General features: G+C 42.8%; 1 protein-coding gene across 2 annotated transcripts; it reads left to right on the top strand.

Moving 5' to 3' along the window:
* The first annotated feature begins 6,317 nt into the window (after positions 1-6,317).
* On the top strand, positions 6,318-46,622 carry IL1RL2 (interleukin 1 receptor like 2). Of its 2 annotated transcripts, none has more exons than XM_072743021.1 (11): positions 6,318-6,630; positions 7,150-7,218; positions 8,069-8,303; positions 10,680-10,875; positions 19,116-19,275; positions 23,234-23,308; positions 30,463-30,592; positions 31,359-31,495; positions 33,254-33,397; positions 42,441-42,602; positions 44,191-46,622. In XM_072743021.1, exons 2-11 carry the CDS (start codon positions 7,161-7,163, stop codon positions 44,556-44,558), a joined length of 1,665 nt encoding a protein of 554 aa, XP_072599122.1. In that variant the 5' UTR covers positions 6,318-6,630; positions 7,150-7,160; the 3' UTR covers positions 44,559-46,622. The 2 variants fall into 2 exon arrangements, with proteins under 2 accessions (XP_072599122.1, XP_025848172.1); XM_025992387.2 differs by lacking the exon at positions 6,318-6,630 and adding an exon at positions 6,685-6,863.
* The last annotated feature ends 14,326 nt before the right edge of the window (positions 46,623-60,948 follow it).

Below are 60,948 nucleotides of genomic sequence, written 5' to 3'. Positions count from 1 at the left end.
GTACATTGACCCTGGAATAACACAGCTTTGAACTGTGCGGGATTCCAGGATCAACTGTAGCAGGTTTCTCAGATATTAATCGAGGGACTTTTAAATATAAGTACCATAGAGTTATAAAATCAGATTGTCAGAAGAAAATCTTTTCACTTTTGAGGCTAGAATCTGTGAGTGCGGTGAGTAGGGCTTCATGTGAAAGCCACAGAGAGGTGGCGGGTGGTGAGAGAATGTTCCGGAGTTGGAATGGTGCAGTTCGTTCCTTTTTTGCCAAGATAAGTTGCACAAATGGATCACAACAGGAGCCAAAATTCACAAAATAGCAAAAATAGACTACACATAAACAATGTACGTGGGAGACAGATGAGAGGGACCTCTTTTTGATGTACCAACATTTAGTTTACACCCAAAAGATGAGTGTGTGTGTGTGCGCGCACATGCACATATTAGTTTCAGGGAGAGGAAGAATTACAGGAAACAGGACATTATCTAAAGTGAGTATTAACCTTTCAAAACAAAAACATGCTCATCCTAACACATATTGCTCAGGTTTTGGCTGATTAAAGTGCAGAGACCCTGTGCGTTCACCTTATTTCTGCAGCCCAAACATTAACACAGCAGTCAGGAAAATTTGCAGCTATGAGACCAGTTGAGCCTGTACCACTGAGTCTAGCCCCACAGGATGCTGTTGACTTCTCTAGGCCTGTGCTGGGAGTTGGGAGATTACCCAGAGTGAAAGTCGACAAAGCTTGTTTTCCTCAGAACCGTTGACTGGGAGTGATCCCAAGTGTCACTTAGTTCACCCTTCTGGATCTGGGATGGGCTGCACTGACCCCATTCCACAGGGTTCCCTGGTTTTCCTTTCACTAAATATATTCTGAGAGTGAGACTCCTGGGACTTCTTTGGGGCCAGGCCAGGGCGGGGGCGGGGCATTGCATGTGTAACAGCTCCCGTGGGAACCCACTTCCACTTTCACCCTGTGGTCAGTCCCGCCAGGATGTGGCTCCTTTTCCTCTCCTCAGCCATCTTACATCACTGGTCCTGCTTAGCCTGATAGTCTCCTGCTTCTCGTCGCCTTCAGGGCTGTGCCCAGTGGCCATCTGTTTGAACACGATTGTTAGAGAACATCCCATAATCCTGCCTTCCTTGAATTTCTTGTTTCCTGAATCTGGACCCCATGTCCTCCCTCAAATTCCCAAACATGGGGGAAATATGTTTGCTTTCAAGTTTACTTTTGGATTGTTGTAAAAGTGCTAATTATGTGCCTCATGCCATACTAAACAAAAAATCTCAAAGTCAGAAAACACTTAAATCTAGCCACAGAGAACAGAGTGAAGAGAGAGTACTTCAGGGAATGAACTCATGCTGTAGAAGGTCTTAAATCCTGAGTAAAATACCTACTCTTTATCATTCAGAGTTGGTATAGGGGAGCTATCTGAGATTTGGGATGGGAGGACATGAGGCATAAAGTAAGTTGGCTGGGAGACATGACGATGCAGGGCATTTAGGGAGTAAAAGTTTAGGGAGGCTGTCAGCAAGTGGGGACAGTAAATCCCTCTGAGAGTTGATGGTATGAGAACCATTTTTCTTAAATGAATTTAAAAAATCTTTTTGTGTTATGGAAACAATATTGGTTTGAGAGAATGCAGAAATTTCTAAAAAGTACAAGTAAGAAAAAAGTCACTCGTAACTGTACAACTTAAAAATAATTACTAACTTTTTAAAAAAGTGTTTATTTGAGAGAGAGAAAGAATAAGCAGGGGGAGGGGCAGAGGCAGAGGGAGAAGCAGACTCCCTGAGAACCAGGAAGCCTGATGCTTGTCATCACTCAGGCCTCAGCTATGGGGTCCCTTCCCTAGTGAAGCCTTTCCCAACACCCTATCATTTCACCATATTTCATACCCTCATATGGTTCTCATGAGCCTGAAACCATCTTTTACTCAGTGTTTCTCCCAATCTCTGGTCCCTCCACTCCACATACCAGCCACTGGACTGTAAACTCTGAGAGGATCTGTCTTCTCTATGGCTGTTTCGAGCACGCAGGAGGTCACCTGGTGTGCAGCAGGGGCGCAGGGGCGCAGGGGCTGTGTGGATACTCAGCGGGTGAGTGAACAGACTGATCATGGAGCTGTGGGGGGAGACAGCAGGTGCAGGACTTCAGGAAGCCAAAGGCTGCTGCTCCTTCCATCTCTGGGGGTTCATGTCATTCCAGCCACAAAAGCCTCTCACAGAATTGCTGCTGCACATTTCACGTCTCCCAGAGAGGACACATGTGAGAATCTAAGAACCTTAAATGTACAAAGATCTTGGAAGCACCTCCACCCCTCATCCCAGCCTAATCCAGAGCATTTGCCCATTACACGTGAACGTATTTCCACTTCGTTCTCACTGGGAAACCTTCTGTGCATGTTAGGTTGAGTGGGAGGGAAATCATCAGATGTTTAACTAGACCATAGAAAAGCCACTGGACATTATATAAAATATGCATTTATATATGAGACGTTTTAATAAAAACCATTGCTCTGCTACTCTTCTGAATACACATCATATCCTTGCCTGAGGAGCAAATAGACAGAAGGTGAAACTCAACCAATCTGAGCTCAGCAGTGCCTCCATCACCCATAGATTGTTGCTCTACACCTGTTCTCAGGATGAGGCAATGAATCTGTGGAGGAATTTTTTCACTTCACCAAACTGTTGTGCCCAAGATTGTGAATCCGAGAAACCACCAAGGAGTTGACACCGATGCAAGTACACGAGGGTTTATTTACAAGCTCGAGCTTGGGTCCAAGTATACTCCATACAGTAGAGCAGGGGCCTGGACCCCGAAGTGGGTTACAGCTGGGTTTTTTATGGGCTGGTCTAGGGGATTTTCAGAAGGGGTGGAGGAATTTTTTCCATTCCAATATGGGGGAAAGGGTGGGGGGCTTTCTTAAGATCTGATATGGGATTCTCTGCCGAGGGCATTCTGAGCTTTTCCTGTAAAGTTCAGCTCTTATTCCCAGGGTCCTAAGATGGCTGTACTTGTGCTAATGCTAAACTTGAGGTGGAATGGCCTTAATTTTTCTCGGCCTCCACAAAACAAAAGAACAAACCAAACCAAACCAAACCAAACAACAAAACAATTGAAAAGAGTCCATTACTCATGGCTTGTGCTTAATGGCATAAACTTCCAAGAATGTTCCCATCGCAATTGGAAAAGCCTGGAAAGAGGAGGAGTCACTGGGAGGATGAGGATAAACTCCGTGCTCATCAAGTATCTGTTGCTGTCAGGCACTCTGCAAGGAGGTTTTTATAAATGTTACCCCTGCAAAGGGGCATCATCCCTATCTTCCAGATAAGGGGCGCTGCTGGGGTTTGAATTTTGGTTCAAGGAGAGGGCAGCGAGATACATCTGTGCCTCCTTTTGAAGGCAACTGCAGGGGTGGGAGACACCACCTGAGACACCAGGGGTGGGATTTACTGAGTTCTCTGAAATCCACAAGAGGAAGACCAACAACTAGGGGCGTAAAAGGGCAACACACACAAAAAGAAGTTTCCTAGAAATACACACAAATGGCCAATGGACATAGGCAAAGATGTCCCATCTTACTAATGATTAGAGAAATGTAAAATAAAATCACAGGAGAGCTTCTACATCATTGGACTGGCAAAACTGGCAACATGGAAAAGTCAGCCTGACATTATCAACTACTGACAAGAACATTGAAAGAACGAGAACTTTATCTTCTAAAGAATGCTAATGTGGATAAAATGAAGGATTTTTCTAATATAGCCAAAGATGCATCTACCCAATGATGCTGCAATTTTGCTCGCTAGATAACTTCTCAAAAGTCGACACACAAGAACATTACAAAAATCTTTACCACAGCACTATCTTTTTTAGAGGGGGGGAGGCAAAGGGAGAGGGAGAGAGACAAAAACTCTTAAGCAGACTGCCTGCCCTGTGTAGAGCCTGTCTCTGGGCTTCATCTCATAGCCCTGAGATCATGACCTGAGCAAAAATCCCAAAATCCCTAGTCTGATGCCTAACTGACTGAGCCACCAGGGGCCTGACCACAACACTATTTTTAAGACCAAATATAAATTTGAAACCGTACCCAAAGGTATGGTTTGAAACATAAGTTGCAGCACATTCATACAATGGAGTATCATACAGTAGTGGCTTTGCATGAACTAGAGCTACACTTCTCAAACCATTTGCATGTCATACTTTATATTGCTTAAGGGGTACACACACACACACACACACACACACACACACATCAGAATGGTAAGCGCTAAATAGGATAATGAGTTTGGGTGGTGGGAGAGACACATATACAGGAGACTTGGTCACTGTGATTTCTGAGGCTGGGTCTTGCTTATGACTTGTTTTGAATTACTTAGCTGTTAACTGTTGCATGATGCACACTTAAAAGGAACATTTTAAATGTGAAAATGAGAGAAGAATAATCAAGTGATTGAATTCAGGAAGTTCCTGCATAAAACAGCAATTTTCTCATGGCTGTAACAAAGCAAGCCTAAAAGCTCCATAAATAAATAGTTTGCATTTCTTCCTCCCCCTTTCTCATTAGTGAACAATGTTCTGGAGTTTCTCCAAGCTTTTAAGGTAATTGAGATCCTAGATATGTGTTTTGGTTTTCTATTGTTTTTAATTGTAAAGTTTGTAATCCTGCCCGCATCAGTTCTGCCTGCAAAGCCATGAGGTTCATTCTCCCTATATCAGGAAACACAGTTGGCATAGAAACCGTCCCCGAAAGTGTAAGTTTCCATCCAGAACCTCAGCAGCAAAAGGAAATACCAGAAATGTCCCATGAAAGATGCTTCGAGGGGGGCGCCCGGGTGGCTCAGTTGGTTTAACTTCTGCCTTCAGCTCAGGTCATGATCTGGGATCCAGGAGCCCTGCATGGGAGCCCCTGAGATCCAGGAGCCCTGCATGGGGGCCCCTGCTCAGTGGGGAGCTGGCTTCTTCCTCTCCCTCTGCCGCTCCCCTTGCTTCTGCTCTCTCTCTCTCAAATAAATAAAATCTTAAAAAAAAAAAAAAAAAGAGAGGCACTGCAGGGGCCTGGGCAGCCCATTGAAACTTCATAAGCTTTGGGGCAACTATACTGATTGGACTTGGCACTCATGCTTATACTCAAACTATTAAAAAAATAAGATATGACACAAATTTGTTCATAAGGTAGAAACTGAAACAATGAAAATTAAGAAAAATTTGAAAATAAACTTCTAACACTGCTTATAACAATAGCTCCATATGTGTCACTTGTCAGTTTTTATAGTCACACCTTTGTTTTGTTTTGGGTGGGGGCATGAACCTTGCAAAATGTGTCTGTACAGAGGAACCTCATTGAATGCAGATATTAGGGGAAAATAATAAAGATCTCCATTTATAGCTTAACAAAGGGGTCCTCAAAGTGTGAGAGCCCCAAGGATCCTCAAGATCTGTGAAATCAAAACAATTTTCACAGTAATATTCAGACCTTACTTGTCTTTTTAATTCTCATTCTCTCACCTGAGTAGAGTGGACTTTTCCTGACATGTTATTTCGGTAAGAGCTTTGATACAAAAGGAGGTATGAGAATCTGTCTTCTATTACGTTACACATCAAAGAGATTTGCAAACACTAAGTAGGGGTATGTGGTAGCATGTAGAAAAATATCACTTTTCTCAATAGTCCTGTTTGTTTTGGAAAGGTCAGTTGTTTTTCATAAAACGTACACTACTTACAGCAACATTTATGTTAAGTTTATTGTTGTTATTTAAAATAAGTAAGAAAATAAACGTTCCAAATGCTCTCCATTTTAATTTCTAATATAGTAAATATTGACAGATACAAGCCACATAAACAAGCACTTTGGAATCCCCAGTAATGTTTAAGAGCGGAGAAATGTGCAAACAAACCACTGGCCTCGAGCCTTTCACAGAGGGCTCTGCTAGTAATGCAGTCGCTGAACTCCCGTCCTATTTCTGCGGTTGCTTCTGTCTCACCGTCTCTAAAACCACCACCACCACCACCACCACCACCACCACCACCACCACCACCAGATACAGCTTGACTGGGAATGTGCGGAATGGAGATCACATGTTATACATTTTTTCTAAGTCCCAGTATCGCCCTGGGGTCTCTCTGGGGGTGTTTCCTGATGGCCAGGGCAACAGTCCTGGTTGATATCATCGTATTTGGAACTTTCAGACAGGACCAGACTTTGGGCTCCAGGTGTTTCAGGATCACACTGGGACGTCTGCTTTGCAGGAGTGAACAGCACAACTCAGGCAGATGCACGCTGCTGCTTGGAAGTCATTTGGGGCGGCTTCCACTTCGGGGCATTCTGTACAGGGCGCGCAGGGCACGCAGTAACTGCTCAAATGGGGTTTGGAAAGGAAAGAATTCATCTACGGGGACTCTTCGGAACAGATGCATGCGGACATGACTGCCCACGGAAGACCCGAGAGCCGCCAGAAACCCAGGTAACACGCCTCTGAAGCCACTTCTTCGTGTGATGCCACCGTTCCTTCCCACGCTCGCCCTGCCCACGGCGGCAAGGACGCAGCCTGCACGCCTGGGTTCAGGCCTGTGCGCCGGCTTCTGCCTCTGCTCGGGATCCTGCGCGCTCCGGCCCGCCGGGCAGGTAGGCACCTGCTGGGAGCGTGGGCTGAGCCGAGCGGGCGGGGCGCCCACCCTCAGGGGGGCGTGGAGGGGAAGAGGCGGCGGGCAAACAGGTGCGCGACCCCGAGGCCAGGGAGACCTTGGGGAGGGGCCGAGGGGGGGGGGATTCCCTCTCCGGGCGAAGGTGCGCAGCTCGGCCCACCTGCCCGGCCCGCGGCGCTCCGGCTCCCCTCTTCTCCCGCCGGCCTCCGCCAGGTAAGCTGAAGCTGGCTGCTTGCAGGTGAGCGGCGGCGGCGGCGGACCCCGGGCCCGGCCGCCCTCCCGCCCTCCCGGGCCGCTCTGCGCACCCCCCCCGCCCGCGCTGATCCCTCTCCAGGCGGGATTCTGGGGCTCCCGCTTGGTGACGCGTCGGGGGAGTGTGCGGCCCAGGTCGGAGGGCTCCCCACCCAGAGGGGAGGCTCCGGTGGGTTCGCCCCCGGGAGGGGCCTGGTCGCCCGCCCCGCGGTGCCGCCTCCTGTCGCTCCTTCTCTCTCCCTTGTAGCCCGACGGGGGATGCTGGCCCTGCTGCTCTGCGGCGTGTCCCTCGCGCTTCCATCCTTTGTCGGTGCAGGTAGGTTCGGCTGCCCCCGGCCCCGAGGCCGCCCGCGGTCGCCCGCCCCGATGCGGGTTCGGTGCCCGGCGTCGGATGCGGGCCTCAGGCGTCACCGGGGGGTTCCGAGGTGACTTGGCGGGGTGCGGGCGGGGTGCGAGGAGGCAGGCCTGGGCGCTCGGACGGCTAGAACACTGCTCATCTGTGGCCGGAGGTCATTTTACGCCCCAGGGTAAAAACCAAGAAACCATCGCGCAACAGGTTTCTTCGGAGAAGATGCGCAGGGCAGCGCGGTGCTAGGCAATCCCGGAGAAACGAACTTCAAAATGAGCCGATTGTCTGACGCTCCTTTTCGGGACGGGGGACTTAACACCTAATAGTCAAGACAGGGTGAAATAGGGCAGCTCCCCGGGATCGAGTCCCACGTCGGGCTCCCTGCGTGGAGGCTGCTCTCCCTCTGCCTGGCTCTCTGCCTCTCTCTCCCTCTGTGTGTGTCTCTCACGAATACATAAATAAAACCTTAAAAAATAAAAAAAGACAGTGAGAGCAGAGCATAAAGAAACAGGACGAGGGTTGGGAACAGGAGCGTTTACTCTGCCAGGGAAGGATGAAGGGGTTTGGGCTCCTAGGGAGGACGGGCAGGAGAGAAATCATGCCAAGTGGGGAGGATGAGTCAGCGTGTTTTATGAACACATCTGAAGGACTTCCAATTATGCTTTCACATCGGCAGACTATTTCAGGCAATTCCCACACTGAGAAAGCTCCCCAATAAAATTTCAAATTGGCTAGAAAATTAAGGATGCATTTGTTAAGACTAATCATCAATAACACTAGAGTTCTCGTTCCTGATTTTCCCTCTTTCTTCCTCTAGACTCTTGCAAGAATGTTAGTATGCAAAACGAGGCACCTTCCGCAGGCCAGCCTTTTGCTTTTAATTGTACATACCCTCCGCTGACGTCTGGGAAGGTACATGTGACGTGGTACAAGTATCCTAGCAGAATCCCAATATCCAAAAACACACAGTCTAGAATTCACCAGGAGCAAAACTGGATTTTGTTTCTCCCCCTGACACAGGAGGACTCTGGGATCTACCAGTGTGTTATAAAGTAAGTTTCTCATTTAAAATAAAACTCTTCTCTGTTTCATATATGTATATGAATATGTATGTATAATGTATACATATTCATATAATGTATAATGTTTTGATTATATGCATATACAATTCTTTTAGGAGAATTCTTAATAAACATAGACAATTCAAAGAGAAGAATAAAATAGAGTTTTATAATTGTTACCAGACGATTTCTAGTGAACATGTTTTAGAACAGATTTGTAAATCAGTTGTTGGAACAGGAGAAGCATCTTTTCCCATTAAAATGAGGCCACAAGCCAGACTGGCTTGCAAACCTGTTTCTCCCAGTGTTATTGCTGCCTTCCTTCTTGGAATGCCAGAAGTGTGTGTGAGTCGTGCAACTAGATAGGAATAAACCTCCTTTGAGCACCTTTTTTTGTAAGGGTTCTGTGATAGGAATTTAACAGCCAGAAAGCACATGCTCCACCAGTAGTCTGTTCAGCTCAAGCCCGTTTTCTAATTTTTCAAGGGAACCTGGAAATTGTGTGTATGTGTGTGTGTGTGTGTGTGTGTGTGTGTGTAACTTTTCAGTAAGCTTTGTGTGTGTGACTTAAATAAAACACATCTGTGGACAAATTCTGGCTGAGGGCCTCAGTTTTGTTACCCTCCCTCACTGATGTGCTCATCCTTGGCAAATTATTTGATAACTCTGAACCTTGGTTTTCCTATCTGTAAAATGGAAGTATTGCCAGCCTGATAGGGTTGAAGGGACAGTTGGCTGAGATGATGTATGAAATTGGTACTCCAGAAAGGGGATCTTGCTCTCTCCCCGCTGCTTTGTCTCCATGGGGTTTGCCTCTGACTCTCCGTGGTTCACGAGGGGGCATGGTTGCGAACCCCTGTTTCCTGGCTCCTCTGCACAATTCCACTCACCATGTGGATCAGGATGCTGATGTCTTGTGGAGGTCTGCTGTCCTGTTTGACTCTAGATTATGAGAGCTTGAGATGGTATGGCACGCAAATTCATCTGGATGTCTAGGCTGCATTTAAAATACTTAAATCTGGGAGCTGTGAAACCAGGAAAGAAAGCCTTTCATAGAAAGTAGACATAGATGCTGTCTGTCATGGAAGAAACACGGATTCTCACAAATCTTTGACATACAGATCGATGCATACTTAGTAAACTGCATATTTTTACTTTGAATTAATTTCCAATTCACACAAAATTTGCAAGAATAAAGAAGTCCCATCTACCCTTTATCGAGATTCCCTCACTGTTTAACATTTTGCCACATTTACCTTAAAATTCTCTCTCTCTCTCCATCTGTGACTGACCCCTGAGCAACGTGGTTTTGAACCGCACAGGTCCACTTACATACAGTACATTACTATAAATGTATTTTCTCTTCTTTATGGTTTTCTTAACATTTTTCCCCTCCAGCTTACTTTATCATAAGAATACAGTATATAATGCGCATAACGTTGAGAATATGTGTTCATCCATTGTTTATGTAATCAGTAAGGCTTCTGGCCAACAGAGAGCTATTAGTAGTTTGGTTTGGGGGGAATCAAAAGTTCTATGCAGATTTTCACTGGTGTAAGGGATCCAGAGCCCCTAATACTTACATTGTTCAAGGCTCAACTGTATATGTAGATTTACATGCAATATTTTTTTAAACAATTTTTTCCAAAACATGTAAGTTGCATGCATCATGTTCCTTTAGCCTGGAGTAGTTTGGTGGGTACTTGCTATCAACAAGAATGTTCTCTTACATATTTGCAGTAGAGTTATCATATTTGGGAAATTTAACTGTCATACAATATTTTTTGTCAATTCTCCACTCTTATGCTAATTTTGTCAATTGTCTTGATTTTCCTTTATCAATGTTTTTTTCTTTCCTTTCTGGTGGGGGGGGGGGCAATCTGGCCTCATAGATTACATTTGGGTATCAGGTACTTCCATTCTCTTTCCATCTGGAACGGTTCCTTAGTCCATTCTTCATGACATTGACATTTTTAAGGGATATGGGCAATTGTTTTATATTCTATCCCTTGATTTGGGTTTGCCGGATACCTCTTCATGAGTAGGTTGAGATTGAAACTTCTCAGCTGGAAAACCACGTTTGTGTCCTCTTCAGACAACACACTCCAAGGCTCACGGTGTCCATTTGCTCCTCACTGGTGGTGTTTAGCCTGACCACTTGGCTAAGGTGTGGTCCAGCATTTCCGTGACAGAAATATTGTTTTTATTCCTTTTGTAATTAATGATGTGTGAGATGGCATCCCGCCTTGCTTGAGGTAGAACATTCTCACCGTATCTTGATGATGATGTGGCCGTGTTTGAGAATGAATGGCTTCATTTGATTTTGTGGTTGAGTTCATGAGGTTTCCATTTGCCATTTTCTTACAGCAGTACAAACACCTGTCACAGAATACATGTAAACCTAACCGTGTTACGAAAATACTGGTGTGATATTTCTGGAAATGGTCAACTGATTTTATCAGACGAATACAAACAAATATTACATGCCGGAAGGGACGATAGTCTTACGTGTCATCTGAACTTCCCACAGAGTTGTGTTTTGGATTCAATAACGTGGTATAAGGTAAAGAAACAAAATAACTTTCCTCTTGGTATTTTTCTTCTTCCTTAAAACTCACTTGCTTTTTAGTTTTAAGTGGTATCTCTTAAGGCAGAACTGGTAAAGAGATTTGTGTATCTGAGACATATTTGTTAGGTGATCGTGATAATTTTACCCTGCTAATTATTGATTTTAGAATTTGTGGTTATTACAGTTTTATAATATTTTGTTACTTGTATTCAGTACCTCTCCACAATTACAGTTTTCAGACCATCCTCAGTTATTTTTTTTCTGAATAGATTGATTAGTTTGTTTGAATGGGTGCTACATGCCCATGATTTAATAATCAGAAAGTATAAAAAGTCACCCCTGGCAAGTGTCCTTCCTGCTTCTGAGCTTTATTTGCCCTGAACCCATCACACTTCTCCTAACACATGGCCACTGTTAATAGGTGCTTGCATTCTCTGCATTATTTTTGTATAATGCTGTACAAGCAGTGAAACTGTATCCTTGTCCTTCCAGTTTTACACAGAGAACCCTACACCTACCTTTCTGCACCTTGGATTTTCACCTTCAAACACTCTCTTTTCTTGGCTCTACTGGCAGATGATAGTGTCTAAGACATAATCCTAGGCACGGAGGCTCACAGGCTGGTTATTACAGATTGGATTCATTTTCCTGTCACTCTGCTTGTTAGCACTTGCCCATACAACCATCCGGGTGGTGAGGTTCCTCTGTGGAAAGCTTTTTATCTACCGATTCAATTTCATTAATGGAGATAGGCTTATGCCAATTTATTTCTTCCAGAAGGAGTTTTGGTAAGATTCCTTTTTTTGGTAGGAAATCGCTCATTTCATTAAAGATTTCAGATACTCCGGCACACAACTTTTATTATTATTGCTCTTTTCATTTCTGTTTCTGCAGGTAAGATTCTTCTTTTAATCCCTATTACAATATATTTCTCTCTCTTCACTTGATTAGTCTCATAAGAGAGCTGTCAGTTCTATTATTTATTTTCAGAGAATCAAATTTTGGCCTTATGCATCCTATTGTATGCTTCATGTTCATTTACTTTGTTTCCACTTTCCTGTCTCACAGAACCATGGCAATGAGTATCCTTATCCCTGTCTTTTTAAATTTTTTAAGATTTATTTACTTATTTATTTGAGAGAGAGAGAGAGAGAGAACAAGCGCAGGGAGGGGTGGCAGAGGGGGAGAGAAGGAATCCTCAAACAGACTCCATACTGAGCAGGGAGCCCGATGGTGGGCTCAATCCCAGGATCCTGAGATCATGACCTGAGCTGAAATCAAGAGTTGGTCCCTTAGTCAACTGAGCCACCCAGGCACCCTTTATTCCTGTCTTTTAATGCACATCTGCCCATGTAAGAGTTTTTTAGGGTACATATTGCTTAGCCTTCTGACTGTTAGACTGTAGGGTATGTATATGAACGAAGTATTCAATTTTATTGATGCTACCAAGTTACTCGACAATATTTTATATCAGCTTATACTCTTCCTGCAATATTCTGGGCTCCCTAATACCTTATGTAGAACTTTGCGTTATAAGATTTATATTTTTAAAAATCAGTTTGATGGGTACAATTGTTACCTTATTGTTGTTTTAAATTGCTTTTCCTTAAAACATTTCTTAATTTTTCTTAATTAATTTCTTAATTAATTTCTTAATTAATTCCATTAATTATTAGTGAGATTGATCAACTTTTTCATGTTTACTGACCATTTTTGAATCATCCTCTGAACTTCTGACTCTTATCTTCCGCCCTACTTATTTTTTTTCACTTTTCTTACCATTTCATCCCCGACTCACAGGAGATTTTATATATTTGTGTATCCTGGGCACCAATATTTGGAATGCATGAACATTTTCATTGCAGTATAGCATATACATAGAAAATGCATAAAACAAAAATGGCCCAGCTTGACGGTTAATCAGAAGGTGAACATACCTTATGGCTACGCCTTCCAAAGATCAAGGTCAAGAACTAAAATACCACCAGAAGGCTCGCTTCTGCCATCTTCCAAAAACAATGCCTCCCAATCTCCCTGACTTACAATAGCACAGATTAATTTTGCTAGCTTATGAACTTTATTGAAATTGAATCCTGTTGTTTGTAGCATTTTGTGTCTGGCTTGCTTGGCTCAGAAGTAAATTTGTGAAAATCATCATTTGAAGTTAGAATTGGTTTGATCATTTTTTTAGGGCCATGCTTTTAGTGGTTCGACCAAACCACGTGGCCCTTTCACATCCCAGTTGACCACTTGAGAGTTTGGTGAGGATGCTCCTCATTGTGGAGCCCTGGCTCTAGCTTTTGTCCCTGACACACATAGATCTGTCAAAAGCCTTGTCTTATCAGTCTGTCTGCCATCACCTTCAGAATCACTGGGGAGAGTTAGTTCTAAATACCTACTGTTCCATTAATGAAAAGTTCATCTTCATAGACTTTGTAGTTACCACCTGTGCCTTCTCCACTTGCAAGGCTAATAATACCTGGCCCTTAGGTATTAGCTTTAGTTCAGTAAGTTTCTAGTGAATAGGTGGATGGCTTCTGAGTTCTTTCTACCTCCAATATTTTTCACTTTTTACTTGAGCAAAAATTCACTTTACAATTATATTTGTAGGAGTCAATATAACCTTTTTTCCCCAACACTTCCTTGTGTATCAACTATTGGGCCAGTGGAAAAATTACACAGGTATTCCTTTAATGTGTGTCAAGATATATCGTAAACACTCTGCATACTCTCTCTCATTACCCTCCTATTAGCCTTGGCTCTGACCACAATTTAATTATTAACAATAATCCTGTTCAATGTGGCGTCTGGTTGGCTCAGTTGGTGGAATATGACTCTTGGTCTCAGGGTTGTGAGCTCAAGCCACATGTTGGGCATGGAGTCTACTTGAAAAAAGAATTTTTCCTCAAAGTATTCTTGTTCTTTTCAGAGGGTATTGACTGCCAGGCCACAGTTCCCTCAGCCTCAGTTGGCTCTGACTGTGACATTACCCTTTTTCCAAGTCCTGCTTTGGCTTTCTCTGATTATGGTGAGTCTTAGTTCTCTGTGGCTTCTGTAGACTCTTCCTCAAGCATCCTGTCTTCCACCTTGCAGCCTTGCCATCCTTGCCTCCTGGCAATGGACCCTCTTGACAGTAGGACTCTTCTGGAATTTTTTCCTCCTGGCCTGGACCTGTTGTGGTCATAGATCTGAAAGCATTTGACATTTGTAGAGAAGTAAATTTTTAAAAAAGGATTTTATTTATTTATTCATGAGAGACACAGAGAGAGAGGCAGAATCATAGGCAGCAGAAGAAGCAAACTTCATCAGGTTTCTGCAGGGAGCTTGATGAGAAACTCAATCCTGGGATCACGGGATCATGACCTGAACCAAAGGCAGATGCTCAACCAGTGAGCCACCCAGGTGCCCTGAGAGGTAGATTTTTAGAACCAACTTTGTTACTACCTCAGTGTTAAGAGGAATGGATTTTTTTTTTTTTTTTTTTTTGCCTTTTTTAAAAGCACTTGCTTGGACTAATCTACTCACTGAATCAGATTATCCATGGATGAAGTTCAGGCATTTTTATTTTTAAATCTTTTTTTAAAAAAAGATTTTATTTATTTATTCATAGACACACACAGAGAGAGAGAGAGGCAGAGACACAGGCAGAGGGAGAAGCAGGCATCATACAGAGAGCCCGAGGTGGGACTCGATCCAGGGTCTCCAGGATCATGCCCTGGGCTGCAGGCGGCGCCAAACTGCTGCCACCAGTGCTGCCCGGCATTTTTATTTTTAAAATAACTGCTCAGGGGCCCTGGGTAGCTCAGTTGATTGAGCATCAGGTCACGATCTCAGGGTCATAAGATCAGGCCATCTTAGGCTCTCTACTCAGGGAGGACTCTGCTTGAGATTTTCTCCCTCTTCCTTCCTCCCTCCTTCTCACCCTACCTCAAATAAATAAATGAATCTTAAAAAAAAATAAAATAACTGCTCAGCTTGAGAAGACAAGAGGCTAGGAGCCAAGCAATATAAAGAGGAGAGATTCTGAAATTGTCCAACCTATCCAGATTCAGTGACATCAGTTAGGGCTCTGTTTTTGTTACGATCTAGTTGTCAGATGTTGAGTTGCTATTTGGGCTGCAGTGTTTTATTCTGTCAAATGAAAGTATTTAGAGCCTATTATCTGCCTGGATCTGTGCCAGGAAATGCTTCCTGGAGGAGGTGACTGTTGTGCACTTAAAGACTGGATAGTAATGAAGCCAGTGGGGAGCAGAGGGAAGGATGGCAATTAGAAAAAAAAAAAAAAAGCAACAGTTGCAAAGGTATCAGGTGAGAGAGAATGGTGTTTGGGGGCATTGGTTAGAGTTTGGGTTCCATGTCAGAGTGGAGTATGGTGATGTTAGGAAGTAGATCTTATAGGCTAAGGTCCTCAGGTCGTCACTGCTATGAATACATGGGAAGGGTTTACAAATGGTGGCATGTGGATCATTAAGGCTATTTCAGAAATTTAGTGACTACATGGCCTCCATGTAGGAGAGTGTATGATGTAGAAGTGATGGAGTGAGGGGAAAGGAGGGGAGAGTATGTGGAGGGAACTCATTCCTGGTGGACCCTCTTTTCTCCACCAGTTGGAAGGAGATGTTAGGGGGAAATTTAGAAAAAGCAGCGTAGGTAAATATGTGAATGAGAGAGTCAAAAGCAAAGAATTTCTAGGGTGAAGATCATGAACTTGTTGAGATGCCAAGGTGAATGTTGGTGGGATTGTCTCCTGTAGTGCTCATCGGGCTGTAGGCATGGAGGCAGGGGTGATGGAACTGACACAGGTGGGGTTTTGTAGGCTTAATATACTGGAAGAATCAAGGGTGGCCGTATTGAGGAACTGAAAGGGGGGAGCAAAGTAATGGCCACATGATGGGAAAGAAAGGAAGGCTTGAGGGAAAGTGGTAATTCAAACAAAAGACAGGGATTAAGGGGACTGGTTTCAAGGTGACAGAAAAATGAGTCTGATAGAAAGTTCAGGTAGAAAAGTCCATAATGAATATGGTGGCTAGCTGCTCACTATCCATAGTGAGCCTCTTTAAATCAGGGCAGCTATAAATAATAAAACAAAGGAAGAACAAAGCAACTCAAACACTACCTGTGCTTTCCCAGAGTTCCCTACAGCTCAGGCTGTGGATGTGAGTCAGTTTCTCCAGCTGGCTTCCCTGAAGGGCTTGCGTGAGTATGGTAGATCTTCCTTTTTCTGCCCCAGAGCACGCACGTGGGGATTTTCTGTGGCCGTGTCCCAGGGCCCAGAGTCTGGCTCTGTGGGGGTGGAGAGGCAGTGAATATGGCTTCCGATGGGTTTATTGGTGTGGCTCCTCTAGAAGTGGCATGACTTTGCACACTATAGTTGCATAGTGGCGACCCCTGGTCCCTGACTTGCAGTGTGGTGTGTTTCAAGTCTTGATTTCCACCTCACAGTTGTGGTGGAGGCAACAGGTGTCCTGTGAGCTTAGGTCTGCAGTGAAATTCTGGCTTAGATCTCACTCCCTGAATACCTCTGAAAATTTTGTAAGCCCCTAACATGCTGCTTTATCCCTTTCCCACCTGAAACAGCTAGAATGTTTTTTGTTTTCTGCAACTAAATTCAGTCTGAGGGAAATGGCCTTCTAGGTTTGTTTTGGAGAGTTAGTGAAATAACTTATCCATTAGGTGCTTAGTTCAGTGTGGGCACATAGTGATTACTTGATAAATAAATATCAGATATTATTCTTTGGTTAAAATGAGGGCATGGAAGAGATGGAATAATAAGAAATTATCATCAGAATGGTATATTTGTTTTTAGGAATTCAGAGACATAGTGGTTCTGGATAATGACAAAGTCCAGCTTGTAGCTGGGAGAGTTGAAGACCGAGAGGAGTAAAGGTGGTCCTTGAAATTGAGATGTTATAGAGGGAAAGGTTCAGGTATTAAAATATCCATTCTTAGAGGTAGTGAAGTGTTCACATTTGGAATAGTATTTTTTTTTATTCCAAATTACCTCTCAATACAATGATTTCTGCTCCACCACTGTGCTAATTCTGTGTTTGCTGAGATCATTCTCAAAGACAAATATAATCATGTTATTCCCTTGCTGGGAAACCTTCAATGTTCATCCCCTTCTTCATGGTTTTCTGTTATTGAGCTGCTGGTTGCCTAACCAGTTCTGTAGGCACTGCATGTCAGCCAGAATGCTCTGGGGCCACTTTATGTTTCCAATCATTGTACAGATTGGGTTAAAGGTGGTCCTTCTTGGTGCTTGAAAGACAAAATGCATTTAAATGTTTGCTGCTATTATTATTAATATTTTAACTTTAAATCTTATTAATAGGATGTTGCCCACAAATTTTTAAAGAAACATCGAGGCCTTCTGAGAATTTAAATTCTGAAGTGATGCATGGTGGATTACAGTAGAAGCAGTGCTGTGTTACCATGAAGGAAGAGAATGGCTCTTAAGCTATCAAGGCTGCGTTTTAATATGATGAAGTATTTGTACATTTTGAGAGAAAGAAGGAGTTGATTAGAAAGGGACTGATCAATGATAGAAACATAGAAAGGGGGGCTCAGAGATTGCTATTATATGAGCTCTCACTCTAGAGAAGAAGTTTAAGAAGTTTTCATAGTCAAAGGACTCAATGCTTTTTGTTTGTCTCTAAAGAAGGTGGCATCACAGTATTGGAATCAGATGCCTTTACCCATCTGATTCTTACTAGTAATTCCCATTCTATTTGGTAAGCAATTGTCTAATTATAATTGGGTTTCCCAAATAGGGAATAATGTAAAACTCCTAGAATTTCACATTGTAAATAAATGCTCATTCTGGCATGAATGAGTTTCCTCTTCCAAGATGGATCCATTCACACCATTCCAAGGTGAAGAATGGGCTCTGATGCTGAGCTAGCTATAGCTGACTCAGTGACGAGAGAGCTGGACACTTGGACAATTAAATTTTTATTAGTGGTTATAAGTTTGTCTCTATCTTATGATTGTGAGCTTCTAAGGACATAGACCACATCTTATTCCTGCATGACAGGGCCCCTCACAGCCTAGCAAAGAGCAGGAACCTGAATGCTTGAACGAATAAATGGACTTATAACCCAAGAACTCACTGAGTAGAGTGGCACTTTCTGAGGACAGGAGAAAAGTTTTGGGAGAGTTCAGAGTGGGTCTGTGAGATGCAAGAAGTGGCGATTAGCAGAGAATGTGAGTTCTGACAGGACAGATGGATGTTGAGGCCTGCCCTGTGGGTGGTTGCTGAGAATGACAAATGAGAAAGGCATTCCTGAGACTAATCAGGCCTCAAGTTGATTTGGGGTTCTTGTTATTGGGGTGGAAGCACAGGTGATGTAACAAGGTAGATGACATCTGCTCATAAGCCTAGCTGACATACTTTGACTATTATTGTTCAAGCCTTCAAGAAGAATATTCTTGAAGAGTTATTTTGGACCTCTGTAAAGTCCAACCCAATAGGTGAAGAAGGTGTATTTGGGCCTGGAAAGCAGTGAATAGTCAAGTGGGCTTGCAATCTTGGCATAGGGGCTTGGCGCCATGAGATGGTGGTCCACTGAGAGTTATGGGCCTCTGTGGGTGGCGGGCATTCCTGCCTGTTCACACCCTCCTACCGCACCCCTCTGTGGGCCCCATGTAGTCCTCCTCCATGCGGTCTCCCTTCTAGCTCACCTATGCCTCTATCCTCCCAACTTCCATTAGACTTAATATTTACAGCACTCACTGTAGCCTGTAGCATATCCTTTGTCGAATCTGCAGATATCTTTTTATCTATCATCTATCTATCTATCTATCTATCATCTATCATCTATCTATCTATCTATCTATCTATCTATCTATCTATCTAGATACAGATATTGTCTTCAGTTAGATTATAAATTACCCGAGACCTAGGGATCACATATGTTTTTTGCATCTCCCTGCAGTTCATAGGATGGTGCTAACTAGAAATGTAACTGATACACAAAATACTCTTTGAGTTAAAATATACATGTATGGGATCCCTGGGTGGCGCAGCGGTTTGGCGCCTGCCTTTGGCCCGGGGCGCGATCCTGGAGACCCGGGATCGAGTCCCACGTCGGGCTCCCGGTGCATGGAGCCTGCTTCTCCCTCTGCCTGTGTCTCTGCCTCTCTCTCTCTCTCTGTGACTATCATAAATAAATAAAAAAATTAAAAAAAAAATTAAAAAAAAATATATATACATGTATATATACATTTATATTTAGGACTGTAAAGAGATTAAAGAAGGACGGTTTATTCGCTGGGGAATAAAGCTTTCGGTGAGCAATGTTTCAGCAGAGGATGGAGGGAACTATGCATGCCAAGCCCGACTGACACACACAGGGAAACACTACACTGTTTTAAACAGCATCACTGTGCGTATCAGTAAGTATGCTCATATCCATTGCCTTGGCTTCTTCTTGGCTTTGTGTGAGATGGCTGGCTTCTCGGGCAATGGTAATTCTTAATCTTGATTTTCTTGAAGGTTAGTGGGCTCTCAAACTTACCATGTTAGAATCAGAGGGTAGAAAGAAGAGGGCAGAGGGCATGAGCAGTTTAGTCTCCTTATCTGGAAAAACAGAACACTCAACCCTCTTGGTATGAAAATTAAATGACAGCATGTCTGTAAAGTGGGTACTGGGGTGCCTGGCAAAGTGTAGGTGTTCAGGAGGTGGTAGATATTACTGTTCCTCTTATTTTCCTCAGCTGTCACTGGTATGACCACTTTGCTGGGCCATTCCAGCTTTGGCCTCCCCTGCCTGGGGTATGCAGAGCTCCAGGATACCTGATGCTCATGAAGTGTCCGTTCTCAACCCAGAGCAGCCAGTTTGCTCAAACATATGACCTGGATATTTGAAAACAGAATCTTTAGGGTAAAAGAAACCCTAAAGATAATTTAACTTAAGCCGTTATTTTTTTTTTTAATATTTTATTTATTTTTTCGTGAGAGAAACAGAGAAAGGCAGAGACATAGACAGAGGGAGAGGCAGGTTCCCTGCAGGGAGCCTGATACAGGACTTGATCCCAGGACCCTGGGATCACACCCTGAGCTGAACGTAGATGTTCAACCACTGAGCCACCCAGGTGCCCCATTAAGCCATGAATTTTATAGTCTCAGGAGGGGGTGACTTATGAAGATTACAAAGCTGGTCAGTGAAGAAACAGGACAAGGATGGAGGCTTTTGGTGCCCAGATGAGCACTGTTTCTTCTCAACACATTCGGTGAGGAGTTCTTGCTGTGTTGCCTTTTGCTCTTTGTTAGTAGACAGCTGTCTTTTCTGTTTACTCATCTAAATGGAAAGAACTGAAGACTGAGTATTTCTTTAACTGGGATCATCCTGTCTGTCACTAATTTCTGTCAGACTTCATAATACTGGGTGGTACCTAGCAATTTCTTGGTGTGGCTCTCTTGGGGCATGTGTTTAGCATGAGTGGCTTCCTACTTCCCACCTGGAACCCTTTAATTAAGAAAATTAATTTTATTACATTTTATGACTTCTATGCTCTTGAGTTTTGTGTTACCTGTTATCTCTCCAAATATATGCACAAAAAATTTTCTTCTTGACTATCATGCTTAGTTTTACATTGGTAGCTGAAGGAATTCTTTGAAAGACAGAATGAAGACTACATCAAGAGGTCATTGAATTTCAAATAGCCTATATTTCATGTTATTGCTGTAAACACTTATTTATGACCTAGTTCATGCCCCAATTGTTAGAACATGTTAATTAAACCAAACTAAACCAAACCAAACCCAAAACCATTGTTTCTTCTTTTGAGAAGCTCTCAGCTTGGTGGTAGTGGAGCTAAAGATACAAATGAATCATCATTTCACATTATGTAGTAAGGATAGAGTTATAGATAGAGTTGTAGATAGTGTCGGGGGAACAGGAAAAGAATCAGGAATAGCCACAAGAGTGGCAAGGAAATGGTCTTAGAAGGCTTCCAGGAGGAGATGTCTTTTCAGCTGAATTTTGAAGGAGTCAAGTTTATAAAAGTAAAGTGTGAGAGGCAGGGCAGAGAGTATAGTATAAGACAAAGCATAGAAGTGTCTACCAGCATAGTTTGCATTGGATTTAAAGCTAATTTTATTAGAGCATACGTAAGCATGGGGAAAAGAGTGCTGGGACCTGAGGTGTTAAACAGGGTCAGGATTTAGAGGCCCAGTTACACTGAGGCTTTGCTATGAGGCCGCTGAAGAGCCCTTGGATGAAGAGTGACGAGGCTTTGTTTGTGATGGATGAGACCAGTCTTGAGATGGTTGAGCAAGAGTTGAGGAAGGTCCTGAAACCTGTAGTCCACTTTGGCAGCTGCTGCAACAGCCAGTATTGAGAAGAGTGCTGATAATCTGAACTTGAGTGAAAGTAGCAGGGGATTCTTCAGGCAGGAATTTGGTGGCTCTTTACTGGCCACCATCTTGTGTCTAGTAGAGACAGCCTGAGAAGAAGGAAAGCAGCCATGACTGCTGCTCTGATGGAGCTTTGAAGTCTGAGCAGGGAAGGGAGGCAGAGATAAATCAGATAGTCTGCTCATGAGATGTGTAATTACCAAGGAGATTAATGCAATGAAGGAGTGGAAAGTGTGAGATCGAACAGACAAGGACCTATTGAGAAGGCAGAGGGTCAGGGAAATCTTCTTGATAACAGCAACACTGACGGTCAGGACACATTACCTGAGTGATGGAGTGGGTGAGATTTTTCCAGACTGAGGGAACAACCAAAGTAAAGGCCCTGTGACAAAAACAGATTATGGTATATGTGAATAATGAGAAGGAGGCAGGCTGGTTGGAGCAATGCTAGATAATGAGGTTAGAGAAGTATCCAGGGCCAAGAATTGGTAGGAACATGGAATCCAAAGCAGAGAGTATGCAGTTTATTCTAAGAACAATGGTAAGTAGCCAGAGGGGTTGCGAGCAGGAGAGTAGCATGTGACTTGCTGGCCTGAAAGCTCAGCATGGCTGCCTGTACCCAGAATGATCCCTACAGAACAGGAGTGGCAGGTAGGAGACAGGTACAGAAATGCAGGTAAGATATCAGGTAGGCACAGGCTACATGGTGGCACTGAAGATGGAGACATGTGGATGGGTTCAAGGTATCTGAGGAGGTCAACCTCACAGGGGTTAGTGTTGGATTGAATATGGCAGAAGGGATGTGGCAAGGTCAAGGGAGCTAGGCCTTTTGGCATATGCAACAGACTGGATGGTGATATAATTCAATGAAATAATATAACTCTAGAGGGAAACTGAATTTAAGAGTGAGATCATGAGTTTGGTCATGGGTTTATGTTGAGTACTTGGAGGTGCCCACATGGAGATGTCAAGTTGACCATGGCCATGGTCTAGAGAAAGGTCTGGAGATGCAACTTGGCCTAGATGGTAATGGAAGAGGTGGATATGAACAAGACTACCAAGGAAGGACTAGAAAGTGGAAAATAGAAGGTTTAGCCATGAAGAAGGAGGCACTCATGGAGACATGTTAGGAGATGAACTTTGTCTGACTTACTGATTGATGATTTGAAGAGGTGAGAGAAGAACTGTTGCCTAGAGTGACTTCCAGATTTTAGTTGTGTGTGATCTGGTGCAAAGTGATACATTAACTGGCTGGTGATGACCTCTGTTTGGGACACACTGAATTTGAATAGTTTGTAGGACATGCAAGTAGTATTGTCATTATAAAGGACACAGGGTTTTTCATTTTTCTAGCCTTCCCTTTGATAATGTCTCTGTGTCCCATCCCAAGTAGAGAGGAAGAATGTGGGGTGAGGTGGTTGATTGTTAGATGTTGGTGGGCAAATGGGGAAAGGAAGTAGTAGAAAAACAAAGGGCTGGAAAGTCAACAAGAGGGGAGATAGCTCTACAGTGGAGTGGAGGAATGAAGGATCTGAAGAAGAACAGAAGAGGACAGGATATAAAGAATATGGAGAAGCAAGGGATGGAGGATGGAGCAGTGAGGAGCAAAGATAAAACATTAGGGTCATTCTCTCTCTCTGTCTAGGACCTAGACCAGAGCTTGGCCTAGGACCACTGCTTACAAACTATAGTTAGATTATTAGGTAGTGAGATTTTATTACACAATCTTAGCAGTTTATGTATAGAACCGAGAAGTGAACTCTCCCAGTAGCCCAGCTTTTAGGGTTTTTCCTTAGCAATTTAATTATTTCTGGTTTGAAAATATGCATTTATGAGATGGTCATTCATCACACCATAGGTTTTGTTCTTTACTTGACTAATGTTTATTGAAGGCCTGCTCAGTGTCATGTTTTTCTTTACACCATTGTGGTATAAATAGTTGGGAATGTGTCATACATGATTCTAATGCAATTTCACGTGGATATGATTTCTTAGCAGAAACAAATGGATATGCAGGAAGAATTCCTAAAATCATTTATCCAAAAAACAATTCAATTGAAGTACAACTTGGTAAGTAAAATTATTGGAGTCATTGAAATCACTAAGGGCAGATTAATATACATGTTTAATATAAAACCAGTTGAATTTCATTGAATGTACTGAAACTTGATAAAACATTTTTAAAATTCATGTAAAAAAGGTTGGAAAAATTTAGCAAGAAAATAATTGCATAGAAGAAATAAAGAGACTTTTTCTAGTAAATATTAAAGTGTATTTAATTATAAAACAACAATATATAAATACTGGTATTTGCATACAAATAGAAAGATTAAGACAACATAATGGAAAACAATAAGTAGATCCTAGAATATACAAAAATCTCATAAAGGAGATTTGTGGTTTAAAAATGTGTAGAGAACAGTATAGTTTATGTGTGATATTAGTATAACTTGTTAAATGTGAAGAATATGAGGCATAAAAATGCATTTTTGATGAATTAAAGAACTATGTATAAAAATAAGCCCACAAAAGTACCGTTAAAAACTAAGATAAATCTATAGCTAACTTCTGAGTGGTGTTCTTTCTACACATAAAATTAATAGAAGGAATCACAGAAGATTAAAAATTAGACTAACATAAAAACTGTAAATGTCTGTATATAGGAAAAATGGTAAAGTTAAAATGTGAATGAAAAACTACAAGAGCATATTTGGAACAGAGATAGCAAAAAACAGGTAATATCATTTCTGTACAAAAATACCAACAAATCAAGGAATAGGAATAAGCCAAATGAGATAAATGAATAATTCACAGGACCAAAAAAAAAGACTGACAAAATATGAGAATATAGCCATCTGCAATAAAAGAAACATGCAGTAAAACAATGGTATCTGTGAAATTGGTAAGGATTAAAAAATGTATAATACCAAATATTACCAAGGATAATATAGAGGGTATTCTAATACATTACTGGCCATGAATATGAGCAATCCCTTTAAACCATTTGTGTTTAAAGCTTTCCAAAGATTTTCTGTCTCACACAGAGTAAAATTCAAAATCCTTGCATTCCCAATATGGCCCTCCATGGCTGACTTCCCCTTGCCAGTGCTCACATTGGTAAGCTCACACTTGGTTGCCCTGGCATACCTGCTGTTCCTTGACCATCTCAAGCACAGTTCCACCTCAGAGACTTTGCACTTGCTGTTCCCTCTACTTGAAATGCTCTTCCTCACACAGCTCCATGGTCTCTTCCTTCACTTCCATCAGATCGTTGATGAATGGCATCTCACTTGACCACCACATTAAAATAGCACACATCTGGGGCGCCTGGGGTGCTCAGTCGGTTAAGAGTCTGTCTTCGGCTCAGTTCATGATCTCGGGGTCCTGATATTGAGCCTCACATTGAGCCCCATGCTGAGCTGAGTGAGGAGCCTATTTCTCCTTCTGTGCCTCCCCCTGCTCATGCTCTCATTCTTGTTCTCTCTCAAATAAATAGATAAAATCCTTTAAAAAAATAGCACACATCACTCACCATTATGCTCTATCCCCTGACCTTTCTCTATTTTTTGTAGAGTACTTTTCACTACTTCACCTATTTTGTTTTGGTATCTCTAATTCTATTTAAATCAGTGTTCCTTAGGAGCTGGCTTTTTCTCTGGTTTGTTCCTTCCTATATCACCAGTGCTCAGAAAAATTTCTAGAACATAGCCGATGCTCAAGAAATAGTTGTGAGATAGATAAATAAATGAATGGACTGGTATAAACTATGTAGAAGGAAATGCCAGTATGTATTCAGAACCTTCACAAATATGTATAACTTTTGTGATGTAAATTCTAGGTGGTAAATTCTAGATGGTAAGCCATATACAACAGAAACAGATCCCAAGGGCCCCAGGTATAGATAGATAGATAGATGATAGATGACAGATAGATAGATGATAGATAAATAGATAGATAGATAGATAGATAGATAGATAGATAGATAGATAATTAATTGTGCTTATTATGTTCAAGGAAGGAAAAGAGATGATTGGGGCACCTGGGTGGCTCAGTGGTTGAGCATCTACCTTTGGCTCAGATCATGATCCTCGGGTCCTGGGATTGAGTCCCTCGTCAGGCTACCCACAGAAAGCCTGCTTCTGCCTCTGCCTATGTCCCTGCCTCTCTCTGTATGTCTCTCATGAGTAAATAAATAAAATCTTAAAAAAAGAGGAAAAGATATGATTGCAATTTTCAAAAGACAACTGTAAACTTTAAAAACAAGAGAATATTAAGTTTTAAAAGGAACAGGTAACTAAAACCAAAACTCAGTGAAAGCTTTAGTAGCATATGAGACATCTGAAAAAGAATTACTGAGTGAGAATATAGGTCAAGAGAAAATGGCTTAAGCACAGAGAGACAAGAGACCAGAAGTTAGAGAGAGAGGTTACACAGAGCTAACATGAATATAATTGTGATCCCAGAAGAAAGAGAGAGAAAATGGGAGGAGAGGCAATATTATTTAGGTGATAATCTCAGAATGTTCCAAAATGTAGACATGTTCATGTAAAGGCCCCGGAAGCTAAGGAGACTCAACAGGACAAATAAGACCAGAGCTACACCTTGAAATACCATAGTGAAACTGCAAACAAAAACAAAGGAAAAATATCTTAAGAGTTGGGGGAAAAAAGAGGGGAAAAAGCCCTTTGTGCACAACAATACGCCCACTGTTGGAATTTTTCATGAAGTAATGGAGGTTGTCAGCTGAAAAAAAAAAATACTGCTAATTTTATAGTGGGTGAACATACGACAAACTAAAAGTGGCAAAATTTGCCAACCACAGTCTTACACTAAAGGAGCTACTCCAGTGTTCTTTAAGCAAGAGGAAATGATTCCAGATTGTGAATCAGCTGCGTAGGAAGGAAGGAAGGAGCAAATGTTGGCGTAAATATGAAAAAATCCAAATGAATCTTGGATGCATAAAGCAATAATGATGATGACTGTTTATGGAATTTAAAATATATATGAAATTGGAATTCACAACCACATTTGCCTGTATGCTGGAAGAAAGTTAATTGCTATTGCATCCAAAGATTTTAGATTCTCTTAGAGAAAAGAATATAAATATCAATAATATCAGACTTTGATAAGTTCAAGGATCTATGTTTTAATATTTACAGTAACCCTAAAATAGTAATAATTTGAAAAATACAGCGTTATATGGAACAATGAAAAATAATCAAGAGGAAGATAAGAAGGAATCAAAAGACAGCAGGAAAAAAAAGACTGATACAGGACAGATGCTACAAATAAAAAAATATTTAAGATAGTTGATTTAAATGTACATTTGTAACCGATTACATGATGGACCAAATGCTCTGAATGAAGATTGTCATACTGGATTTGAAAGAAGAAATCATAACTCTGGGCTGTTTATAGATGCTGGAAGAGAAAAGATTAGAAAATGATATATGGAATAAACACTAACCAAAATAACTTTGGCATAATTATGCTAATATCAAAGTAGATCTGAAGGTAGAATGCATTATTAGAGGTAAAGAGAGATGCTTCATAATGATTAGAAGTCAATTGTGAACCTGTAGACACATAATTACTTGGCCTTAAAAGTGTGTGTGTGTGTTTCGTGTGTGTATGTACACATGCAGAGAGAGAGTTAGGTAGGATTACAGGGAGAAATTAAGTCCACACCAATAATGGAATAATAATAATGGCAATTTGTAAGATAGCTGGTAGAACAAAGCAAACAAGACACCCTATCATGACAAACAAAATGTGCCCAACAAATGGCCATATTCTAGAGCCCTGAGGCCAATGACTATAGATTACACATTTTTTCTAAGTACAATGAAATGTTTAATAAGGAGCGTCTAGGTGGCTCAGTCAGTTAAGCATCTGCCTTCAGCTCAGGTCATGATCCCAGGGTCTTGGGATGGAGCCTCGAGCTTGTGCTCTCTCTCTCTCTCTCTCTCTCTCTCTCTCTCTCTCAAATAAATAAAATTTTTAAAAAGAAAAAAGAAAAAGAAAGGAGAAATGTTTAATAAAATTGACCATGTATTGGCTGTAAAGATTGATTTGTAAAAATCCAACAGATTGAAATCATGTAAACTATATATTCTCAGACATAAGACACTGACGTTGGAAATATGTAATAAAAAGACAATTAGAATAACTGTATAGGTTGGAGAGCAATCATATAAAAACCCCTCTAGCCCATGGATAAAAATAGAAATCAGAAAATAATTTGAGAATGAATACTCATGAAAGGATTACACTAAGGTTGGTGGGATACAAAGATTTGCTCAGAGCATGATTGATAGTCTCAATTAGAAAAGTAAGTTAGTTGAAATATCCATGAGCTGCACGCTCACCCCTGAAGACAGAAAAGGAGAAGCACATAAATCCAACAGAAATGGAAGAAACAAAGTGAGGAGTAATAGCAGAAAATAGTGAGATAAGAAATGAACATGCAATTGAGTGATGAACAGAGAAAGATGTTGGTTTTTTGAAAAGTGGAATGTATTTGCCAACCCCCTGAATGATTAAGAAAGGGAGGAAGGCACAATCTGAAGGAAAAAGAGGCCATCACCATCGATCATATACAGTTGAGAAAGATCATAAAAGAATGTTCTGGAAAACCTAGTGCCAAACAATTTGAAAATCTAAAAAGAAGTGGGCTATTTTCCCTAAAAACCAGCACATAGGATCTGGCACAGGAACATACAGATTCCAGAATAGGCATATGACTGTAAATGTAAAATCTTGTCACAAACAATTCTAGATCCACTTGGCTTTCCTGGTGAATTCTGCAAAGCGTTTAATAAAGAAATTTGACATATTTAAACAAATTGTTTCACAGCATAGAAAAAGAAGAAACAGTCGTCGTTAACTCATTTTATTAGGTCAGGAAAATCTTGACACTCAAACCAACAAAAATGTTGTTACAAAGGAAGTGTCCGGCCAATCTCATTCATCAACATAGATGAAAAAATTTAAGCACATTATTAGCATATTTATTTGACAGCAAACCCAAAGGGTGATACATTGCAGTTAAGTTGGGCTTACCTGAAGCAATGCCAAATTGCTTCACATTAGGTAAGCCATCCTTTTATTTTACATTAATAAACTAATGGAGAAAAAATAATACACTTGTAGATACCAAAAAGTCATTTCAAACACCTGAACAAGGAATTTATTATTAAAAAAAAAAGAACTTTTAAAACTAAGAATGTAAGAGAATGTCTTTCATCAGATTTTTAAAAATTTATCTTTAGAAGCCTATAGAAGAAACAACAAACTCAAGACTGAACTATTAAACATATTTCCTTTGTTTTGAAGGAGAGCCAAAATCTCAACAGATTTTATTTTTTGCTGAATTTGATAAGTCGATTATAATGTTGGTATGGAAAGGTAAAGACTGAATAACAGTCAAGACATTTTTAATGACAAAGAACTAGCTGAGGGTGTCTGTACCACCAGCTTTCAAGATTTATTAAAAGGCTACCATAGTTTAGACAGTGTAGTTTTGACACAAGGATAGACATTGGTTAGAATTGAAGGCCCAGAAATAGATCCACCATATAACGCACTTGATTTTGGCAAAGCTAATGCTGCTCCAGGCAAGGTGTGATCTTTTCAATAAATGGAACTTGACAATGGGAGGGAATACAAAATAAAAGAAAAATTGACTCCCTTCTCACACTACTTAAAAAAATTATTTCAAGTGAGTTATAGATCTAAATATGGAAGTCCAAACAATGCATTTCTAGAAAAAAAACAACAACTTCATGCTGTGACAGTTTACAACAGAGGGTATCAACATGGCCAGGGAAAGTATAAAAAAAGTGCTCGACCAGGTACAATCTAGGGAAATGCAGATTCAATTCACTTTGTGATGTCTCCACACACACATCGAGATGACAAAAATAGACTGACCACACTACACACTGTTGAGTGTGTAAAGTATCCAGCACTCACCCATACTGCTGGTGGAAGTGTAAATTGGTACAACTGCCTTGGAAAGCAATTTGGTATCTCTTTTAAAGTTGAAGGTACGTGTGTCATCTATGATCTACCAATTTTACCAGTAGATAGGTGTGTGGACCCGTCATGTACACGGGTGTGTAAACGTGACAGGTGTTCACTAGAGCCTCAGGAGGCACGCAGGAGGGAGCTCCTAGCAATCGTACTCGTTGAGGCAAACACTACAGCGATGCAGATGTGTGCCTAGCGGCAGCCAAATAAATACTAATATATTCTCTTCTCTGACTGGAGCACATGTACGTGCAGCGGCACGGGTGAGTGAGCATCGCAAACAAAATGTGAGGCAATGGAAGCTACAGTTCAAGTATGTGTGGGGTAAGCGATAAAGTATAAAGTAGGCAAGGGACTGGTGAGAGGCTTCCAGAGTTCTGGCAATATACTATTTTCTTGGGCTGAAGGTGGTGTGGATGTGTCTTTTACATTTATCTTCTATACTTTTTTAGTAGATATGTGTCATAGTTTACGATTTAAAAAAAAAACACCTTAATTCCACCTCGGATAAAGAATCATGAAGTATACTGTGTAGAAATACAGTATTTTTTAAATGTAGAGTAAATAGATGGAATATATTGGGCTCATGGAGCAAAATAAAATAGAAAATAAATAAATATAAAAATATAAAATTATTAAATATAATTTGTGAATGTGTGTGATGGAGTCAGGATAGGAGTCACAACTGGTGAAGTTGAAATTTCACTGGATTTAGAAATAGAAAACCAGGGTTCATGTCTCATTTCCCTCTCAAATGTGTGACCTTGGGCAAGTTACCAATCTGTCTGAACTTCAGTGTTCTCATCTGTAACATGGACACTGCTGCACCTCCTCTTTCCTGATTATAGGACTATTTTGAAGATTAAAAGACTGAAGGAGATGATGTGTGTGAAATACTTTGTAAAGTTCTTTGCTAAGTTTCCTAAGACTGGTAGGAGTATTTGTGTTCCTGATATTGTAGAGGTCATCGGCCAGAAGCTGGTGATATTTGCCAGCATGTGGATATCTCTTCACAGATACACACCCTGGAAGGTCATTTGTCCCTTATGATCTGTGTCCAGGGAAAGAATAAAATAGAGGAGCACTGACCTCCAGGGGGAATTTTTAATAATCAAAAGATATTCAGAATAGTATTTAATCAATTGCTTTTTTTGTAGGCTTTTCATATAACATTTATGAATTCGTTCTTATAGGCTCCGCCCTTACTGTGGACTGCAACATCACAGACACAAGGGATAACACAAATCTCCGATGCTGGAGAGTCAATAACACCTTAGTGGATGATTACTACAATGAATCCAAACGGATCAGAGAAGGATCTGAGTAGGTGTTGGGTTTTTCAGGCTTCCCTAAAAGCTGGCAAGAATTCCTTCACTTATATTACATTGGTGCTAGTCCTGCTTTTTTAAGATGCTTCTCACTGACCCCTCCTCACTCCTTTTGGCTTTTTCTCTCTAAGATCTCCTCAGGGCTATGCGGGGCCGAGTGCCTGGTTCAGAGAAGTGTGAGATGCTCATGTTCTCAATCCTTCCTACATCCTAGTTAGACAGAGAAGGCAAAGCGTCAAGCATGGGCTTCACACACCAAAATCCATTACTCACAGCTACTCCGCAAAACCGGCCTCACTCCTGTTTGGTTTTATCATGAGCCATAGATCTTCAAGACTTCAGTAGTGAAGCAGGCAGCAGCCCGGGGGCTTTGCGGGGAGACAGGATTTCATCATTGGCTACTGGCATGGTAGAAAGCCAATCTGTGGTGGCACGAATTGGGTGGCGTAAAGCAAGACCAGTGAGGCCAGAGGGTGGAAGAATTTGTGCTGAGTCCCGCAAGGTAGTGAGGATGAGTGGAGAGGAGCAGGAGAAAGCTCTGGAGGGCTGAGGATGCCGTCTGTCACAGTCCAGAAGAAAATGCAGATCTGGAATGGCACAATCCATGCACCTCGCTGAGCTAATGTGTGAAGCCTTCTCAGGGTAACAGGATGGCCCCAAGTGTTCCCTGGAGAGAGAATTTTATTCTCAAGACTGAAGATGATACACTGTGTTGGGTAACTGTGACTCACATATAATTGATTGGCTTCTCTCTTTTACAGATCCCACATTCCTTTTCAGAAACATATTTTTTACACAGTGAACATAACCTTCTTGGAAGTGAAAATGGAAGATTATGGCCATCCTTTCATCTGTCATGCTGGAGTGTCAGCAGCATACTTTATCTTAAAACTCCCAGGTAGTGGTTTGGTGGGGTACATGCCATTCAGAGGGTTCAAAATGATGACAAGGAGACATTGGGGGTGAGGCAGGAGGGTGATATACAGGCATGAGTTTCTTGTTTGGAATTTTATGGTTTTAAGCTCATTTGCAGAGGCAGGAGGTGAGGGGGCATGCTCCGGAAGGCAATGAATGACCAACTCAAGAATTTCCAGCCATCACCCCTGTCTACTTACCAGGGGCTTTATGAGTCTCATAAACATTGCATGACACGGTCTTCTTATCGTGACCATTGCAGTCCCAAGATCCCTGAAGTCTCTATGTTACAGGTTCCCAGACCCACATCCTCCCCAAGGGATAGATGGCATTGTGGTTCCAAGAACTGGAGAAGGACAAAGAGAAGTGGAGGATGGGAGGGAAGGGCAGATCCAACTAACAGTGAGAAGCTAGAGGTTCGAACAGGTGGTCAGGATGAGATTGGACACCCGCACGCAGAGCAGAGCAGAGCAGATCTGCGGAGTCGTGCTGGGACTTAATCAACAGATTGCTATTTCTGTTGACCCAGAACATGTTTTAGTTATTATGCTTTATCATGCCATTCATTTAAAGATGTGCAGTAGTGCACAAGGATATCTTTGACCTCAAACCATTTGCCACATGATGTGACTTAGGACAGGTTGTGACAAGCTCTTTAGGGGGTTTTGTGTTTTTTTTTTTTTTAAGTGAATGTGCTCTGGGGGGCTTCAAAGAAAAGAGAATTTCCCCTTCTCTCCACCCCCACCCCCACCACACCCCCATTCATAGACACCTTCTAGTGGAGACTAGAGCATTGGGAAGGGGCTGATGAAGGAAGTGGTGTGTGCAGTGGGTTCTAAGAATGGAGAGACTTTCTCTTCCTCTGTTCTTCTTCCTCTTTTCAAGTTCTGAGAGAACTTCTTAGAGCTTCCTTCCATGGCCTGACTGGTTTGGGCTGTGGCAAGGGAGAAAGCTGTGTTGTTCCTCCATGGGACCCGTAGGAGCCTGTTTGCTGGGACTTGACATTCCAGAGGAACCGGTTCTGCTTCTTGGTCATCTCCCACCCATTGCTTTTGCCATAATCACTCCACAAAGTGTTTGCAAAGCAGAGCAGAGGAGACACCCTTTCTGAGGCTGTGCCTTGCAGACAGGCGTCTGGCCTGGACTTTGAGACCTTATTGGCACAAAGAGAATGAGGGGGGACCCTGGCTGGTGGCTGGTCTGATGGAGAAGACAGAGTTGCCTTTCAGGGGAGGCAGCTGATGGCTCTTTATTTATGACGGGCGTCCTGCTGTTCAATTCTGAATGCCCGTGAGAGCAGTTATGACAGTGGAATAATCAGGATTGTGCCACAGAGCCACCGGGGAGGGCCTTCCAATAAGCATGTTCAGGTTTTACCCCTAGAGTGTCCAGTGTTGGCTAATTGAGACCTGGCCGTGGGTGTTTGGTGAGCAGTCCTCATGCACCGGAGTCACGCCGTAGCCACCCCCGGGAGCTGGGGTTCTGCAGAATTGCCCTCTCCAGGTTCCCAAGGGCACATTTGCTTCCTAAAATTCGTGGGCCACACCAGATTATTCTATTCCCGTGTACCTATTATATTTAACTGCCAGAAAAAAAAAATGTAAGCAGTATCCTCATTGACCTCTAATATGTTTCCATTTGGCGTTTGTAACGTGATCTGTAAAAAGTAAAGTATGTAATTGACTCTTTGTACTATAATTATCATTTGATTATTTATGTATTTATTTGCTGTCCTTTGTAGCTCCAGATGTTCGAGCCTACTTGATAGGAGGGCTTCTCGCCTTGGTAGGTGCAGCGGTGTCTGTCATGTACATCTACAACATTTTTAAGATTGACATTGTACTCTGGTATCGGAGTGCCTGCCATTCTCCTGGGACCAAAGAAGGTAAGCGTGGGGAGCCACTGAAGAACCTCCTACTTGGCATCTGCTCATCTATATAACCATTGTAAATACACTTGATCCTATTTTACTAGCTTGCCTTTCGAGTTGTTGGCAAATTTGGAGGAAGGGCTCTCCCTGGAACGTCTCCACGGTCACCAGGATCTTTTAGTCAAATGAGGCTTGTGGGCTAATCATGGCTGAGCAAATCTTTGCTAAGTAGCAGGAGCACATCATCTTCTGGGTCCCACTGTGACCATTTCAGAGAGGTTCTCACATCTTCTGCTGTTTGCCAAAGAAGACAGCTTCTCCTAGAGCAACAGTGTGCTCTCCACCCGCAATACATCTTCAACACCGTGGGCGTAGGAGCAGAGTTTATGGTATGGAGAGTGATGAGCTGCCTGTGGCTCAGCTCTTTCTAGACTGGGTACTTGATGCCTGATGGAATGATTGATTGATTTTAAATTTTATTCATTTCTTCATGAGAGACACAGGCAGAGGGAGAAGCAGGCTCTCTGCAGGGAGCCTGATGTGGGGCTTGATCCCAGGACCCCGGGATCATGCCCTGCGCCTAAGGCAGACGCTCAACCACAGAGCCACCCAGGCATCTCTGCCTGGAAGATTTAAGTCCCTGACTCCCAAGGCTGGAGAGAAACTTGGGGTTTGCGTCTGGTTCTCCACTTTCTTCCATATGATCTTAGGAAGTATTGGCTATAGAATGAAAGAAAAAAAGAAACAAGGAAGAAAGAAGAGAAGGGGGGAGTGTGGAGAGGAAAGAAGGAGGGAAGGAAAGGGAAGAAGAGAAGAAGAGGGGACAGAGGAAAGGGGGGAGGGGTAGAAAATGACCAGACGCTGCCTCACAGAGTTTTGTAGCCACAATTGAGTTGAAGTCCAGGAACACCCTGAGCAAGGACCTGGGGCACAAGGGGCATCTTGTTGTCTGAGGGCCAGAGCCAGCTGCCTCTGCCACTCTGCCCGAGGTTTCAGTGTGGTCTGTTCAGCAGACGTCCTGGCAGCACGTCTGAACACACAAATGCCTGAGTGTGATCCTGAAACTGAGGAATAGGTACTTCCCATCAAAGTGGTGGGGTTTTTCAAGCCCCGATGCAGGGCTTGAACTCACGACCCTGAGATCAAGACCTGAGCTGAGATCAGGAGTCGGACACTTAACCCACTGAGCCACCACCCCTGCCAGCCATGGTGGTTTTTAAAAGTCTGTGCTATTTTCTTGTTGTCTCAGAATGGTGTGATCTATTAAGGCCTTGAAAAAAGTATTATGTCTGCTTTAATGTCCCCTGATTGGATGGAAAATTAATACATGGCTGAGAGAAGTCTATGCATTTCATGTGCATGGAAATTCATTTACACCATTCAAATCCAGAGACTAGCAATGTGGACAAGAGCTAGAATTCAGAGAAGTGGGTGTCCAAACACGTTTTATTAGTACCTACCACTAAGAAGGGCATTATTCACGTCAGGTGCCGGGTTTGCATATACAACACACAGTGCAAATTGCTGCAGATGCCCTAACTTGGGCTTTATTTTAAGTTCAATTTCAGAATTCAAAATTGGCAGTCATTGAGCAATGTAGGAGGCAACGCGTTCTTTTTTGAGGGCAAAATTCAGTCGTGGAAACCCGACTGCACATCAAGTGCAACCTGAAGCAGCCTAGTGCTGTGGACAGTCAGCTGGGTGTGTGTGGGGGGGTCTGTCTTTGAGGCGGGGGTCCCCACAGAGCCTCCCTGTGGCTATGCTCCCACCTGCATCTGTGGCAGAGGAGGCCAGTGCACCACCACTTATCTTTTCTGACACAGGCGTGTGAGCAATCCACCGGCTTTCTGCTTATCAACTGACTGAAACCTGCAGGGGCGTGAGTGGTGTTCCCAGATCTCTGGACCTAGTGCGTGTCTCACTCCCTGACTCACCATGACTCCCAGGAGCGTGAGAGCCAAGGGCCTGTGCAGCTGCTTGCTGGTGAGGTCGAGTTTAGCAGGAAGAGAAAGAAGGAATAGTGATTCACCCCAAACGGGGTGAGCAGCAGAGCTGAGCAGATGAGAGACACAGGGAGCCCCACCCTCTGCTGAGACAGGGCACCAGCCCAAATTCAGGCTGCGAATTTGGACATAGGGGCTCACAGTCAGCCAGGGTTCCTCTTTTTTTCCCCCTTAATTCAGATAAGTACTTGCGTACTTTATGACTAAATCTCTGCAGCTTCACCTAGAGAACTACCCCGTAATTCCTGTCTGAGTGTTGGCTTTGACAATGAGCTAGCGATGAGACTTAAGATCTGTCCCGGGTGCTATTTCCAGCATTGTGATCCTGGGGGATATTTCCTGGCTTATTGGGGAAACTGTGGAGCAAGGGGTGGCAAATACAAATGAGGAAATCGACAAATTGTGTCCTTCTTATGGTAAATCATTTCTCCAACTAGATTAGTTATGCTTTGTAACATGAGTAATAGGTGGATATAATAGCTCACAATTTTGTTGAGTCACTGACAGTCCTACTCCACGAGTTCTGTATGTTCTCCAGTAAATTATAGGAGCTACTTTAAAAATTCTCCTTCTAGGTATGCTTGTGTGTCCCAAAATACAAGGGTGAGCTTGCACATCTCCTGGGGAGATTTGCACATGTCTCACTACCTTCCAAACAAGTTTGTGGAGAACATGCCTGTAGAATGGAACGATGAAAAACAAAAAGAAGGTGGAGTGAACAGAAGGTAAAATGGTGAAATGAAGCTTGGAGATAGAACTAAGGACAAATCTTGGACACTTTTTCGAGATGAATTGGCTTTAGAAGTAAAGGCAAAAGCAATGACAGGATGTGTTGTGTGCTGTTCACAAATACCCTTTAATTACTCATGACAGCACATGGCTTTTTCTGGGACAATTTTCCAAGGAAAAGTTTATGTTTAAAGGGTGTAATGAATATAATGAATCTTGTCTACAACAACATTCCTGTGGTAAATGTATAGCGTGTTTAATGTGGCTTTTCTTCTAGTGTCTTCCATGTTAGGGCTAAAATGCCAAACTTCATGCAGTTGAGGTAAAAAACAACAACAACAACAACAACAAAACACGTGAAGGCCAAATTGATTTTGTTTGATTTTTCCATTTGTCCGGTTTGACTACTTTTGAAATTTAGCAATAACCTTAGAAAAGAAAGTAAGAGGGGATAGAATAATCTTTAAAAGCAATCTCTCATAAACCTTAACATATACAATACATTGTATTTCTGCCAATGGCCAATAAAGGCCAACAACAACAACAACAACAAAAAAACACGTGAAGGCCAAATTGATTTTGTTTGATTTTTCCATTTGTCCGGTTTGACTACTTTTGAAATTTAGCAATAACCTAAGAAAAGAAAGTAAGAGGGGATAGAATAATCTTTAAAAGCAATCTCTCATAAACCTTAACATATACAATACATTGTATTTCTGCCAATGGCCAATAAAGGCATATGCAGATGTTTTATCAAAAATAGGACTGAATCCCTTCGGGAAATAGAAGGAGCTTGGCTAGAACCTAGATAAACCTCACCCCACTGCTAGATAGAGGCAGGCTGTGGGAGTATCTGCCCCCAGGCCATTTCCTCAAAGAACTTCCTAGTAGGGCTACATTTCTACAGTTTTCTGGGTGAAATAGACAGTTGGGGGGCATGTCAAGCTCATCATTATCGATGCCATTCATTGTTACCTTCCCAATTGCTCTTGCAGTTACTATGGCCAGGAAGCAAATTACCTATAAGCTTTGTAGCATAGAGCAACCATTTATTTTGCTGGTGGGTTCTGTGGGTCAGGATGTGGACAGTCACAGTGGGGATGGCTTGTCCCAGCTCCATGATGTCTTGGAACCCAGCTGGAGGACTGGCAGTTGATTTTGCCTATCAGTTGATGGCCTCAGTTTCCCCAGCGGCACTCCATGCGGTCTCTGTGTGGGCTACGTTGGGCTTCTTCATGGCAGGTTGATTGGCTTCCAAGCGCTAGCGTTCCAAGAACAAGAGAGCCAGGAAAAGCAGTATTTTTTCTTATGACTCAGATCCTAAATTTCTAATGTCAGTTCTACTGGTCAGGGCAGCTACAGAGTCCTAGTCAATTTTAAGGGAGTGGAAATAGATTCCACCTCTTTGTGTGTATGTGTGTGTGGAGGGGGGTGTGGTCACTTCTGAAAGAGCATGTGGAACTGGAAATACTGCTGAGGCTATTTTTTTTCTTTTAATGCCATCTAACACACTTGCACAGGACTAATCAAGGATACACACTTTGTGAAGTTTCCTCCTCCCGATTTTCATCTCAGCCACACCACAGGGAGTGGTGGACTTGGGTCTGCACCAAGGCTGTGCACTTGGCAGCTGCAAGACCAGAGAAATAGCACAGCCTTGTCTGCCTCAGGTTCCTTACATGTGATTCGATGGTACAAATGTGACAGGCAGAGCCGTGATGTGCTGGCAGGCAGTTGTCTGAGAACGCCCTTCCAAACCACAGGCCGACTCAAAAAGCTAAATGGCCATAGCTTGTTTTTTTTTTTGCTCTATTGGTCAATAAAGGAGGAATTGATCATTTGCAAGTTGGCGAGAACCCACTGCATTTTGAGAACAAGCCACAAAGGTAACATTTCTACTCCAGAGCATAGAAAGAAAAAAAAAGATGACCAAAAAATTGGGAACATTTTATAGTTTGATTTTCTAAAAGGTTTGAGAATCCCTTGCTACTCAAATCTCTTCTGTCTCGGAGTCTGCATTTGCACACCATGGAGCACCTCTATTTTCAGACACCCTGTTTAAAAACAGGGAACATGGAACACTGTCAAAAGGGAAAATTCACTCAACAAACAGTTCCTACCCCCCTCCTTTTTTTTTTTTTTTTTAAATGAGAAACAGAAACAGCTTGAGAGAAGAGAGATACCAATGGCAGGGTTTCAGACAGAGGTGGTGATGAACACGGATGCTTGCTACAGTTTACAGACCAAGAAATACTGTACTCACTGGGGAGGCTCTGCTATGTGGCAGGGAAAGTACCAGCTCAACCAACCTTTTATCATAAAAGGATAAATAAATATTTTTAAGTGAGGAAATTTAATTTTTCTCAAATGTTTAAAAACAAAACCTTTATGAAATCTTAAAAAAATATTTTTCGTGTTTCCCTTGGCTTTAGAAAGTCATGTGTATGATATGAAATTTAATTCAGAAGAATATCCACTTACGGAGTGGCAGTATGGACTAGTCACATTGACGATGTTACAGAAGGAGTTTAGACACAAATTAACGATCATCCCTTTGGTACCTGCCTTATGACCCTAATTTATTAAAAAGCTGAATTTGCACGTGGTCTAAAACTTCTCTCTCTCCCATGTAGATATAACAACCTCCTTGAGCCTCTTAAAATCGAGCTCCTTTCAGACTTTGGCAACTACCGATAGAACCTCCTCTGTCTCAGGTCCTGCTCTGCACTGAGGGTGGAACCACTCCAAAAAGAACCCCCATTCCCACACGGCTTCCTGTCATGATCGGGGGTGGGGAGACTGAGGAAGGGTGTGCATGTGTGCGCATGTGTGTGCATTGCCATTTCCCATAGGATGGCCAGGAATGGTGGGCAGAGACTCAAAAGTTGTCAGTGGTGGTTGGTGTGAGAATTTACGGAATGAGAAAAGGCTACACATAAACTCTGAAGTTCTGTACATATATAACTACAGCTGTTCCCTGACTTATGATGGGGTTATATCCTGATAACCCCATCATACGTTTAAAAATTTCGTAAGTTTACAATACATTCAATGCAGGTAACTCAGAGAACATCACAGCCTAGCCCAGGCAGGCTTACATGTGCTCCGAATACTTACATTAGCCTACAGTTGGGCAAAATCTCTAACCAGAGCCTATTTTTTAATGAAGTGTTGACTGTCTCATGCGATTGATTGAATACTACCCTGAAGGTGGGAAACAGCATGCTGTGTGGGTACAGGATGGTTGTCAGTATATCGATCGTTGACCCTCGAGATTGCCTGGCTGAGTCTGAGCTGTGGCTTTTTGTGCTGCCCAGCATCAGAGAGAGGGTAGGACTGCAAAACACTCATGTGGGAAAGATCAAAATTCAAAATGTGAAGTGCAGTTTCTCCTGAATGTGTATTACTTTTGTACCATCATAAAGGCAAAAAATTGTTAAATCTAACCATCTGAAGTTGGGGACCGTCTGCACTATTATTTAGACAAAAACTAGAAGTATACAAGATTTTACTCTTTTTCTTTGGGGCATGGGGTGGTAGGGTTCAGAGCCAGCCCTCTTTTCAGGTCTGGTCAATCAAACAAACTTTCAGAAAAAGGGAATAGAAAGGAATGGCTCCCTCTTGAGTCCCATTAGGTTGGCTGTGAATTTTCAAATAGCTTGGAGCTCAAAAAAGGTCACATTTTCTAATAGAGGCTCACTCAAACCTTCGAGCCCTGCTACAGCTTCTTACTCATTCTATGACCCCAGAGCAGAGTATAAGCATTCCCTATCCAAGCTCTTCTCTTTGTTGGCCTCTTTACCCTCCATTTCTAGTGCCTCATTTTCCCCCAAACCCTTTAAAATCCAGGAGGTGCCCCCATCCTTTGTGAATTTTCCTCAAGAGCTTCAGCGAATTCTGATTCTTTCTGTCTCTCCGGTTCATTCAGCCACTTGTTATCTTTGTAGCACCCCGTGTTTTTACTTCCAAGTCTCTGAATGGTATTTCCAGTTAGACCTTGAGTCCTGTTCATCTGTACAGGGGTGAGCACAGTGACTGTTACATGTGGTGGGTTGCTCAATGAGTGCTTGGATCATTTTGGTGATGATGAAATGGGCTGTTGTGTTGGACTTCACTGTACTGCACAGCAGATTCCTGGAGTTTGCTAAGAGGCTTGGTCTCTACAATGCCGTGTGCACCTGCACTGATGAAATTCATGGGTGGTCTGAATCACGAGAGACTTGGCCCATTTTGCCTGGTGCAGTTACGACAGTCCCATGCACAGGACTCATCAAGAGCGACATGGATGGAGAGTCCTGCTTTCAATTCTCGTTTTCACCATGTGGAGGGGTGGACTTAGAGTCAAAGGAGTCAGGTTGGACTTGGGGCTGTGTGACTTTGGAGACGTGTTTCTTATGTAACAGGGATAGGACCATCTTCCTTATAGGTCAAAGATGAAGGGGCAGGAAAATCAACCATAACTGACAAATCATTGGAGGCTCAATGTAGACAGATCTGAGACTTAAAATCTTTAGGTGGACCTAGTTAGAAGGGGTCAAAAACCATACTTTATGAGTTTTACCCCTAGAAGCCTGACCTGATTCTGACCATAAATATCAAAGAAAAGTCTCCTTGGGGACACCTGGGTGGCTCAGTGGTTGAGCGTCTGCCTTTGGCTCAGGTGTGATCCCTGGGTCCTGGGATCGAGTCTCACATTGGGTTCCCCATAGGGAGCCTGCTTCTCCCTCTTCCTGTGTGTCTGGCTCTCATGAATAAATAAATAAAATCTAAAAGAAAAAAAGAAAGAAAAAGAAAAGAAAAATTTCCTTGTGCTTCCAGCAGAGGGAGTAGAAAAATCATTCTGAAATACCCTAGAGCATTGTTCTTATCAACAAGGTCTGCCCTTAGGATAAACTAGTTAATGAAAGCCTTGCCCACTAGTGTATTATCAGAGCCTAAATGACCTGTGCAGAGGGAAATACCCAACTCCAGCCCAATCTGGCCATCCTGCCCCACCTAAGTGGGCATAAAAAACTGGGAAATGCTTGTGATGTTCATAGTTCAGAGTCACTAAAAGACAGAGCCAATCACAGGACCATACCCTCCCCTTCCCACACACCTCATCACCATGTTACTAAAGGCCAGTTTATACTTTCTTTTTTTTTTTTAAAGATTTTATTTACTTATTCATAAGAGACAGAGAGGCAGAGACACATGCAGAGGGAGAAGCAGGCTCCCCACAGGGAGTCTGATGCAGGACTCGATCCCAGGACCCCAGGATCACTCCCTGAACCAAAGGCAGATGCTCAACCGCTGAATCAGGTACAGGGACACCAAGTGTCGGCATCCATATACTTTCTTTTGCCAGTACATTCTATCCAGCTATCAGGAAGAAGTATAGGCATATTAAAAGGCAAATGCACAATTTGAAGAGACAGAGCAAACATCAGAGCCAGAAATGGCAGGGATGTTGGAATGATCAGACTGGGAATTTAAAGCATCCATGATCAGTAAGTATGCCAAGAAATCTAACGCATACAAGCAGACAGTATACAACAACAGATGGGTGATATAAGCAGAGAGATGAAAATCCTAAAAAGATCTAAAAAGAAAGCTAGCAATTAAAAAAAAAACTGTAGCAAAAATGAAGACTGCCTGTGATGGGTTTGTTAGTGGGGTGGACATGGCTGAGCAGAGACTCTCTGGGCTTGAGGATATTACACTAGAAACCTCCAAAAATGTAAAGAAAGAGAACAAAGACTGGAGGGGGGGGGGAGGAGAAGAGCAAAGTATCCAATGAATGTAGGACAACCACAGAAGGTGTAACATAAGTGTGATGGGAACCCCAAAGGAGAAGAAAGAGAGAAAGGAACAAAGTATCTGAAACACTAATGACTGAGAATTTCCACGAATTAATGTCAGACACCAAACCGCAATCCAGGAAGCTCAGAGAATACCAAACAGGAGAAACAAACAAAAACCTAGGCATATCATTTTCAAACTACAAAAGAATCAAAGATAAGGAAAAAAATCCTCAAAGAAGCCAGAGGGAGGGAAAAAATAACACCTTACTTATCGAGATACAAAGATGTGAATTGCATTCAGCTTGTCCCCCAGCAATAATCTTTATTGCTAAAAAAGACCAACCACGCAAGCAAAAGAGCAGGAAGTGAAATATTTAGTGTTGAGAAAATGAGAAGCCTGGTGTGGCAATGCTTGGCACCAGGTCAGCCCACCGGGCGCTCTGAAGTCCTTGAACCCAAGGGAGGAGGACATCACGGTAGCCACTCAGTTGTGCTCTGTTAAAATAAGATAATTTGCTAGGAATAATGCCTTCTCCTTTTCAGATGGCAAGCTGTATGATGCCTATGTCTTATACCCCAAGCCTCAAGGAGAAATCCAGAGCCATGATGTGGACACGCTGGTGTTGAAGATCCTGCCCGAGGTGCTGGAGAGGCAGTGTGGATATAAGTTATTCATATTTGGCAGGGATGAGTTTCCTGGACAAGGTATGTTTGGAGTGAGATGTAAGAACAGCAAATAAAAAGAAAGGGAGATTCTTTTTTCCTTCACTTTACAAATGGTGGGGTGGGGGGCTCAGCCCACAGTCCCTGAGACTCAGGCCTGTAACAGGATAACTGGGATTCCTGGTTGAAATAATGTGATTCTCACTGTGAGTAACATGAAGCAGGTGGCGGATGACAGCCTTGGCTGAGAGACCAAAAGGAGAAAAGAGGTCATTTGCTCTCATGTCTTTGAGACTAACAGCGGATTATTCTCCATCCATTTGAATATGTAAATCAGCTCATGTTTAATGCTGATTTTTGTAAACCTTGACTGCCCAGGCTTCTCCTACCTAAATAAAATAGAGTTTATTTATTTACGTCTCCTGCTGAACAGGAGTGTAGCTTTGGGCAACGCAGGTGACATCTCTGAACCTCAGCTGTCTCATCTGTCAAATGGGGAGGAGAATGCTTCCCTGACCTGGGCGGGAGAATGAAATGAGGTAAATCCTGAGCAGGGACCAGTATGGAGCTTAGTGCATATCAGATATTCAACAGATAAAGTTTCCCTCTTGGCCTACATGTTTCCTTTCTTGGAATGCCATACAACAAATGGCTGAAATTTGAAATAAATATCCTCCACTAGTCAAGAGGACACCATGAGTACAACATTTGAGAGTGGTCTGTTCTGGGTGGTTTGTAAAGGTTGCTGGATTTGTAGGTTGCTCATATCCACGGGGAGCGACAACTGTATCTCAGCCCGCATCTTTTCAAGTTATAAAATCAGCCTCCATTAGGAAATGAAAATTGGATCTAGTGCTCACCATAAACATGTGGAAGAGCTCACATTTCACCAGCATATTCTTTCACTCACTTATTCAGCAAATATTTATTGAGCACCTGCTATGCGCCAGGTAATATTCTAGGCACTAAAAATGTAAAAATAAACCAAAGAGAAGAACATGATCTTGGGGAGGTCACAGTCTAGTCTTGTATTCTAAGAATAAGGAGGAAGTAAAAGTTAATCTTTATTGCTAAAAAAGACCAAATTTTGTCCATAGCTGGATATTTTAAGAACTCTCAGGGAATGTTATTTAGTTTCAAATTAGTCCTATAAATCCTGGGCATTTAAGTAGCTACAAAGTACAAGAGGAAAACACAAAATAAGATTAATACAACATTGGAGCTATCTATATTTTCCCTGTTAAAATCTATTTAAAAAATGTGCTCATTATTTAATATATACTAGACCTTTAGTTAGGTTGGTGACACAAAGTTAGGCATGATAAGATCCTTGTTCTGAGTAGGTCGTGGTCTGGAGGTGGAGCCAGTGAGCAGAGGAAAGTGACCTGTCAATAACTACCAAAAAATATGACTTATGAACACAAAGGACCAATTCTTCAGGGAAAATCAGGAAGGTTTCACAGAGGATATGATAAATGTTAAAAAAAAAAAAAAACGCTTTTGTCATCCATTCCTAAGTCACATTTATTCTGAAGTCCACGTTGTCTTTCCAGGGCCCATTTCTAATATTCTCAGAGATGAATTGAGGCTGTTTCACTCATGAGATAGTATACATCTTCTTTATTTCCAGCTGTGGCCAATGTCATCGATGAAAATATCAAGTTGTGCAGGAGACTGATCATCATCTTAGTTCCCGAATCCCTGAGCTTTGACTTGTTAAAGAACATGTCAGAAGAACAAATTGCAGTCTACAATGCACTCGTCCAGGACGGGATGAAAGTCATTCTGATTGAACTGGAGAAAGTCAAGGACTACACAGCCATGCCGGAGTCCATTCAGTACATCAAGCAGAAGCACGGGGCCATCCAGTGGAGTGGGGACATCACCGAACAGTCACAGTGTGCAAAGACCAAGTTCTGGAAAAAAGTGAGGTATCACATGCCACCCAAGAGGCTTCCACCATCTTCTTCTGCCCAGCTGCTGAAGCACACGTCCTGACACCTCATGGCTGGCGAGTGGGGGGCCGATGTGGGGTTGGTTACCCATGACGGTGTTGGCGGCATGGAGTGGCTCACGGTTGGACAAGGATGCATTGCATTTGGGCCGACGACTTGAAGCTTGCCATTGTGTACTTGTTGCAACAGGGCCTCTGTCTGTTGCTCATTTTAATCGGAGCTCCTTTAGGGGAAGATGTCACCTTTCCAAGAGGCCCTCATTCACTTATGGGGTCTGATGAACCCTCCCTGAACACAAAGTAGATATAGCATGTGAGCCCCTGGGGGATGGGACAGGGAGGATTATAGAGTGGCAGTTGAGATGTCAAGAAGTTTGGTGCACAGTGTGACACCCATGGGGCCAGATAGGGAAGCCAAGGGATGGCAGGAGGCAATCTGTGGTCCTAGGGAGGGCTGGCAGGGAGAACAGCACTTTTTTCATGACCACAATCTTAGTACACTGATACTGGAAGTCACTTAGAGGTCACACAAGTGTGGCCCCACTGGGATTGCCCATTAACTACCTTCCCATTGGGCCTTCTTGAAAGACTTTATCTATCAAATCAAAATAAGTAACATTTTACTTGTTTTTCCAGCTGGCCTATGAACGCCAGGATTCTGAGCAACATGTGAGAGACACAGTTAGCACCTGGACATGATGCAATTCTAGGCCATGTGAAACAAATTAATCTTTCAGCATCCCTTCATCACAAGTCAATTTATGGCTTAGCAAACAAGGCCCAAGGATTTTTGATGCTAAAAATTAGCTGTAAACTCATTACGACTTTCAAAGACTCTGACCTGAGGAGCTTAGATAAGAGTCCAAGTCTCTTGTTCTGTGGTTGATGATACCAAGCCCTAACAAGTGGCCTGCTGTGGTCAAAATGTTTGTGTCCTGCAAATTCACATGTTGCGATCCTAACACCCAATGTCATGGTTTTGGGAGCTGGGGCCTTCGGGAGGTGATCGGGTCAGAAGGGTGGAGATTTCATGAATCTCATGGAAGATACCCCAAGAAGTCCCTTACTGTTTCTGTTATTTATAAGCCACTCAGCCTGTGGTATCTCGTGGTGATGGCCCAAACAGACTAAAGCATGGCCCTGATGAAGAGTCCATGGGGGCTGGATGGGGTCCACCAATGGGCAAGACAGGAGACGGGGGAAGGGGAAGAGGAGCAGGAGGAATGAGTTGGGAGAACAGAGACCCCAGCATGCAGGAAAGAGTAGTGTGTGGGGCGAGGGGGGAGGAAGGGAACAGAAACAGTTAGCTCTGCGTCCTCCTTTATAGGCCTCTGATGTGTTCCTCATTCTGTTCCCCCTCACCCCTCAGATTTCTCTTCTCTGCTTAGTACCTGGAGATTGCTGTTGATGTTGGAGAAGGCTCTGTGGCACTTTGCTCTTCTCTTTGTCTTATGTGGAAACCATCCCCTACAGCCTCCCCCTTCTTTCCAAGCCCTTTCTCTCCAGAGGACAAAGAGAGGCAGAGCAGCCCCATGAGTCAGGAGACAGGGTGAGACCATAGAATGTGTCCTCTGTCAGGCCATCCCAGCATACCTATGAATTTTAGGAAAAGGTTCTCCAGGATTCTCCAGTGACTAACATTTTATAAATAAATGACTGTATCTACACAAGTTGAGGCTATCAGAAAAAAAAAAAAAGCCATTCTGTCAGAGGCAAAGATATTTTCTGAAAATATGGCAGGGCAGCCCAGGTGGCTCAGTAGTTTAGCACTGACTTCAGCCCAAGGCATGATCCTAGAGACCCCAGATCGAGTCCCACATCGGGCTCCCTGCCTGGAGCCTGCTTCTCCCTCTGCCTGTGTCTCTGCCTCTCTCTCTCTCTCTCTCTCTCTCTCTCTCATGAATAAATAAATAAAATCCTAAAAAAAAAAATCTGTGGCAGATGGGAGGCCAGCAGTATTGGTGAATTTTTTTTAATTGGAATTATTTTTTAAGTCAAAAACTTCCTTCCTCTCCAGTATGTGCCCTATGTTTCTTTTTGTTTAAAAGAATGCCAAAGTATATTAACATGATAACATTAATGAATTAAATCAGCACATTGCAATTTTATTGTTATCAAATATGTTTTGTGTCCTATGGAAGAAGCTTCTTTTCTCAAGGGTTCCAGCCTTTTATGGAGCCTACATATGTAGGTTGGAAAAACCTACAGCTGGAGAAACAAGTGAATTTTATGTATTTGGACATGGTGCTGGTGTTCTCAGGCTTGAATATATTCTTTTAGTGACAGACCATGTGCTCTGAATCAGGATTTGTACAATACAGCCACATGTATTAAAAGACGGATAAGGCTTGCCTTATCTTGGTAAATTCTGTCCTTTTAAATAGTGGCCCTTTCTGATAATTTGAGGAACGATGTATATATCTCCCTAGAAAAAAATGCACATACACATGAAATTTTGACTGCATTTTGAGAAGGTTGACAGAATTTTTCAAACTCTTCAATGGAGAAAAAGGTCCACAGGCCCTGAGAAAAGGACCCCTTCCCGAGAGGGACTTTCACTTCTGTACTTATAAGATGTGATCTCAGAATTTTATAGGACTCTATGTAGAGGTCCAGTGATAAATGTACCGAGTGAGCCTTTTGGGGTCCTCCTGAAAGTTGTTTGGAAAGTAACACAGATTTGAGATTTTCATCCTATTTTCGTCATCATGTAGCCCAGGGCTGCCTTACTGGTCCGCCACAAATGAGTTGCAGGTCTCCAAGGACAGTTACTCCTGAGATATTTCCTCACAGTGTGTCTGGAGCTTTATCAGTCTGTGCTCTGTGATGTGAAAAAGATTGGGAAACAGATCCTAGTCAGATGGGATCCGGAAAAGCGAAAGGAGTAAACTAAATACTTGATGGCAGAGTTGGGACAGATGACTCTGCCTTCTCACTGTGCTGTGGCTCTTACCCTACAGCAACTTTTCTGACCCTCTCAGTCCTGTGACAACTGCCACTCTTTGGAACTAACTTCTAGAAACCTGGGAATGGACTTCTAGAAGTACACAGGGCTTCTGAGTGATTTCCCTTGATTTACTCAAGGCTTTGTCAGGAGGGCACATATATTGGTTTTATTTGGTCTTATTTTTTTTTTAAGATTTTATTTATTTATTCATGAGAGACACAGAAAGAGAGTGGCAGTGACACAGGCAGAGGGAGAAGAAGCAGGCTCGCTGTAGGGAGCCTGATGTGGGACTCAATCCTGGGACTCCAGGATCATGCCCTGAGGCAAAGGCAGATGCTTAACTGCTGAGCCACCCAGGCATCCCATTGTTTGGTCTTGGTTTTGCTCAGCAGGAAGCAAAGCTGTAGCATTTAAGTTCACATGAAATTTAACATTCAAGATTAAAAATTCCTTCAATAACTTTTACCTTTCTTGAATGGATCCTTCTGACTGGCTGGAGGTTTTAGATGAGAGACATCAATGGAGGATATTATGTCCCTTCCTGGGAAAGCTTTATCACATCTAGCATTGGATTTCACTGAATTTCATCTCTTACCCAGAGCCTCACTATTTGGGAATCTGGGGATCTGGGGCTCTGCCTAGTGGGGAAAAGCTTGTGTTTGAAACTCAACTTTTCCACTGTCTATGGGGCTTTTGAGAATCTGGTCAACCTCTCTGAGCTTGTCATCATTCAGGGATGACACTAGGATAAAAGATGTAACATATGTGAGTATGGGTATGATAAATAGTTGTTATTTATGAACAGATTGGACATACTTGAAAGTACTCTGGCCATGATATTCAGGGGAAGAGGTTTAATTGAAGGGGAAAGAAATCAATTGGCACCTAATGTTTTGCATTAGGAAGCTCATGGTTTTGGAACATCTTAAATTTTCTACTAGCTTCTTAAAGTCACACAAAAAATACCCCTGGAGACAGGGTGCTCCATATTGGCATCTTTGGGGTCTATGACTATGTCCCATGCTGTGGGGACTCGGCTGGAGTAACTTTCCAGACCATCCTGCCCTGTCTGCTGGCTGGTATCCTCTTCCATGTATCCTCATCCATGTTTTCAGGGACCCCTAGCCTTCCTGTTCCTTGGGTATTCACACAGGATATCTATTCCAATGGAGTTTTTGATTATTGTCCTTACTCACTGCTTGGCCTTGATTGTGGGGAGCTCAGAGAGTTTTGAAGCCCGGTCCAAGGTGGGTGCCAGGAACCTTTAGCCATACTCATTCTACCACACAATATCTCAGGCCAGAGGAGTATTTGAAGGAAATACCTGAGCTGAGGAGACCCAATTGATAATACTGTCCCTATCCTGGGCCTCTGGAGGACAGCGCTGTTACTCCTCCCCTGGCCACATGCCAGTCCAATCATGTCTCAGACCATGTTCAATTCTTCCTCAGACACTCAGCAGCTGTGATTCCAAGAACTCTGTTATGGTACTTGGGATTGTTCACTTCTTGCCATAATTTCATCCGAACACTCTTCAAATGAGACTTGACAACTTGTCCTGAAGACTGTTTCCTTCAGAGCCTTCCAGAATTTCTGTAGCAGAGGTTCAGAGGCACTCGTCAGTTGGGGTGGTGGTGGTGGGAGAGAAGGGCTTGAAGTAGCGTTTGTGTAGCTAGGCCTTGGCCAAAAATGGAGAAACCATTAATTACTCATGTCAGAGAATGGGATGATTCCAATCGGAGACTTCAGGGAAGGGGTGCTGGAATTCCACGGAGGTTCCTCCATCTCATCCATAATCAGTCCCCAAAATGTGCATTTCCACTGCTTTGTAGGTGTTCTTTGACATTTAGTCTCAGTATTTAGATACATAATTAGGCTGTGTAATCAAGAAGTGTTAAGCCTCATACTAAATATTTGCCATTCTGAATACTCAGTGATGCCCATCTCATCCTCAATTTTATTAGTATTAGTTTACTAATTTCAACAATTCCATTGTTAATTTCTACTAGTTTTTAATGGATAACGGGATACCATGTGGTAAAAATATAAATAACTGAATTAGCTCGGCTTTGCCATTGAAATGGTGTTTAGAAGGTTAAGACACATTTGCCAGCTGATGGACTCATGTCTAAGTCTGCATAAGAAAGAAGGTTAGATGTCCATGGACAACTGACAAAAGGTAGATTATATGAAAGCTGAAGGCCTCCACTAATTCTCTCATGTTTCCATGGTGGGGCTGAGGTAAAAGGGGCCTTATCCCCATTCTTTGGGTGTGGGCCCCAGTTCTCCTCAGGCTATCCTGGGGGCAGGGGTGAGAGGTGAATGGGTCAGAGAAAATATGAAGTACAGGTGCCGAACCCCTCAGTCAGCTTTTGGCTCACCTTTCCCATAATGACTGAGTCAGCCCAGAACCCACTTCCTTTGGTTTCTCCCCTCAAATACCATGAGTCTATTCATGAGAAAGTCCTGAGTGAAGACTGGGTCACATCAAATAAGGGTCCAGGAAGGTCTGGTCTTTTCCCAGAAGGTCAAATGAGATGAAGACACAGAGGCAAAAGTGCTCGGCGTGCCTCACAGAACTATAAGGAGCCATCTGACCTACATGGGGTTGGGGGCACTGTCCCTCAGAACCTTTGGAATCCATTGACCTTTCCTTGGCTCTTGATGCCGATTCATTTTTCAATAAACTTTCCTTCAACACATACTTTGTTGGGTTGATTTATCCAGGGCTATGTCTGGAAAATTAAGAAAGTAGAAAATTTTACCCTGGTTTCCTTAGAATTAAAGAGTCTTCTATGGATGGCAAATCCACGACATCTAGAGTAAGTGTGGGGGTGAGGGAGGAGATGCACACTGGCTCTCACAGCTGCAGAGCATTGGGTCTGAATGGCTGGAGGCCACCTATCTCAGATGGAATTCTTCTGGGGCCCTTGACAGATGGGAACCCTTCTTCCCTCCATACCCAGCTAGCTTTGAAGGGGTGCTGCCATTTGCTTTATTTTATTTTTTAAAGATTTTATTTATTTATTCATGAGAGACACAGAGAGAGGCAGAGACACAGGCAGAGGGAGGAGCTTTCTTTGGGGATCCTGATGTGGGACTTGATCCTAGCACCCTGGGATCATGACCTGAGCCAAAGGCAGATGCTAGACCACTGAGCCACCTAGGCGTCCTGCCATTTGCTTTAATAAAATCAAACCCTGGTCATCTGAGAGACAGAAAGAGAGAGACAGAGAGAGACAGAGAGAGAGAGAGAGAGAGAGAGAAAGAGATTTTCCCCTTAAGAAGGGAAATTAGATCTTGTAGCCCCGGCTCTTGTCCTTCAGAGGCTCTCCTATTAACAACAGTTGCCACTTGCCCACCTTGGATGCTCTGGCCTATCTACCCTTGACTAATTCCTATGAGCACAGCTGACATCTGCCAAGGCCTCAAAAGATTGTACAGGAGGAGAAGGGATAACAGAAGAATGGAATCCACAGGGATACAGCATCAGATGGTTTGGACTATAAGATGGAGGTTTTCTTGTCTCCATCAGACTACTCAGCCCTCACCTCCCACCACTTCAGAAGAGGAGAAAGCACATCTTTTCCAATTCAGGCCCAGAATGGGCTCAAGGGAGACAGGAGTGCACTCTCCCACTCAGCTGAAAGACCTTGCTCCAAAGCGTTTTCCCGGAGTATGCTGTGTTTTGCTCTGTTTCTTCTCTCCTACGTGATGCCAATTTCTTGCTGAGCAGTGGGGCTGGTGTGGGGATTCTAGTAGCTCAGTCCTGGGGGGAGACCTGGATGTGGTCGGAGCTGGTGGGGCATCACTATGGGCCATGGGAGGCTCAATCCTATCCGAAGCCTGTACTGGTACAGTGTATACCCCTTCACCCGTCTGTCCACATGAAGACACTGAGCTGTAAGTCTCGGAACTATCAGAAGTCCATCAAGTGAATTTCATTCTCACTTTTGAAATACAAATCATAGTTTTATTTGTTTAGAACTCATATGAAAATGACATTTAAACAAAATCAATCTAGAAATTAAAAACCCTTTTCTACTACAACCAAGTAACCAGTTTGTCACCATTCACATATTTCTAACTTGATTATACTACCCTGGTGGTTGTGCCAGCTGAAAAGCTGGGTGAATCCCAAACTGTAATTATAGTCACAGAAAAACGTGAGAATGATGCATAGTGACTTTCCCTTGTCTTATTCAGTAGCTGTATTACTTCTTAATCTGAGTCACTGACTCCTACTGATTTATTTGATTTATTCACATTGCCCTTGAACTTATTTGGAAAACCCTGGAGACCAAAGGTTTCTTTGTGGTGGTTCATCACACTCTCATTTCTCTGACCCTCCTTGCTCCCTATTTCCTACCTTCTATGTTATTGGTGGGATGTACTTGCCTTCTCCTTATCACCACCACCCCCACTCTGGTTAGCATCTTTCTAGAAAATGAAAATATTTGTAAGACATGAGGCTTGGACATGGGCTAGATGATTTTTCTTTTTCTTTTTTAAAAAAGATTTTATTTATTTAATTCATGAGAGAGACAGAGGCAGAGAGACAGGCAGAGGGAGAAGCAGGTTCCCTGTGGGGGGCCTGATGGAGGACTTGATCCCAGGACCCAGGATCATGCCCTGAGCTGAAGGCAGACGCTTAACTGCTGAGCCACCCAGGTATCCCTGGATGATTTTTCGATACATCTATCAAAGGTGGCCAGAGCAACGACTCACCTTTTATTCTCACCACTTTGCAGACAGAGCCACGTGCAAGATAGGCCAGAGGTGCATAGCTTGGAGTCCTTAAACTTAGGTTATAGGTGAAATGCTGGCATTTGCTACCAAATATTTTGAGAATTGAAAACTACAGGAAACTACAGGATTATTAACATTTTATACTGTAACTCAGTACACACACACACACACACACACACACATATACATAGAATGGAAAGGAAACTCTGTTTCTTGTTCTGGGTTCAATTCTATTTTGTTCTAGTCTGGTTCAGTTTTTCGAAATGCAGGTCACAGCCCACCAACTTGTTTAATGACCGACTTCTGTGTTTCCAAAGCAATTTGTAAAACGTGGCTCCAGCTTCCCCGACTGTTGATGACCCGGTCAATCATGACATTCTGCTCTTTTTTAATCAACAAGACTTCATCGAGCACTTATCATGGCTCTTCTTTGATTATCTAACTTCCAGGTCAGTTAGCTTTGTTTGTTATTTTATTTTTTTTTATTTTTATTTTTTTTGTTTTTTTTGTTTGTTATTTTAAACGACTGCAGGACAGCAGAAGTCTCTCCCCAGCAGCAGTTGGAAATGAACATAATTTCCTGCCTGTGTAAAAGGATGACACCAAGACGAAAAGAAAGCAGCCCCTTGGGTGACAAACCCTGAGAAAGAGAAAAGCATGTCTTCTCAAGAGACACAAGGAGAAAGTGAAACTCATGCCTTAACCTGGCCAAAAAAGAAAAAAAGAAAAAAAAAAGAAAAAAAAAAATAAGGAGACAGCTCACCCGCCCCCCATCGCACACGGCGCCAGTGCGCCCTCTGCTGGCGGCCGAGGCAATGCCCTCCACTCGCTCAGCCCACCTGCAGAGGCAGAAATGGGGGTTCACAGGTGGGCACGCGAGGGAACACCGTCGGCTCCCCCAGGGTCTCTAATTTAAGGCCAAGAATATCTTTCTTCTTCTTCAGCCGTGGTAACGGTTGGGATAGTGCCATTTTCTTTGTCTGTCACTGCGCTCCTTTGGGCTTCGGGGACAGCAGCAGCCTGCCCCAGAGTGGGGGGCCGGGGGTGGGAGGAGGTCCTCCTTCTTCTGTGTCCAAGAGCCAGGGGTCTAAGCGTGGTGGTTCCGGAAAGTTGCCCCGACCTTAGACTGCCTGGGCCGCAGTCACAACTCCACCACCTACTAACTGAGTACACCTGGGAGATGGGCGATTCCCTCAGGCAAGTCACAAACTCTGTGCCTCAGTAGCTTTGTGTGTAAAAAGGGGGAAATCAGAGTACCTCTGCTGTAGGATAACCAACAACTAAAATGCTTATTGGCACCTAGTAAGACTTCAATGAACATTGGCTCTTATTACATTGTAATAATAATATCCTCTTTGCCATAGTGTCGTTTTTACTGTAATTATTATTTTGCACTTATTTATTGTCATTACTGCACTAATGCTCATGATGATGATGGTTAATTTGTGGAGCACTACATGCTTCGCAGGCGTTGATCCACTTTGCAGAGGAGAAAAGAGAGGCAGACTATGGGTTCAAGGGATCTGATCTCTCTGCTCCATCAGCCACAGTGTTTCGGTTCCAGAATCCAGAGGAGAATAACATTTCCCTGGTAGTGTGGTTACCAATATATGTGAAAAGCACTTTGAGCCCTAGACAAAAGCTGGTTGTTGGTATTGCTGTGAATATGGTGAGCCTAAAATTATCTTACATACTTTGTAGAGTTAATTATGGAGTAGTTCCACCTTATGTTTATATGTGCCAAATAAAAAACCCAGGAAAATACAAAATACAAAAAAATATAGATACATTTTATATTGACTCAAAACAAAGGAAAGGAAAGATGGACATATTTTACTACATAATCATACATAAAATAAAAAAAAGCATTGAATAACCTGAGACACTGTATGCAGAAGTATAAAGTTACAGATTAATATCCTTAATGCCCACTAGAAAAAGAGCCAAAAGAGATGAACAGGACATTTACAACATTAGGACTAATTCATATAAATGCCTAGTGAGTGAGAAAGTGCATAACATCACAAGGCATACAACGCTACTAGTTAATGATGTTCAGAATGTGCCAGATTCCATGCTAACCTCTTTAAGTATATTATCTCATTCACTACTCTCAATTAGCCTATACTTTCTCTTTTTTAAAAATAAAGAAATTAAATATGTAAGAGAGTAGGTAACCCACCCAGGGTAACACAGTTGTAAGAAATGGCCCCAGGGAAATTTATCATCGATTGACTGTTTTATAATATTGGAGCATTACCGTTAAGCTTTTGGTATGATAATGGTACCATTTTTATGCTTCCAAAAGAGTTCTTGTGTTTCAGAAGTGATATGCTGAAACGCTTAGGATGAAATACCATGATGTCTGAGATTTGTCTCAAAATAATCCAATACAAGGAGGTGTGGAGAGTGTGGGAGAATTGATGAAACCAGATGGCCATGAATGAGGTTCATGGGGGTCCAGCATACTATTTTCTCTATTTTTGTATATGTTTGAAATTTTCTCCAAAATAAGTTTGAAAAATAAAGTAGTTAAAAAGAAGATATTTTTAAAAAAACAAAAACCCAGGGTGCCTGAGTGGTTCAATCAGTTAAGCATCAAATTCTTGGTTTTGGCTCAGGTCATGATCTCAGGGTCCCCGGATCTAGCCCCGCACTGGGCTTTGCAATCACTGGGGACTCTGCATGAGATTCTCTCTCCCTCTCCCTCTGCCCCTCCGCCCACTCATGCTCTTGTGCACTCTCTCTCAAAAATTTTTTTTATTAAAACAATTAAAAAATTAAAAAACAAAAACCCAATTCTAAGACACTTGAGCAAATTTGCCTGTCACTGTCCTATAGGGTAGGATGAAGCTAGGGAAGGAGGCACTGGGTTTTGTTTTGTTTTGAAAATATAGACAGCTTTTTCTTTTCCTGATTTTCTGCTCACTGGAAAAACTCATAAAGCAGGAAATTATTTAAAACCCATATTTATTAGCTTTTTAGTATATATATGAATATATACAAAGATTTTATACATTTTATCTTGTAATATATACCAAATTGTTCTCCAGTAACATACTAATATGCCAACATAGCAGCATAACACAGACATAGTTATAAGCTAAGAAACATAGAACTACACTTTTTATTGAGGTATAACTGACATATAACATTGTATTAGTTTCAAATGTACCACATAATGATTTGATATTTGTATATACTATAAAACGATCCCACCAATAAGTCAACATCTATCACCATACAAGGTTATGATTTTTTTCTTGTGATGAGAACTTTTAGGAATTACTCTCTTAGCAGCTTTCAGATATATATTTGTATTAACTATTGTCACCATACATCACTTTAATGATAGCATAGGATTCCATTGGACTGATATATTAACTTTAGTTAATCCTTGATTTGTGGATGTTTAGGTTGTTTCTCATTTGTAACTTTGGCAAACAAGGTGCATTCATCTGATGATTTGTCTTGAATAAATTGCTGGGAATAGAATTTCCAGATTAAAACATCTGGTATATCCTTCCAAATTCCCCTCCAGAGACCTTGTACTAGTTGTGACTCACACCATGTTGATTGAAGATGGCAGAAGGTGAAATAATCTAAGGTATCTCAGTGAAGAATTTCAGGCTTATGCTTGAGTTCTTATTTTGGTAACCACAATGGGAAACTTCTCAATTTATATGTTTTTGTACATTTTGGAGAAATGATTGACAAGATGGCGGGAAGATGTTTTTGAAATGGTGGCACCCAGTAATACCATCTCGGGTCTCTGTGCTGGGGTGTGGTTGTGTAATTCCCAGGCCTGTCTCCCTCTAGTGCACCTGTCAGATGTGCATGCTCGGTCCCTGGTGACCCCTATTAGGTGTCTTCTCTAGCAGGGCTTCATTATGGTGGCTGGGGTGCTCCTGCAGGTTTGGGCTCTGCTACTCCTCCAGCCAGTTGAGGGAATCTTAAAAACTGGAAGGGCCATTCTACAGGGGTGAGGAACAACTCAGGATTCCACACGGAAAGAGAGAAACATCTAGCCTCCCACTAACTACTCTGGTAGCAGAAGTTACTTCAACAACAGTGATGACAAAACCCCACCCAGGGCAAAAAAGTTTCATGTTATGTTTTGGGGTCTTTTGCATTAAAGGCCCAGTGAGGAAGACCTCTCTTTCCAAAAAAGAAGAGGACAGAGGTCCCATCTGAGGCAGGCAGGGGGCGTTGGAGAGATGCTCTTCTCTGGGGAGGTTGATCCCCTCAACCTAAGAGAGGGCTTGGGGTTTTAGGATGTTCCTGGCCCTGCTTTGATGTCATCCTCTTGATTTCGCTTCCCATACCACAACTGACAGGATGCAGATTTTTTTTTTAAGTTTATTTACTTTTTTTTAAGTATCTTTGCACCCAGTGTGGGCCTCCAACTCACGACCCGAGGTCAAGAGTTGCATGCTCTTCCAACTGAGCCAGCCAGGTGCCCCCAGGGCACAGAAACTCTTGGGAAGAGATATTTGAGGCACTGAGAAGGTCTTCTTAGTAGGCACTCGATGTCTCGAAGAACATCCAGTTGACTTACTTACTCGAAGTAAGTCAACAAAACCAAATATCTTATTGAGAGTGGGTGGACAAGAGCTGGAAGTTCACCTTCACCCCTACCTCCATGCCTGAAAATCAGTTCCCTACTGTTTTCCAACTTTTCTGTTTCAAGCAATACCGGCTACCTTTGAAAATCCCCACAAATGACTTTGCGAATGATAGGCTTTGTCTATCTTCTTCAAGGTGAAAATAAAGCATCATATCTCTCAATTCTGACAAGAGCCTGTTTGTGCCCCAACAGGTACAGCCATTGCCTTGTCTGGAGTTGAGGTCCTGCCCCTGCATGGTCCCCCCCAGTGGGACCTCCCGGGGGTCTGCCAAATGAAAGAATAATGGGAACATGGGGCCCAGGAGCATCGGTGACATTGGATCCCGGTCTCGTTCTTGTACAAGTTTGATTTGTGAATCTACGTAATGGCTCCCATGCAAAGTAAGGAAAACGTGGCCTGATTTTATCTGTATCTATACTCTGAGATTGGGGTTTGAAGGACAAATGTCAAAGGGGAAGCAGACTTCTATTCTACTGCTGCGCTACCTGGTATCAGGACTTGGCGCAGGGGGCTCCGGGGAGAGCAGGAGGGCAGCCCAACACTGGGGCTGTGCCTTCCGCACATCTCAAGGGTGTGGCCTGAGACAGAGAATCCAAAAAATGTGCTTTGCTTGGGTTCCTGGAAGTCCTTAAACCCCCCTGCAGGTGAGCCGCGAGGAGGTCCCAAACCCTTAAACTCCAGGAGGCTGGAGGCTGCCTGAGAGACGCCCGCGATTGCTCCAAGTGTCCTGCAGAGGGCGCCCTGGCATTTTTTTCCTTCTATTTCAAAGGGCTTCTAAATAAAATTGACTTGACACAAAGCAATAGAAATCTCTAGTGGTGACTAATGTAGGGCGGGGAGTAGATTGGCACGCTCATCCTACATTCCTTCTTCTCGCCTCGGAAACATGCAGCCTGGGGCTTCTTGTATGAGTGAACGGGTAAGTATTTTGCTCTAAGACTGTTCTGGAGCTGTCTCATCAAGGAAGGGGCAAGTGTAAAACGAAGCCTCACTTTATCATCCCAACCACCAAGTAAGACTGTCGCAGCAGGTCCAAGGCAGGTGTATCCAGGTAACTGAGATCAGTGAGGGTGGTACAAATATATTTTCCTCCCAATGCTGAGCCCCCTTTCCCCCTTTCCCTTAATGATAACTTGGCTAGATTTTATAGCATCGTAGTCACTTTTGGTATTTTGGAGAGTCATCTGGGTTTATAGGATGCAGCTCTAGTCCATATTAAAATATGAGTCATTTGATTCAAAGCCTTTCTTTTCCTTTTGCTCTCTGAGGAGAGATGGGAGATGAGCCTCTGGTGTCTGGAGTGAAGCGGGATGTGGGGTGCTGTCATGCGTCTGTGTCCTTGTTCTGTCTCTCTGGCCCTAATCAGAGCAGTGAGAGACAGAAAAGAAAGATGTCTACATCTTTGACTGCACATGGTGGCAGTTCCCTTCCTGGGACATCTCAACTGCTGTCCTCGTTCATTGCCCATGGGCCTTAGGTGGGGGAATGGTGACACTCCGACATTCTACCTACCAGGAATTCACATCAGGCTATTTTTCCTATGGATGAGCAGTGGAGACCTTGTACGGTGTACCCATGAAGCTCCACCTTGGCTTCATGCCACAGGCTAGGCTCAGGGCAGCAGGTTCATGCGGATCCTTTGTTCTTACTTCTTAGAAACCACAACCTCTGGTGACCTGTGTTTATGTGGGAGTAGGAGAGGGGCATGCATCCATGCCCTGCTCTACCTGCCCTGGTGCTCCCCAAACCACCTCTTCTCAAATCAACTTTTCCCTAGTTCAGAGGCACAGGGGCAGTTGTATAAATCTACCAGCTAAGCAAACACAGCAGGAGTTGAAATCCCATCCCCTGACCTCTCTGCAGATGTGGAGTGGGTTGTTTTTTGATGAGGGGTGAGGTGCTGGGGGGTGGCGAGGGGATAGGACCAATTCCTTTCCAATATCTTTCTCTGTGGGCCTTTGGCTGGAGCAGTTTGTATTCAGGTTATGGGGAACTAAGCACATTCTCAGTCTCACCCTCAGCTGAAAATCAGGAACAAGACAAAAAAAATCTTGCTTGGGTACCTTGTTCACAGATCTTCAGATGAAGAAGAACAGAAGATTTTAGGTGACATGGTTGGCGCTCCATGATATGAGAGTTAGGTTCCTTGATCCAGTGTGTTTTGTGGTATCACCTAGGGAAGCACAGGGCTAGAGATGGTTTCTCTTCCCCCACTGTTCACTGAACTCTGACCCTACCCCCCTACAAATTAGTATCAGGACAAGAAAGGAGATGAAAAGGGCCATGAGAGTTGAAGCTGGATTTGGGCGGAAGCCCTGACATGGGTAAAATTCAAAGCAATGGTGTTTTTTCCCCCTTTTTAAAAATTTAAATTCAATTAGCCAATATATAGTACATCATTAGTTTCAGATGTAGATTTAGATTAGTTTCAGCTGTTCATCAGTTGCATATAACACCCTATGCTTATTATATCGTGTGCCCTCCTTAATGCCTATCACCCAGTTACCCCATCCCCCCACCCAATCCCCTTCTAGCGACCCTCAGTTTGTTTCCCATAGTCAAGAGTTTTCAATGTTGATGGAAAGTTTCAGAAGGATATCTACCATAGTGATACTAGTTAGACCTAGTAAAGATACAGTAACATACACAACAGTGAGATAGATTATTTACAACTATGCACAAATGTTATGAAATTATGAACATAGTTGCTACCTTGGTGGTGGGAGACAGTGAAGTTGGCCTGAGTGCACCACATGGGAGTGTCCGGTGGTATCAACAAATGTTCTGTTTGTTAAAAATAAAGGAGAAGGAGATCTGGAACAAATGCGACAAACTGAAATTTGGGGAAGCTGAGTGGCGGGTGCATGTATGCTCATGATATTATTCTATGTATTTTCATGTGCATGAAACATTTGTTATTAAACTAGATTTGAAAGGGTGCAGAGTTTCAGCTGGGGAAGATGAAGAAGTTCAGGATGGATGGTGATGGTGGCTGCACAATGATGCAAACATACCTGGTGCCACAGAACTGCATGCTTAAGAACGGTAAACCCCACATGTGCATGTTACCATAATGAAAAACTTGAAATTGGTCTGACTCTCTATGATTCTTGCATTCCTGTAGTATGTGGATGAAACAAAGCAGAGGGTAGCCTTAGTTGTGAGCTTATCATAATCTTATCCATCTTGAGCCCTCAGGGAGGATCTTTTGATCATCATATGTCCTTGTGGGCTCAAGCTTATGAGAACAGCATGTCAGTGGACACCAGAAACCTTTGGTTCTATGCTTGTTATTGGTTCTTGGATGGTTCTTGTTGCCTATTACTTAATCCTGTGTGTCAGTTAGATCTGGCTTTCTGCACAGGTGACTAGCTCCCTCGGAACATTTTAGCGATTCTAGAATGCTATGTTGCTCCAAAAACTTCTCCATCAGTCTCTTACCACATACCTTCCTGGAATTAAATGAAAACAAGAGTAGGTGTATGCAATATCAACGAGGGTACAGTTTTGTTTTGTTTTTAAATGAAAAGACCTCCAACAACTACGTTCGCACACTTGCAGGCGTCAACTCAGTTGATTACACTACAATGTGATGGCTAGCTGAGACAGAACAGAGAGGTAACATGGAAGCTTTGTTACAGGAAAAGAACAAAGAGCTGACATTTAATACGGGCTGCTGTGGGGAGAGGGTAGTAGTGGGTACCACACTGGAGGCAGTGTATGTACTCTTTGAAATAAAGAGAGAGCAGGACAAGATTGGTTAAACGTAGGTGTTTTGCACAAACGCGTGAGCATGTCACAGGGAATTTACACCTGGTGTCTCAAATGGCACTGCCGATGATTATAGGGATTAACATTTGGTTGAGCATCTACTACGTGCCAGGCACTTAGCATACAACTCCCCACACCACCCTTCTGAGGTACGTTTTGTGGATAGATAAGTGGAGCTTCAGAGAGTTTAAGTGCCTTTCCCAAATATACCATACGAATTGAATATTGGGTTAGCCAACTCCAAAATTCAATATGCCATGATGCCCTTAAGTGATGGTTTTCTTCCTATTTTTGCTTATTCCTTGACAAAGTTCTAGGCCTGCGGTGGGCTACACTCTG

Source organism: Vulpes vulpes, chromosome 16 (genome assembly GCF_048418805.1).
Source record: "Vulpes vulpes isolate BD-2025 chromosome 16, VulVul3, whole genome shotgun sequence".
In the NCBI taxonomy this organism is placed as follows: domain Eukaryota; kingdom Metazoa; phylum Chordata; class Mammalia; order Carnivora; family Canidae; genus Vulpes; species Vulpes vulpes.
Note: the sequence above shows the minus strand (reverse complement) of the source record. Positions and strands in the feature narration are given on the sequence as shown.

What these genes read in the sequence shown, in the direction of transcription:
- IL1RL2 (XM_072743021.1), top strand. Translation starts at nt 7,161, where the DNA reads ATGCTGGCCCTGCTGCTCTGCGGCGTGTCCCTCGCGCTTCCATCCTTT. An exon ending in CAGCATCACTGTGCGTATCA is followed by an intron (nt 19,276 to 23,233) that starts GTAAGTATGCTC and finishes ATGATTTCTTAG; the next exon opens with CAGAAACAAATGGATATGCA. An exon ending in CTTTATCTTAAAACTCCCAG is followed by an intron (nt 31,496 to 33,253) that starts GTAGTGGTTTGG and finishes TGTCCTTTGTAG; the next exon opens with CTCCAGATGTTCGAGCCTAC.